The sequence below is a fragment of the Mixophyes fleayi genome, chromosome 2, assembly GCF_038048845.1.
Source record: "Mixophyes fleayi isolate aMixFle1 chromosome 2, aMixFle1.hap1, whole genome shotgun sequence".
Taxonomy (NCBI): domain Eukaryota; kingdom Metazoa; phylum Chordata; class Amphibia; order Anura; family Limnodynastidae; genus Mixophyes; species Mixophyes fleayi.
Window position 1 is genome coordinate 53,383,509 of NC_134403.1, and position 72,089 is coordinate 53,455,597.

A 72,089-nucleotide genomic window follows, 5' to 3' on the forward strand; every position below is an offset into this window, starting at 1 on the left:
GCCCGTCCTGTGTAGGTGAGTGGTGCCCAATATGTGTAGGTGAGAGGTGCCCACCATGTGTAGGAGAGAGATGCCTGCCATGTGTAGGTGAGTGGTGCCCAATATGTGTAGATGAGAGGTGCCCAATATGTGTGCCTGAGAGATGCCTGCCATGTGTAGGTGAGTGGTGCCCAATATGTGTAGGTGAGAGGTGCCCACCATGTGTAGGTGAGAGGTGCCCAATATGTGTGGCTGAGAGGTGCCCGTCCTGTGTAGGTGAGAGGTGTCCGCTATGTGTAGGTGAGAGGTGCCCTCTATGTGTAGGAGAGAGATGCCTGCCATGTGTAGGTGAGTGGTGCCCCATATGTGAAGGTGAGATGTGCCCAATATGTGTGACTGAGAGGTGCCCATCCTGTGTAGGTGAGAGGTGCCTGCTATGTGTAGAAGAGAGGTGCCCGCTATGTGTAGGTGAGAGGTGCCCATCCTGTATAAGTGAAAGGTGCCCGCTATGTGTAGGTGAGAGGTGCCCATCCTGTATAAGTGAAAGGTGCCCGCTATGTGTAGGTGAGAGGTGCCCACCATGTGTAGGTGAGAGGTGCCCGCTATGTGTAGGTGAGAGGTCCCCTCTATGTGTAGGTGAGAGATGCCCAATATGTGTAGGGGAGAGGTGCCCGCTATGTGTAGGTGAGAAATGCCCAATATGTGTAGGGGAGAGGTGCCCGCTATGTGTAGGTGAGAAATGCCCAATATATGTAGGTGAGAAGTGCCCACCATGTGTAGGAGAGAGGTGCCCACCATGTATAGGTGAGAGGTGCCCACCATGTGTAGGTGAGAGATACTGTTTAATACTATGGAAAAAGTCATGAAAAAACAGAATGTGAAAATTAAATGATCTGTAATAAAGTTCTATAAAGTCACTAATGCATTATTCTACTCTAGGAAATACATGTTGTACAGAATAAGGTGAGATGACATTCTGAGGCAGTGAGTAACCAGACGGCCTTGATGTGTTGATGTGAGAAGCTGAATAAAAACCATTATGCTGAACACAGCTTTGATAAAAAGATAAAAGATATTCCTGAAATGACAACAGTAAAGATGGAACAATGCTAATAAGGTATAAACAATAATCATATGATTTCTCACTGATAAGGACTGAATCATAATTTGTTTCACTGATTTTTTGCTAAGATCCAGTGTGGTTCTATTGTCACCCTATGCAGCTTGTGTTACATTTGTGTTGTCAGGAAAATGGGACAGTGATGTAGTCACATGTCTGTGCATCTTGTGTTACAATAATAATAATAATAATAATAATAATAATAATAATAAAGTAAATATAGCTTATGGAAATTTGTCAGGTTGGTAAATATAATAAAATAAAGCTGTACATGCTTAAGACATGAAAATATCACTTTTAAAGGGTTCCACTTTGAGCAGTGCCTTTTAATCATCGTTAGAGGACTTGAATGGTACAGAAAATGCATCACATGCAAAGAATAATTAGCAAAATCGTTATAGTTAGTTCTCACTTAGCCTCTTCTTACAATTCAGGTATTTTATACTTGCCCATTAATTTTGAACTCACTTACCTACTATATATAAAGTCAAATTACCATAAACTATTTAAAAAGTCTAAAAATAGCCATCTATCTTCTGAGAACATCTAAAGAGAGGGTGGTTTAATTTCTTTAAGTGTAGCAGAAGGAGGTAAAACACTTTGCTTGTGCAGACATCATTTGCCTTTATTGCTAACCATGTAGGGGAAGATAAGTTTCATAGGTTACAGTAGACAGAGGTTAATAGATGTGTAACTAGCAAATTGAAACAACCTCATATTATAAGGCAAAGACACAAACAGAATGATTAAAACCAACTTGGTATTTTTCCATAAAGGCTCGGATATTTTTAATTGAACATATTTAGTTTTGCCATTTAACAGCTTCCGAATATATCATTTTGGTGATGTACTTTAGAATAATTACTATAAAAACAGAACCACCTCTCCGTAACTTGACGTCTGTGGTTTTCATATTATTATAACAGATGTACTTCTACGCGTATGCATTTTGCACCAAAATACTTAGATCTGCAACACAGATACACTTGGATACCGACCTCTATGCAGGAGTGTATTCTTTCTGGTTACAATAAAGGTAATTAGTGAACTGCAGTATTTCATTTTGTGCAGATGTGCCTAATTGTCACCTCATACATACTAAGTAGCACCCCCCATTCTGGTTTGTGAAACAGCCCCCATACACATGAAAGAGTGCAAATATAATTACAAAAACCACTTTAAGATCACATGACATTCATATTTACTTCAGTTTTTCTCTTAAAATACTGCTCAAATTAATCATAGGAGTGACAGGATATTTGGACTGTCCTTATTACGCCTCACTTTTATATGGTAAAAAGTTTTTATTGCCTTGGCCAAGATGTGTTTTCCCATATGAAGTATACCTGGAAAGTACAAAAGACATCCTATTGACTATAGCTTGAGGTGTGGATTCCATCAGCCCCAAGAATGAGCAAATCTTTTTGGAGGGTGAGAAAAATTTTCTGTGGCCTCTGGCTAAACCAGAAACATCTTAAAAAATACCCCTTTTAAATCCCTTGAATTTCGTAGTGTCTCAATCATAATTTTTGTCCCACAAAAAAAAAAGCAATCTAAATTTTACATTTGTGTGCATACAATAGGCACAGTCATGCAAGAACCCCTGAAGTGGTGGAACTACCATTGGTGCAGCAGATACGGTGCACCGGTGCCCATGGAGATAATGGGGCCCGCTACACAGGAGTATAGCAAGATTTGGGCCCTGGTTCCCTCCTCCCCGATTCCCAGCACCGTGTCCCACAGCTCACTAGTTCCACCTCTGTTCGCCCATAGTTAATGTACAATAAGGGCGTGCCAAACTCGAGCACACGCAGCCACGTCCGAATCATGCATTGGGCATCTCAAAGTTTGTTGTTTGTCTCTGGCTCCAGCTACAGGGCTAGTCTAAGTCCTGAGTACTAGTGATGACAGTCATGTATGCATGTTATAACATGTGTTTGCAATCAGGAACAACTGTAAAAATGTATTTTATGTTCAGTAGGCATTAGGATCATCTTAATAAATGTATTTTATGGAAAAATATATTATTTTTTTTAAAAAAATTATTTATTTTTAAATGTTTTGTCATTAATGCTTATATTATTAACAGGCAACATTAATTCAATATGGGTTTTTTTCCTGTTCGTTCTTTTGCAAATCTAAATTCGATAAATTCATCAGCGCGTGTATCTTCAGATCCTTTCCTTGTCGGGAGTGCGCAGAGCCAATTTGCGTTCATTTTAAAACAAACACACGTTGCGCTCAGTATACTTGCCTTGGTAAATCGGTCCCAGCATGTTTATGTAACACTGAAACAGGACATTACTGGTAAAGTAGTATCTGTTCTATGCCAATGTATGGGGAAGATATCACCTTGACAACTGCATTGATTTGCTTGGATACATACCAGGGAGTCTCCTGTCTGTGTATGTGTTAGAGGTTCCTGTGCACGATGATGAACCACGAATTTATGTGGGAATAAAAGATTGCTGTAAATTGTGTTTACAATCCAAATTTAGATTTTGATCCCTGTGGCCAAACCTCTCCCTAATGCCAACCATTAAAATATATTAACGCTGTGATCCTGTTTGCAAGAGGAGAGGTCTTTCCTCATGCCCAATGGATCAATAAAATCTAGTCCTGATTTGTCGGTTCAGTCTACCCCCTCTCCCAGATTGGCCACCCTGCTCAGAACATCCACTGGGATTGGTCTAGTATATCATGTGCTTATTTGAATTTATATCAGGGTTGGAGACTGTTTTTGCATGTATATAAAAAGCATATGTTGTGGTATTCTAGTGTGTGGATTTAGGTGCCAGTGAAGAAGCCTAGTGGTCACAGCGACTACTCTACTACAACTGCTGCACAGTTGGTACTCAGTCAGTGAGTGTAACACCAGCAGGAATTGTGAATTGGCAAAACCACTTGTTAACAAGAGATAGGGTGGCAGACTAAGCTCAAATAAATGTTTTTCAGTAATCAACTGTTAAGAGAACCAAACAGTACAAAATCCAAAAGAAGAAGTTGGGTCAAAGACAGGTTTATGGTCAAGGTTGGAGGTGCAGAACCATTCACAAATTAACAAGCTAAACTGGTAACCAAATAGACAGTGATTCTCATCCAGTTATTTAAAAGAAGATTTAATTCAGGACACTATGAGAAAGACTAATGGCGTTAAAGAAGAAATGTGAAAGCTTCTCACTGTGAGCAAGTTACGTTACCTGCATACATGAGCAGGTCTACAGTACTTCAGTACGTCAAGAAAAATGTTTGGATACATGTTAACTGTTCAACTAAACAATTATTGGCATAAACTATGACTTATGCATGAAACAGGCAGAAACAAATCAGTGCATTACTGGTTAACAATAGATACAGAAGTCTGAGGGAGTACTTGTTACAGCCTTCAGACATAGAGCTAGGATGAGAGCTTATCTGTACCCTTTATATTCAATGAGCTGATAAGGAATTAACGTTTGATGATTGTGTGTTTGGAATTGAAATAAGCTGTAAGCACTGACACATATAGAAGAAAAAAGTTTCAGTATCTTTCCTGACATATTTCAAATTGACATTTGTAAGCATGGGATTAAACTATTGTTGATAGATAAATCCTCTCTACACTGTATAAAACAGAGAATGGATGATTAAGGGAGAGTAACGATAAGCTGTCTAGTGCTTGCAATGAACAAATCACTAAATCAATGTAGTAGTCGGTGCAAGCAAGAGAATAGCTATTTCAACACCCCCTCTGACTCCATTCAGTAGTCCCTAATATTTTCCTTTGCAACCTATTGATCAAAATAAACAATGTTTTCATCCACATTGCCAGTAGTCGATGCCAATGATATTAAGATGTAACAAGAGTAACCACACAAGTATACACTAACATTGTTGACTATAATTTTAATTTAAGATAATCAAAAATGTACCTACTTATGTGATATATTGCTCTGGTTCAATCAGCATTAACTAAAAAAAAATTATAACTATCAATATCTACTTGAAATTTTACTAAAATTAATTATTTTTTCAGCAAAACATTCATGGTATTAGTATATTTGCCTGAAATGTCATTCTACTTTTAATCACCATAACAAAATCAGGTTGTATTGCTGTTTTCATCCTTTTCCTGTAAGTAGCAACAATCTGTTATTTTCAATGTTTCCCAGAGACAGACTGCTAATGCAATTCTAGTTTGCAGAGAAAGTATCAGTGATTTTAAATTGGTTTTACCACTTACTAATTATGACATAAATACAGCACAGTGTCTGGAACATACACAAGTCTAGTGCATTTGACTTCATTTTTAACTAAACACATAAAACAATAAAAATTCATATGTTAGTTTTCACTAAGAACATTTACTTTGTATTATGATAGCAAAAAAAGTGATAATGATATTTGAAGTGCTTCAATGGCTTTACTTTACGCTGGCATGTACACAAACTAAAATATCTGGGCAGCACAGTGGCGTAGTGGTTAGCACGTCTGCCTCACAGCACTGGGGTCATGAGTTCGATTCCCGACCATGGCCTTATCTGTGTGGAGTTTGTATGTTCTCCCTGTGTTTGCGTGGGTTTCCTCCGGGTGCTCCGGTTTCCTCCCACACTCCAAAAAACATACTGGTAGGTTAATTGGCTGCAATCCAAAAAAAAAAAAAAAAAATTGACCCTAGTCTCTCTCTCTCTGTCTGTCTTTCTGTCTGTCTGTGTGTGAGTGTGTGTCTATAGTAGGGAATTTAGACTGTAAGCTCCAATGGGGCAGGGACTGATGTGAATGAGTTCTCTGTACAGCGCTGCGGAATTAGTGGCGCTATATAAATAAATGATGATGATGATGATATCTGACAATAGCATGCTAAAGTGGCCATTCAATAATAATGGGTTCCATGGCTAGCTGATATCCATCATCAACTTCATAAATATCAATGATTTGAACTTTCAATTCACAACCCACTATAGCCAGTGCAAAGTAGAATTTGTAGATCTTGAAATTGACATGGCAATAACCAAATCCACACAAAAACATGCATAAAACCCGTAGATTACAATAACTGCATACCAGCCATGAGTAATCACAGACACTGGCTCAGGAATATCACACAGTGCTAGTTTAAGTGAATATATTGAGTTTCCATGTTTATTCTCAATAAACATGGAAACTCAAAGAAATTAATACACAAGGTTGTGACCCAAAAGTAGTTAGCAAGGTTTAAAAAAAAGTAGGCACCAGGGTCAAGAGTTCAGTTCCCGGCCATGGCCTTATCTGAGTGGGGCATGTATGTTCTCCCTGTGTTTGCGTGGGTTTCCTCCATGTGCTCCGGTTTCCTCCCACACTCCAAAAACATACTAGTAGGTTAATTGGCTGCTATTAAACTGACCATAATCTCTCTCAGTGTGTGTGTGTGTTAGGGAATTTAGATTTAAAGCTCCAATGGGGCAGGGACTGATGTGAGTGAGATCTCTATACAGCGCTGGGGGAATTAGTAGCACTATATAAATAGCTGATGATGATTATGAATTCAATATGCAGTCTGCAGCATTGGAACACATTATCAAACTCAAATTATCTAGAGAAAGGCACAAAACATCATGAAACTTTTTAGTCTTAGAAGATTTTAATAAAGCACAAAAACATATTATATATATATATATATATATATATATATATATATATGTATATGTATATATATAATAATTTTTTTGGGTGCGAGTTGGTCAGCTTGATATATTGCTATATATGGAACTAACATTACCTGTTTTTAATATAGAAAATTAGTTAGAACAGCATTAAGTGTGTTTTTGGTGAGCGCAGAGTATTCATGTTTTTTCAATATAGGCCATTCCCTCTTGCACCCCAGTTTGTACATGGAGAGCCAGAGTCATTAAGGAAAGTAAAGCAGAACAAATTATTAACTTTGTACCTTGGGAAAACCATGTTGCTTTGGAGGGGGAGGCAAATTTAAAATTTGATGGCAGATTTAAAGTTGGGGTAAGACATGTTCCAGATGAACTTTAGATTTCAGTGAAAAAATAAAGCTATCACGTATTTGTGTGCTACATGAAAAAAAATAGCCAGTATTTATCTTCTGTGCAAAATAATAAACAAATTTGCACCTCTTTTAACATGGTTTTGTCCATAAGAAAATGTACTCATTTTTTTGCCTTACTTTCATTAATGAATCATGCTCGGAGAGAGCAAAGGACCAAGGCCTTTTTTGTTTTTATATATTTTGACAGTGGGAGTGATTTTCCACAGGCCTTTAAGAGAGGAATTAGCTAATCAGCCGACAGTCTGCAGGGGAAGGCTGCATACAGATTTAAGTCCTTATGGGCAGCTTGGTGGCTAAGTGGTTAGTACATCTGCCTTACAGCACTGGGGTCATGAGTTCAATTTCTGACCATGGCCTTATCTGTGTGGAGTTTGTATGTTCTCCCCATGTTTGCGTGGGTTTCCTCCGGGTGCTCCGGTTTCCTCCCACACTCCAAAAACATACTGGTAGGTTAATTGGCTGCTAACAAATTGACTTTAATCTCTCTCGGTCTGTGTGTGTGGGAATTTGGACTGTAAGCGCCAATGGGGCAGGGACTGATGTGAATGAGTTCTCTGTACAGCGCTGCGGACTTAGTGGCGTTGTATAAATAAATGGTGATGATGAAGTCCTTACACATTAAAACTCCTATGTTGTATTAAATAGGGAAGAGAGACTGTCACACCAAATGCTTGGAGTTAAAAACCCTTTTATGGTAATTTAAATCATATTGTGTCTACATCACAATTTAAATGTTTTGAATACATATCTGGGGGTGCCACCTTAAACTTAATTGATACTGACTAAGCAGACTTAGCGAAACGCGCGTTGGTGTTCTCGCTGTCTGCACCCGATCCTATTAGAATACACACAGCAGCTTGGGGTCTTGGTTAGGTAGATAGCAAATCACCCCCCATAGTCTTGCTACAATTTATGGCGCTATATACCATTACAATTGACAGCCTTGGGGAATGATATTATATCCCTCTATATATATGTATCTAGAAGGTTGAGAATAGATTGTGTATAAGCAAGTATTGAGACAAGGGGTAAGAATGCATAATGCTATCCATCTATACAATATGAATCTCTCAACTTGGTCTAGGAGGAGCTTATAACATTGAAATTAACAAAGAAATATCTCTCTATATATTATATAGGAGATATCAAAAGGTGCAGACAGCAGGTTTTTTTCACTATTGTTTGAACACTTTTACTCATTTTTAAATGTTATATTTCGCTAATTTTATATACAAGAGTAAAATTTGAATTTTAATCTAGACTTGCTCCTTTTGATCTAAAGCATGTACTCAATGAGGAGTTGGCAGTGCACCTACATGAAAACTCCTAACCTGAACACACACATACACTTGGTCTAATGAGGTAATTAGACAAATAACCAACAGGAGGGGATTTTTGTATATAAACCTGTATTGTGCATATGTGCAAGGCAACCGATGCCAAACAGTGGCTGGTGTCTAGGCAGGAGTATTATGGCTAGCCAATGTTAGGTTGTCTGGTGTCACCCTAACAGAAGAGTATGCTGTTTATTGTGATGGAACAATAAAAGTACTGCTTATACAGCAGAATCCCATTGGGGTTACTGTCCCCTGGGGTACATGACTGAACTTTGCTTGCTTCAGCCAGACAAATCACACCAGTCCAGTGCTTCAGTTTTTAACAGCCTCAGCTAGTTTTACTTTTAAAACAAACAAAATCTTTGCCGTCTGGCGTCTAACTAATACACGGGTACTCCATCTCTAAAGTGAGGGGCCTAGTGTCCCACATATAAACAAAACAACTTACAGATCATAAATTGCATGCTCTCTCAGGCACCGTCTGCTCTCCTCCTCAGATAATAAGATTCACTGCATGGCCTAGCAGGCAGCCTTTTAAGAGCACCGAGCAGGTGCAACTCCTGATTAGTCTGCCTTGAGACTGGGAGATCAGAAGACCCAAGCTGTGCTTTATGCATGGAGAGAAGCGTGATTCCTCACTCCACAGAACACGTTTCCACTGCCCCACAGTCCAGTGTTGATGTGCTGTATACCACTCCATCCAGAACTTGGCATTGGTCTTGGTGATGTGAGGCTTGCATGCAGCTGCTCGGCCATGGAAACCCATTCCATTAAGCTCCTGCTGCACAGTTTTTGTGCTTATATTAATTCCAGTGGAAGTTCGGAACTCTTCAGCTATGGAATCAGCAGAGCGTTGGCAACTCTTACGCACTATGCTCCTTAGCAGTCATTGACCCCACTCTGTGATTTTACGTTGTCTTCTGCTTCGTGGCTCTGTTGCTGTTGTTCTTAAAGGCTTCCACTTTCTAATAATATCACTTACAAACTGTCTTATTGCAAAAGTGGCACCCTATCACAGTACCACACTTGAAGTCACTGAGCTCTTTAGAACGACCTATTTTGCATCATAAATGTTTGCAAATGGAGACTGCATGGCTAGATGTTTGATTCTACACAACTCTGGCAATGGATCTGTTTCAAACAACTAAATTCAATAATTGTGTGGCCAAATACTTTTGTCCATGTAGTGTGTGTGTGTATGAATATATATATGTGTGTATATATATACATATATATATATATATATATATATATATATATATGTATATATATATATATATATATATATATATATATATATATATACAAGTTAACCCGTGCATGATACTCATGCATTCTAGTCAAATCAAGCTACTTAAGGTGTTAAAAAGGTTCTTGTCATGCATTTGGGCCATAGCCCAGGCCTCAACCACCAACCACTCCCCACTGTCACCCCCGGCAACCACCAACCACTCCCCACTGTCACCCCCGGCAACCACCAACCACTCCCCACTGTCACCCCCGGCAACCACCAACCACTCCCAACTGTCACTTCTCCTTCAAGAAATATATATTATTTTTTTTAAATCTTTATAAACACTTTTAACAATTAACAAATTAAATTAACAAATTAAAAACATCTTAGTATACCAAATTTCAGCCCTTTCTGAATTTTTTTTTCCACACACACTAAGAATTTAGTAGGTCAGTGTATAACTCCGCCCAGCAGGTGGCGCTGCAGCTTGGTTTTATTTTTTCCACACACACACACACACAGACAGACAGACTAACACACGCCACTAGACATTTATATTATAGATATATGCAGGGGCAGGGAGGCATGTACCCCCCAGTCCGGTTCCATAGTGAACTTTTTTGGGCTGGGTCAGTGGGCCACCTTCAATTTTTTTCCTTTAAAATGTCCCTAATGGTCGAATCTTGTCCCCCAGGCAAAAAAATTGTCAGCCCTCCTCTGGATATATATATATATATATATATGTGTGTGTGTGTGTGTATATAAAAATAATGTTACCATTTGCATATTTGATTAAATAGCACTTTAAGGGATGAGCAATACATTTTAATTTTACCCGTGTGCTCTTAACAGATTAATCTCATAACTGGTGATTAATATTCTTTGAGAACTTAACAATTAGAGATTAATCGCTCATTCAGGAGATTTTAGGCAACTCTAACCAGAAAATGCTAACTGAAACAGGTTTTTTATTAATCGCATATAATTGCAGTATTTTCTCAGCGATTACTATAACTAGATTGCAGTGCCTGAAAATCGCCATGTTACCAGGCCTAAAGAGGTTGGCTGTGGTTTTGTAGGAGTAGGAAGCACAGATAACATTAATATTGAACCTCTTGATACAGAGCCTTGAAGTGTGTCCTTCACATGCTGCATTCTTTAGTTTCATATGATGGTAATAATGCTGTTACTATGGACTTCATCTCACCTAAATAAATAAAATGAGTGATTGCTCAACCAAGTGACTTTCATAAGCAGGTAATTATAATACAGAGCAAGTACAAATCTGTTTGCAGCTTACTGATTCGGAACTGTTTGAGAAGAATGTTTTTGCCATGATAGTACCATTCTGTTGATTGATGACATTACTTCCTGAGAAGCTCAGATGAGCTGTTATTACAGAAAATATGTGAGGAATAATATGTTGCTGATATCTAACTACTTATACTGCCAATACATGACCAGTTACTGATGCTTGGCCTGCACCAACTCACAGGATCTGTGTGCAATATGGTCACCTGTGTGGGTGACCAATATGGACATACTCAGGGGTGGAACAATGCATCACACAACAGGAAATGGCAGAAGAGTCCCTGCATTATTATTAAAATAGGCCTTCCCTCTGCTCTGTTGAGAGCAGAGCAGGAGCATCAGAGAGTGTCTCAAGCAGGAGCAGTGGATCGGAGATGGGGGGCGACCCAGTATTGCAAAACCCATCACCTCCGAGCTTGTTAGAGGCCACACCCGCTGCACCTACATTAGTTATCCCCCTTCACCCACGATGGTTATCCACCTGGACCTAGCCATTTACACAATGCTTAGGGCAAGTAAGGTTGGCTGATCTTCAGCACTGTTTATTTGTAAGGTACCACAAAACTCTGCAGCGCCGGATAGTGAGAGTTATGAATAAAACAAAATAAAACAGATAAGGTTGATGAAGGAGGTGCAGACGTAGGACAAAGGTCCCTGCTCGTGTGGGTTTACAATCTTGACAACATACACTTTCAGAACATGGGGTCTGATTCATTAAGGATCTTAAATGAAGAGGATCCTTATTTCAATCTCCTGGACAAAACCATGTTACAATGGAAGGGGTGAAAATTAGTATTCTGTCTTGCACATAAGTTAAATACTGACTGTTTTTTCATGTAGCACACAAATATCAACTTTACATTTCAGTGTACAAATAAGCTATCAAGTATTTGTGTGCTACATGAAAAAAACTGTCAGTATTTAACTTATGTGCAAAACAGAACACTCATTTGCACCCCTTCCATTGTAACATGGTTTTGTCCAGGAGACTGAAATAAGGATCCTCTTCATGGAAGATTCTTAATGAATCAGGCCCATGGTCACCGACCACTTAGATTGACGTGTGATCGATATCGATGGACATTTTGAACCCATGCATTCCACTATTTATTCACAATTTGTGTGTACAGGCAGCATTTAAAGTGTTTCCATTTCATATTAAACCTATTTTATTTCTAAAATTCCATCTTAAGGAGCAACTGAAGCATAGTGAGAAATGTGCTCTGTAAGCAGGTGACACAGGAGCCGATGGTGCAATTCAGGCTGAAAGGATCACTTCCAGCACACATGTGACAATGTGAGACTTGTTAGTGGTCATCTTCTGACAAGATTTATGGCCATGCCCGATAACGATACAATAATATCCTTATGATTTGTTTGTGGTTTGGGCCACATATGTGGGGATATTGGGTCAATTGGACAATATCACCAACAATATCACAGTTTGTGTTGCCAGCATTAGAATATACCATTCATCACAACCCTGAAAAGTACTTTTCCAGGAGAAATAATTGTTGGCATTTGTATTGGTTTGTCTCTCTCTGTGCACACTATACATCCCTTTATGCACAGTACTGAACATTTAATGTATACTGTAATGCACTATATAAAACAAATAATAGAAGCATAGCTCTGCTTGATGCCACTTTGTGCCTGTCAGACTCTGATCTCTTTCCCATTCAGATGTTACTGTGTATGATGTCACCCATCAGGGTGTGCAGTGTATACTGTATGCACCCTAAGGTCACACTCTGCACTCCTGCATCTCCCACTGTGGCCCCTGCACCCCTCACTGTGCGCCCCCTATACTCCTTGCTGTGGCCTTCTCTCGGGTAATATTAATTGCTTCTTCTAGACCTCACTATTATATGTACTTAAAGCCTTCACTGTGCACCCAGTCACCTGTCATTATGCCCCCACATCCCTCAGTGTAAGTAACGTGTGTCACTGTGTGTGGAGAGGTTAGGAGGAGGGAGAACACTTGTCGTCATGAGTGCATGTTCCAGTGTACATTGTTGTTTCACACAGTAGGGGAAGAAGCACCGTAGTTGATGAGCTCCTAGCTAATTATTAATGGCCTGTCCCTCCCTGCTATATGAGATTGATTGCCGCTCATAGTAGGCAGGTGATAAATAGAGCAGAGGACTGGAGGGTCCTATAATCCCACACAGGGTTGAAGCGGCTCACAGACACTTGGAAGGCAGCTGTGTGTCCTATCATTACTAAGAGATGAGGAGTGTCAGGTCGTTCGTGCTGTGGCTGACAGTGAGCTGCGGGCTCTGCGCTTTCCCCGAGGACGCAGGGGATATATGGTTCAGGTTTGCACAACTCCCTTTCCCTAAGGATCACTTGTTCCTCTATGACACCTTCCCCCCGGACTTCATGTGGTCAGTGGGCACAGCTGCTTATCAGATCGAGGGAGGCTGGCAGCAGGATGGCAGGGCACCGTCCATCTGGGACACATATTGCCACAAAGACAGACGTGCCACAGGAGACGTGGCCAGCGACAGCTTCAACAACCTCTTCAGGGACACCGCAGCGCTACAAACATTAGGGGTTTCCAATTACAGGTTCTCCATTTCTTGGTCACGGTTGTTCCCAAATGGCACAGAAGCAGGTCCCAGCCAAGCGGGATATACTTATTATAGGGCGCTCATTGACCGGCTGAAGGAGCTGGGTATACAACCTGTTGTGACCCTCTACCACTGGGACCTACCACAGAGACTGCACGACATCTATGGTGGCTGGGTCAATGAGTCCATGGTGGGCATCTTTCAAGCCTATGCTGAAGCGTGTTTTAAACTGTTTGGAAATGATGTGAAGTACTGGATTACCATGGACAACCCTTATGTGGTGGCTTGGCATGGTTATTCCACGGGCAGTCTACCGCCCAACATCAAAGGAGATAAATTACTTGGGTACAGAGCCGGGCACAATCTCATTAAGGTAAGAACTGAGTTTAGCAGTAGAGAGGTGAAAACTGGTGAGGAATAACCGAAAAAGACATGAATCCAATCAGCAACATGAATGTACATGTTCCATAGAGCAGGAGGTTTTGTCGGGGATTGTGTGTGTGTGTGTGTGTGTGTGTGTGTGTATATATATATATATATATATATATATATATATATATATATAAACACGTTACGGTGAGACATTATTTGTTATGCACGATATGAAAAAGTTGAGCACACTTTATCTGCCTGCTGATGACATATCAAATTAATGAATCTGATTCATATTCTATGAATAAACCATAGGTTAGGCATGTATTTGAGATGTAATAATATGAACTATAATCAGCAACCTGTAGCTACACAATGAGATATCCTAAAATGGGGAAAAGAAACAATTATTCAGGGGAGAATTGTTGATAGAACAATAAACTGTACCTAATTATAAATATTTTATTTAAAGGACTAGATTCGAGTTTTGATTATTTTTGTACATTGGAGTCAGTTTGTCAGTCCTGCATTAGCCAATCAGAAGTTATCCCTAAACTTTCTTCTTAAAAAGATTTTCTGACCATCAGAATTTATGAAAAAAAAATCAAAATTCTGCTTGCAAATTAATTATTTTAAAAATTATTGGTATAGAGAAGGACACAAGCAGATTGTTCCTTCTCAAAGGAAACAGAATTCAATGCACCTTTAAATATATAGGGCTAGATTTACTAAACTGCTGGTTTGAAAAAGTGGGGATGTTGCCTATAGCAACCAATCAGATTCTAGCTGTCATTTTGTAGAAGGTACTAAATAAATGAAAGCTAGATTTTGATTGGTTGCTATAGGCAACATCCCCACTTTTTCAAACCCGCAGCTTAGTAAATCTAGCCCATAGTGTGAATATGGGAACCTATCTGTGCAGAATGCTGGGCTAAATAACTTGTTTATTTTCTTAGTAGGTTGTTTTCAGGGTTTTAAAAGTAATTGGATATTGATGGGAATTATTATTAATATTAATGTATATAGTGTCAGCATACTCTGCAGTGCTCCACACTTGGGAACAAAGAAATTAATAAAACGTGACTGTGTATTAACAGACAAACATAGAGGATAGAGAGCCCTGTTTGCCAGTTTACAATCTATAGGAAAAAAGATTTCTACGTGGTTAAGTGCCAAGGATTGCATATTGGTCCAACCAGATGACAGAGAAAAAGTCCTGGGTGGGGCTATATGGTCCAGTTTCACAGCAAGGCTGGTTTGGGGATCAGTAGGTTGGTTCGGTATAGAGAAACAATAATTATGCAAGTTGAGTAAACTGTGTAGAGGGGTGGTAATCAGTGGCGGAACCAAGGGGGGGGGCGATCGGGGCAATTGACCCCCCCTAGCAGTAGAAGTTCTTTAAATTTGGGTCCAAGACACCGATCAAAAGGTATGAAAGGGGCGGGGCCAATCACAGGTGGTGGGTGGGGTTTTCCGGGGCCAGCCAATCAGAATGAAGGAGGGGTGTGATTATGCAAAAGCGCCCCCCTCCCCCCCCCCTAAAAATTACGTCTAGGTCCGCACCTGGTGGTAATCGTACAGTATTTTAGAGAGGTTTAGAAGAAGATGTGTGAATTCCATAAGTTTGACTGAAGAGGTGTGTAAAGGGAACATTTGAGGTTTGGAAGCTACAAGAAAGTCTTGTTGTCTGAGGGAGGGAATTCTGCAGATTGGGTCATTCCAAGAAAAGTTTGGTAACAGAATGGGAGCAGGTAATGAGTGTGGATGCCAGAGACAGGCTGCGCTGGGGGGCAGGGGGGCATCTGTCCTCAGGGCCGGTCCCATATTGGGCTACCTTGGGCTGGGTCACTGGGCCACCTGCATTTTTTTCCTTTCAAATGTTCCTAATAGGCTGCTGAGTGAAGTCCTGCCCACTGGGCTAAAATTTGCCAGCCCTCCTCTGGTGGATGCACATCTTGTGTTGGGACAAACTTTGACACAAGGGAGGAGATGTATGTTGGTGCAGTTTTGTTACTGGCTTTGTAAGTTAGTAGAAGTTTTTTTCTGTTAGATTCTGCCCAATACAGGGAACCAATCTAGGGTCTAACAGAGGAAATTAGCCTAGCCATTACATTCAAATAGATTCATGTTAAGAGCATTTTAAGGGGGAAGGTGCTAATTTATTTAAAATTATGCTCTAAATCTGGTATATGAACAAATATTAAAGGGGGAAATCAATTAGCTGATGTTCCTCAGAACATTGCGGCACATTTTTACCATTACCAGGAAAAAGCAGCGGGAAATTCTGTAAAAATCCCACGGACGTGATATTCTGAGGAACATTGTGGCTAATTTAATTCACCCGTAAGGGTTTTATTTGATGTTTTTTGTGCATTTTATTATTAAAAAGTACTTTTTTTGATCTCCAAATAAACAAAAATTGCTCTGGTCAAAAAGGAGATGAAAACCATATAAAATATGCCTAGGTACTGCAAAAGTCATCAAAAGTCATCGTCTTAAAAGTAATGACTGTAACATATTCACCACCTCAGAACATGTGTAAAACAGGTTGCATACTCTCGTCAATGTGTTTCCTAGTATTAAAGTGGTTTGGTAATAAGTGGCTTAGTCAGGACTTTTGCCTTGACTGGCAGGAATGTTGGGAGATATGTCCACTCAGGGCCACCTTAACAACATTACGGGCCCCCGGGCAAAACAGTGCATCGGGGCCCCTATAATATATATATATATATATATATATATATATAGGCCCCGAAGCACTGCTTTTTTTAAATGTACTCGCTCAGTGACCCTTGAAGTTTTTCTTTTGCAGGATTTTTTTTTTGCAGGATTATTTATTCTTAAGAGCCTTGCTTATGGGGCCCCCTTGCCCCTGGGGCCCCCGGGCACCTGCCCATCGTGCCCAATGGAAAAGATGGCCCTGTGTCCACTGGTGCACGTCTGCCACTAGTTTACAGAACAATGCATGGTGTATTTAGGGGGGCAAAGTTTGGGGACTACCTAGCACGCCATTTGGGGTCATGACATCCCCCCAACTTAAAGCAACAAATAATGCCCCCCAAGTAATGTTAAACATTGTCCATCGATTTTCATTACCAGCATCATATCTATTAGATATAGATCAATTACTGTTCGCTTTAGAGAATAAATGTGTTTGTTTTATTACTGTGGCAGTGAACAATCGTATTCAGTTAAACATAACAGTTGAGAAATTGAAAGGGTTAATATGTTATTACTATTTTTGATCCCTATTGGTAAATGTACCCGCAGCAATAAAAAGTAAAGTAATGTAAAAGTTATTCAATCATTTGTCACTGACTATATGTGACCAGCATGTCAATGGAAATGATGTATTAACTAAACCCCCTGAACCTATATATGCTGATTAACGCAATCTAATCAATAACAAAAATGATGCAATTATATCTGTCTTCTAAGGATATATGGTGACATTGATACATTTATCATGGATTCTGTCTGCAGCCTAATAGATCAAAGACAGATCATAAAAGTCATCATAATTGATACGATAAATAACTCATGTTCTGTGCATGACGGTGTCATTCACAACAGGCAGAACAAATGCAATTATACACAAATGTAGTAGTGACAAATATAAATTGACACCACTGCACGGACTTGTGAATACCTTCCTTCAAATGCTCATGGTAGAACCAGTAAAACTGTCACCACAATGTCCAATCTACTTCCACCTCTTCAGTATTGTACCGTTTTCTCCTATAATACCGCTTGCTTTATCTTTACTTATGTCTTACGTTAATAATGAGAGGGGATATTGGGACTATCTCTAGTATGTCGGGAACTTTGTGTGTGAATGTTTTTATTACATTGGTCGAAGTGCGCCTAGAAATGCTCTTTCCCACATAAGCGCAACTGGAATAAGGTCAGGGTTCTGTTACCTGCGAAAAGTCATTGAATTCAAATTCTTTTGCGGGGAGGAAAAGGCTGTGTGCGCCTTCCCATTAAACAAGGAACTACACCTCTCTAACTGCTCCTTCTCCACCCCTGCCAGCTTATTTAAATAAATCCGTCCTGCAAAATTACATCTTGTGCACCCGTTCCGCCCTTAACGAGGATCTCTCCTCATTTCTCCCAACATACAGTGTAGACTTTTGCACCCCTGCATTCAATGTCAACTTGGCCATCAAATCCATGATACTAATAGGAAATCTGGGTGCATTTGCAGAAAAGTAGATGGGTGATGTAAATAAACCCAGCATTTGCACTGTGCTTCATATGTGATCCTTCTAGACCAGGCCTATCCAACCTGCGGCCCTCCAGGTGTTGTGAAACTACAAGCCCCAGCATGCTTTGCCGGTAGACAACCAGTTGATAGCTGGAAGGGCATGCTGGGACTTGTAGTTTCACAACACCTGGAGGGCCGCAGGTTGGACAGGCCTTTTCTAGACACTTGTGGGAGCTAATTGAGGATTCTTTCCATACAGGTTAATGTGTAAGACCCAAGTGAGGGACAAATTAAAACAAAAACAATTGACAGGGTGATTTGGGTCAAAAAGCTCCCTCTATCTCTTGTCAAGGTCATATATGCATAAATAGGGGGCCTGGACCCTCTTATAGGTATGTACCCTGGTCTACAAACCTAAATGTCAAATTATAATCCAGCACTCAAACATTAAAGCAGATAGCTCTGAAAATGAAAAAAAAAAAAGTGTATATAGATATAAAAATAGGTTATAAGTGAGAATTAAAAAATAAATAAATAAAAAACAAAAAAACAAATAAATGTATATATTTATGAATAAATGTAAAATTTACACAAACATAAATGTATAAATAAAAATATTTCATACTCAGGGATTGCTTAAAATATTACATTTTATTGCACACTATATATAATACAGTAAAAACAATATAAACAAAGTTGATAGTATAAACAAGATATGAATTATCTAATTGAATCAACTTATATAACATAACATATAGCGGCTGTAGATAAGGCATATCGGTTTATAGTACTCCTAAAAATCCTCAAAAAACAGACCATAGGAGCTATGCACAGTCCCAATAATAAACATATGAGTTATAGTGATGCATAATTGTTATAAGACTAGTCAGTGGTTGAAGTGAACATTTAGAAGTGGCTGTATGAAAAATGTAATGGGAATGTAAGTGAATGGAATTTAATAGTTATACAATGAAGGTAGTAGGAGAGGTGGCGGTATGACATACCACCATATATACTCCCACTTCCACCACTGACACTAGCAATCCATGATAGAGGGCTAACAACTGTATGTAGTGATGGCTGTTGAGCCTGCAAAACAAGGTCCATTGAGTTTATGCTCCTGAACAAAGAGGTGTAATTTGCAGTGATAATCAGCTGTGCTGATAGGTGGCGACCCATGGCTGTTTATAATGGGTCTAAATATCTATGAGCGAAACTAATACATAGTCAAAGCAGATAGCTTGTAGGTAAGTGGCCAGCTTACCTTGTAAATAAAAGTTTCAAACCTTTGTGCCCTCCTTCGGTGATTCCGATTGGTCCTCTCCGGTAGCAATGTGTTGGTAATGAGAGGCTTTCCGAATAGTGGTCACATGACCAGCATTACTGTGTGGATAGATGAAAAATATCTCCCGATCTGCTGTAGTTTTTTCTCTCTTACAGTATAAAACAATTGTGACTGTCAATGGAGCGCTTCACTCGGTGTGCAGCCAAATATGTATCAATGAAGAACCACCAGAACTTCAATCATAAACATACATAATAAACAAATTGATACATACATCTAGCGCTGCCTTCACGCACACTTGTTGTATAGGAATGGATGAACATATGTGACAAATGTCCTCCAGATGAATTTCTACCATCTAAAATAACACATATAAAAAAACAGCAATAATGGTGCAGTACATCAACAAGAAGGTTGAAATGCCAAAATATAGAGGTTTTATCCTTTTTCCTCTTAATTCCCGTGTGCATATAAATTACTGAGCACCCGTGTTGTCATTTATTGTGGAAAACCCTTTTGGGTCTGCGCTTACAAGAACATAGATGTATATTCGCCCTTAGTAAGATTGGAGAACAGACCCGATTCTTCCTTTAATCTTGATGTCTCGTGTTCATAAAAAAGATAATAAAGAAAACCCCAATCTGGCGCATTATCTTTTTTAATAATATAAAATTGCTAAAATCACATAGGACTCGTACCAGAATTAAGCAGTATATTGGCAAGGTAAATGTGACATCAGCATCTCACCACGATCTCTCCATGCCCGATGTTTAAAAGTCCATACAGCAATCTGTCCGTGTCCAATGTAAACGACTTGATACCAACGCGTTTTGACTTACATACAAAGTCTTTTTCAAGGTAAAAAACAATCCGTCCGTGTCCTTCTTAAATATCAATGTCCGGTGGGCGTGCCTCCCCAGAGCGAGGCTTGGATCCCTTCAGCGTACATTATTTCCGGTTTCTTCCTTTCAAAGCGAGGCATGGATTCCTCCTATGACGCGATACCCACGTTGTTCTCCGCTACCTGACTAATACAAAGCATTGGCTAAACTACTCGATGTTATTACTCCTATCATTTGCCTTGTTAGCAGTCCCGCTTCATACTCGTTGCTTTTCCCCTCAAAGAGAGCAAAATAAATTGTGATGACTACGATGCATATATAATGTCAAGTATTCTACACAACATAACAATGAAATATAATTATTTCTATAGAAAACATTTGAGCTCAAAATCAGCATTATGTCCCTTTGGGATGAGAGTATCCAAATCATAGATCCATCTAATCTCTGATCTGGATAACATGGATATAATGTCCTTATTCTTCCAACTTGTTTCTATTTTCTGTAATCCCCAAAAACCTGTTACGTGTTTATCTGAGCTTGAATGGCATAACTTAAAATGCTGAGACAATGCGTGTGTTTCCAAGCCTCTACGTATATTGTAGAAGTGTTCACGTAGTCTTATCTTAAGGGGACGTGTTGTTCTCCCTACGTAAACCTTCTCACAGCTACATCTGATGGCATATACCACATTTTTGGAATTACAGGTTATGAATTGTTCTATCTTGACCTCCTTATTGTTCAAAACTACCATAGATGTTTTGTTATGTTCCATATGGCAGGTTTTGCATGCCACACATTGTGCACACCTATAAAAACCTTTTGATCTCACTGATGTCCTTTTCTCTTCCTGCAAGTGGCTCCTCACAATCTTATCTTTCAAGTTAGGAGCCTTCCTATAAACAAAGGATGGTTTTTCAGGAATCATGTTTCCTATTACTGCATCTTGTTTCAACAAATGCCAATGTTTACTAAGAACCTTTTCTATTTGCCGATAGTTTGAGTTGAAATTTGTAATGTATGCCCATTCACATTTTTTGTTCTGTTTATTCAACTTCTTAACCTTTGGAATCAAAAGATCTTCCCTCTTGATTTCCCTTACTCTATTCTCTGCTTTCTCCAAGGACTCTACCTTATATCCCTTACTTTCAAAACTGTTCCTCATCTCCTTAATCTGTTCCTGGAATACAGTTTCGTTCGTGCAATTTCTTCTGACTCTCGTCATTTGACTCAAGGGCACATTATCGAGCCACACTCGATGATGGTTACTATTGTAATGGATATAGCTGTTAATGTCCGTAAGTTTATGGTAAGTTTTGGTCTGTAATATATTTGCTTCAGCATAAATGTAATATCCAAAAAGTTGACTCTATCCTTACTATATTGAAATGACAATTCAATGTTGCATGCATTATTGTTTAGATGACTAAAGAACTTTTGTAAGTCAATTTCTGACCCTCTCCACACAAAAAAGACATCATCAATGTACCGGCGCCACAACACCAGGTCCGCCCCAAAGCCATGCCCTGACCACACATGCTCCTCCTCCCACTTGGCCATGAAGATGTTGGCATAGCTAGGGGCGGACCTGGTGCCCATGGCAGTGCCGACACACTGCAGATAATAGTCATCTTGGAATCTAAAATAGTTGTGTGTTAGCACAAATTCTATTCCTTCCATAACAAATCTCTTCTCATCCTCTGACATTGATGTCCCAGACATATGATGTTTAACTGATTCCAACCCTATACTATGTGCAATTATGGTATATAGGGATTCCTGACTATTATCTGCAGTGTGTCGGCACTGCCATGGGCACCAGGTTCGCCCCTAGCTATGCCAACATCTTCATGGCCAAGTGGGAGGAGGAGCATGTGTGGTCAAGGCATGGCTTTGGGGCGGACCTGGTGTTGTGGCGTCGGTACATTGATGATGTCTTTTTTGTGTGGAGAGGGTCAGAAATTGACTTACAAAAGTTCTTTAGTCATCTAAACAATAATGCATGCAACATTGAATTGTCATTTCAATATAGTAAGGATAGAGTCAACTTTTTGGATATTACCATTTATGCTGAAGCAAATATATTACAGACCAAAACTTACCATAAACTTACAGACATTAACAGCTATATCCATTACAATAGTAACCATCATCGAGTGTGGCTCGATAATGTGCCCTTGAGTCAAATGACGAGAGTCAGAAGAAATTGCACGAACTAAACTGTATTCCAGGAACAGATTAAGGAGATGAGGAACAGTTTTGAAAGTAAGGGATATAAGGTAGAGTCCTTGGAGAAAGCAGAGAATAGAGTAAGGGAAATCAAGAGGGAAGATCTTTTGATTCCAAAGGTTAAGAAGTTGAATAAACAGAACAAAAATGTGAATGGGCATACATTACAAATTTCAACTCAAACTATCGGCAAATAGAAAAGGTTCTTAGTAAACATTGGCATTTGTTGAAACAAGATGCAGTAATAGGAAACATGATTCCTGAAAAACTATCCTTTGTTTATAGGAAGGCTCCTAACTTGAAAGATAAGATTGTGAGGAGCCACTTGCAGGAAGAGAAAAGGACATCAGTGAGATCAAAAGGTTTTTATAGGTGTGCACAATGTGTGGCATGCAAAACCTGCCATATGGAACATAACAAAACATCTATGGTAGTTTTGAACAATAAGGAGGTCAAGATAGAACAATTCATAACCTGTAATTCCAAAAATGTGGTATATGCCATCAGATGTAGCTGTGAGAAGGTTTACGTAGGGAGAACAACACGTCCCCTTAAGATAAGACTACGTGAACACTTCTACAATATACGTAGAGGCTTGGAAACACACGCATTGTCTCAGCATTTTAAGTTATGCCATTCAAGCTCAGATAAACACGTAACAGGTTTTTGGGGATTACAGAAAATAGAAACAAGTTGGAAGAATAAGGACATTATATCCATGTTATCCAGATCAGAGATGAGATGGATCTATGATTTGGATACTCTCATCCCAAAGGGACATAATGCATACTTGCCAACTCTCCCGGATTGTCCGGGAGACTCCCGTATTTTGCGAGAGTCTCCCGGACGAGTGTGGCAATCTCCCTGATAGGAAGGGGGAAAAATTTAGTTTAAACGCCGCGATTCACCCGGAATCGCGGCGTTTAGCCCCGCCCCCACTGTAAAATGACGCGATTTGCGTCATTCCGTCACGGGGGCGGGGCCAAAATGACGCGATTTCGCAGCCCCGCCCCCTGCACGCCCACGTCCCAGCCGGCATCTCCCGGAAAAAGAAAAAAAAATGTTGGCAAGTATGACATAATGCTGATTTTGAGCTCAAATGTTTTCTATAGAAATAATTATATTTCATTGTTATGTTGTGTAGAATACTTGACATTATATATGCATCGTAGTCATCACAATTTATTTTGCTCTCTTTGAGGGGAAAAGCAACGAGTATGAAGCGGGACTGCTAACAAGGCAAATGATAGGAGTAATAACATCGAGTAGTTTAGCCAATGCTTTGTATTAGTCAGGTAGCGGAGAACAACGTGGGTATCGCGTCATAGGAGGAATCCACGCCTCGCTTTGAAAGGAAGAAACCGGAAATAATGTACGCTGAAGGGATCCAAGCCTCGCTCTGGGGAGGCACGCCCACCGGACATTGATATTTAAGAAGGACACGGACGGATTGTTTTTTACCTTGAAAAAGACTTTGTATGTAAGTCAAAACGCGTTGGTATCAAGTCGTTTACATTGGACACGGACAGATTGCTGTATGGACTTTTAAACATCGGGCATGGAGAGATCGTGGTGAGATGCTGATGTCACATTTACCTTGCCATTTACCTTGCCAATATACTGCTTAATTCTGGTACGAGTCCTATGTGATTTTAGCAATTTTATATTATTAAAAAAGATAATGCGCCAGATTGGTGTTTTCTTTATTATCTTTTTATGAACACGAGACATCAAGATTAAAGGAAGAATCGGGTCTGTTCTCCAATCTTACTAAGGGCGAATATACATCTATGTTCTTGTAAGCGCAGACCCAAAAGGGTTTTCCACAATAAATGACAACACGGGTGCTCAGTAATTTATATGCACACGGGAATTAAGAGGAAAAAGGATAAAACCTCTATATTTTGGCATTTCAACCTTCTTGTTGATGTACTGCACCATTATTGCTGTTTTTTATATGTGTTATTTTAGATGGTAGAAATTCATCTGGAGGACATTTGTCACATATGTTCATCCATTCCTATACAACAAGTGTGCGTGAAGGCAGCGCTAGTTGTATGTATCAATTTGTTTATTTTCTCTCTTAAAGCTAAATAATATTTATTTATTTTATTTTTTATTCTCTATTATAATATATTTTGATATACATTTGATACACATTTTTTATTCATTTTCAACGTAGTATGTTTATATTTTTGTTTCCTAGTATTGATAAATAGGGAGTAGCAGCTATTCCTGCAAATTCAGCTGCTGGATGAGTGTCTAGATATTATTTTGTATAATTTCATTTAGCGCCTTGGTCACCTTTTTGGAGTTTGTTGTTGTATAATCCAGCTCTCCTCTGCTTTAATCATGTTGTGATTTCTGCATTTTATCTTACAAACTGTGCTGTGAAATAGACAAAAACACAGAAAATGAACTTTGTGATTGAAAGCTAGTCATGCATTTTAATTGTGGACAAAGTTCTTAATGTTTTGTATGAACATCTTCAGGCTGCTTGAAGATGGTTAGAGCATTTTAAATAATGTCTGGGATAAATTCAAAGGGTTTTCTATTGGTTTCCATTAGTACTCATCACCTGCTTCCTAGGAAGATTTCTGTATACATCAGTATGGTAGTAATTAGCTGCTTTTTGTGTTTTTTTTGTGCTGGCAATTATTAAGTCATTTACAAATTTGTGAAATTCAAATATCCTAGTGCTTGCACGCCCCCAAACCGCGTCTACGTCCAACTCAAAATCAGGCCCCTAGTGAGCATCACCATAGAGCTCAAATCTATTTTATACAAAATGAACGCTCCTGAACGCTGCAAACAAGTTTAAAATTGTATACAAATGTAATGCTTGACAGAAAGTATGTGCGTTTAAGCCATTCACTTACTATTCATTTTTGCACTATAAGCATCAAAGCACATTTAATAGACTGTATGATTGTGCATTAATACTTAAATTTAACATCTGTGTACAAAGTCTTAGTCATGGCTATCATCAGAAATGGTGGGGCCCAGTACAATTGAAACAGGCCGCCTTCCCCCAAAACCATTGCAATCCTCCCCCTCTCCCTTTGTTTTGTCCAAGGACATGTTTTTGTTCTCTTAAAAGGTCGCCACCAGGGCCGGTGCTGGCATGTTGGGCGCCCCCCTGCAAAATATTAATTTGCACCCTCCTCTTTTATAAATTATTTGTTCATTCAATAATGCTTTTTCTTTTAATACAATACACTTTAATAAAGAGAATAATACAAATAAATACATTAAACAGCAAACATGAATTGCTTTATTAATAATATAAATGAAGAATATGTATTCTTTGTAATAAGATTTTACATTTTTGGCAAATTAATTTGGTTGTGCCCCCTCCTTTATCAAATGCTGCCCCCCTCTCCTCCATCACTCGCTGCCACCCTTTTCTCCATCACACGGTGACCCCCTCTCCTCCATCACAAGCTACCCCCCTTTTCTCCATCACACAGTGACCCCCTCTCCTCCATCACAAGCTGCCCCCCTTTTCTCCATCACACGCTGCCCCCTCTCCTCATCCACGTTGCTGCCCCCCTCTCCTCCATCACATGCTGGCACCCTCTCCTCATCCACATCACTGAGCCTCTCTCCTCCATCACACGCTGCCCCCCTTTTCTCCATCACACGGTGACTCCCTCTCCTCCATCACACGCTGCCCCCCTTTTCTCCATCACACAGTGACCCCCTCTCCTCCATCACACGCTGCCCCCCTTTTCTCCATCACACGGTGACTCCCTCTCCTCCATCACACGCTGCCCCCCTTTTCTCCATCACACGGTGACTCCCTCTCCTCCATCACATGCTGCCCCCATCTCTTTTTTCAACCCTGCTGTCCTCTCCGTTATTTACTTACTTTTCTATGACCTTCTTTCCTTCTCTCCTCTTTTTCTGTCGTCTTCTCTTCAGTCTTCTCTTCTTGCCTCGGTGTGGCTCCTCTCTGTGCGCTAAAGACTGAAGTGTCTTTTACATTTCTGTCTTCATTACTGAAGTCATGTTGTCTTACTTGTCAGTCTTTGATTAAATCTTGGTCTCCATGAAAATGGCCACCTCCATAGGCATCAATACATAGACATAGGACACAATTTCTGAACTGTGTCATCCTGCCCAAAATTGCGAAGGGAGAATGCCAGACTCTTCAGGGAGTGAGGGAGATCGCCCCTATTTCAGGGAGTCTCTCTGACATTCAGGGAGAGTTGGCAAGTATGAACTTGCCTTAATGACTCAGGCCCTTTATGTCTAAATCCCATATCCATATCCGTTTCCTAGTAGTTCTTTTTATGTTCTGGTGTAATTATAGAATGTGAAAATTGCTGGGCAGGCATTGTATAATCAATATTCCACCCTGTACTGAAATACCTCCTTGTAACCTTCATCACTGATGAGCTGGCAGCAATGCCACGCACCACTAGCCATGCTTTGTATTATTGCAATGCTTACGAGTATGCCTTGAACAATGAGAGAGTCAAATCTTAGGCAGGTACATTTTATTAGCTCTAATGACTTTGCCATTTGCATCAGCATGCCCTTCACCTGCGCAGTTTGCATCATCACCGACACCTTGAAGGCAGATAAGCTTCCTCCCAGGAGATTTGCCTTCCCTCCTTGGAGCCCAGGAGGAAGCAACACTTTTGGTAATGACAGTGATTGAAAAAATTACAGCCTGAGAAAATACAGCACAAAACTGAACCTAGGAGGAGTACACATTTAAAACTGAATCCACTTAAAAGGCTTTTTCATAATTTATATTAGTATACCTAATGAATGCTCATGAAATGATACTTTATATTTATTGTAAAATAAAGAAACTGTAAGATAGTTTTCATTGTTCTGCCTAATGAAATGCTGCTTGATGACTGATCATCTTCTTATGCTGGCTTTAATGAGTTCACACGTAATTAGATAAATTCGACAATTAACATCTGTTGGAATAACTACACACATTTATACTTGTAGTTGATGTCAAAAATAATCCATTGTATTACTGTATAACAGGTCTATATCTAGCATATGTAACAAACCCAATTTATACCGCTATGCCTTATATCTTGTACTTTTGTAGTATTTGTTTTATTGCTAGTCAAATGTTTGCAGGACATCTAATAATCTATTTGACATATATACTGTATACTTGCCAACCTTCCCAATTGGAAATTCAGGACAATGTAAGTCATACCCCTGATCCCACATACCATGCCCAGAATCACCTAAATCACTCCCTTTTCAGGCAATACAACAACCCTTATACTGGAAACCGCATTTCTTTTAGCCACCAAAATAAAATTGTTGGCAAAATTGTTTTGCAGGTTCCCTTGTGTAGTCATTGTGCCTCCCCTTACAAAACATTGCCAGAGTGCACAGCTGGACTTTACATAAACCTTTATCCATTTTCCATCATCTCTGTCTTGATTACTGCAACCTTCTTCTATGCGGTCTTCCTCACACCTGTCTATCCTGGTTACAATTCATCCTATATGCTCTAGAATCCCTGATATTCCTTTTCTCACCACTCCAAAACCATCTCACCAGTCTGTCAGACTTTACACTGGCCCCAATACCCTCCAGAATCCAAATCAAACTACTCACCCTCAACTTCAAGGCTCTCACCAACATCCCTCCCTCATAAATCTCTAACCTCATCACAAGGTACTCATCTTCATGTCCTCTTAGATCTGCACCTTGCTTCCTCTATGATTACCACCAGGGCCATCATTTCCATTGGGCACGATGGGCAGCTGCCCGGGGGCCCTATGGGCAAGGGGGCCCCATAGGCACGGCTCTTAATGAGAATAAATAAACCTGCAAAAGAAAAAAGCCTGCAAAAAAAACCTACAAGGGTCACTGAGCAAGTACATCTATCTATCTCTATCTCTATATATATCTATATCTATAGCTGTATCTGTATACATCTAAATATCTATATCTATATCTAGGGGCCCCGGTGCACTGCTTTGCCCGGGGGCCCATAATGTTGTTAAGATGGCCCTGATTACCACCTATCTCTACACCCTCCGGGAAGACTTTTCTCATGCTGTTCCCAACTTATAGAACTCCCTGGTAAATAGGAACTATAACTTTTAGCACTCTGTGAAACCAGTCACAATAATAAAGTAATTTGGACTTTCTCCTAGCACTTCTACTGCAAAGCTGCTGTACACAAATTGTGAGTACCTTGGGCTGTGAACTTAGGTGAGTCCAAAGGAAGGCATATGGGGTCTGTACATGAGAGAGTAATATTGGCTTCTGATTGGCTGGTTCTGTACTGACTTCTCCAGCTGTTGTGCTTAATCCAATTAATCCCCAAATTTTTAGGTTCTAAAGAACTAAGATTAGGTTTTTTCAATCCATGTTTTGGGGTTTTATAGGTTTTAAAAATATTAATTTAGGAATTTATATGTTGTATGAAAATAATAGAAAACCATGCAGCATATCATTATTTTAGAAACACTGTCTTTATTATATATGAAGTAGATATGAAAACTACTCATTTGAAACTCCTATCATAAGACGTAACAATGAAATACAATATACTATTATGTGTGAAACTCTGCCTTATATGAAAACTACTCATTTGAACTGTACCCTGAGACTTAACAATGAAATACAATACACTGTTATGTGTGAAACACTGTGTTATATATGAAAACTACTCATTTTAAACTCCTAAGTTAGAACATTCCTACTCCTAACATGACACTGACCAATGAAATACTTTGACAGGTTTTCAAGAGTAAAAACTCTTTTGTTAAAATTTGTTTGGATGCGCTAAAACTCCGCTCCACGTCTCATGAGGTAAGGGGTGTGATTTTCATGGCTGAAATCGGGATTGCCTGCCAGCACAGCCTCCAACTACTTGTCTATGGATGACCCAACTGGTCCAGGAGCCACTTTGTTCCTCACTTCCTGCATGACCTGAAGCGCTTCTATCATTGGGAGAGATGCTTCTTCCAGCTTCTTGATTGCACATTCTAGGTGGGAAAAGTTAGCTCAACTCCTGTACAGCTGTCACCAGTGCCGTAACTAGACATCTTGGTGCCCTGGGCGAGACAAGGCACCGGCGCCCCCCATCTAAGTGGGAGTGGCAAACATAATGTGTGGGTGTGGCTAGCACTTTACTGAAACAATTCTTATATATATATATATATATATATATATATATATATATATATATATAATATGACCATTTAAAGTATGCAAAAAATATATAGCAATAGGTATTCTAATTTTTATGCACTTAATACTGAAATAAGAGCAGCAAAACTGTGTCTTAAGGAATTGTAGACTGTAAGCCCCAATGGGGCAGGGAGTGATGAGAGGGAGTGATGAGAGAGAGAGGGAGGGAGGGAGAGATAGATAGATAGATAGATAGATAGATAGATAGATAGATAGATAGATAGATAGATAGAGTTCTGTTGCCCTTTACAATTGTTAATTTATAAAGCAGCAAAGATGCTGAAAACAAGTTTAAAGAGATCATGAAATACTGGTTTGCTATCGCTGATGTGAATACTGAAAACAAAACACTGAGGTGTTCTTTTAAAACTAGAGACAAGGATAAAGGGCAACAAGAAAGACTGAATGGTGCCTTTATATTTGGCATCTTCACATTAAATCACTTTAGCGTAGTTAAAATAAGGTTTTGTGTAGTTGGTTTGCGCTATAAATCTAAAGAGACCATCTTTGTTTTCAGACTGCACGAGTGTCCATTAAAATGATCCCCTCTCTCTTTTTTTATACAGAATGCATCTGGCATTAAGGCGGGGGTCTCAGCAAGAGAAACGGTGGGATTATTGTACAATTATAACAGTAAATAACTAAAGAAAAGTAAGCACTTAGGAAAAAAAATTCAAAGTGTGTTTCCAACTTAAAATGACTATCCCCTGTTTCGTACGTGCCGATCTATATTTACAAGTATATTCCTTTGTCTTTCTTACGTCCATCTGTGTTTTCAGTCTTTTATAGTATCCAGTCTGTGGGTCTGTGAGAAAGAAGAGCTTGGTGCTTCTGCCCACAGTGGAACGCAAACTTGCGTTCCAAATGACGAACTTCCTGTCGGTGGAACGCACATGTGTTCCACTGCGGAACTTAAGGGCAGAAGCACCAAGCTCTTGTAAGTTAGTCTCTCTCTCTTCAAGGTATGGAGTCAGGTACCAGGCGGCAGCTGCGCCCCCTTGGCCTTGCGCCCTGGGCAACGGCACCGCCTGTACCACCCTCGTTACGGCCCTGTGTGGGGGAGAATACTCCTAGCACTTTACAAGTACTGGACTGGTCTCCAATCCTGTACAAGTTTCTCGTACCTGTTCTTGTAGTATGACCACATGGAGCTGCTGCTGTCATCTTCCGCTCACTTGATGCTTGGCCGGATCCTGCTGGGGCCCTGTTTGGAAAAAATATTTTTAATATTCACCACAAGGAAAGGAAAACAAAGCAACAAGTGAATAGTCCAGGCCTCCTTCCTCTAACCAGCCCTGACATGAAATAAAAGTACCCATGTTTTATAATCAGGTCTCCTTCTCAAAATTACATTAAAAAAGGCATATTTCCAGTCTTACCAACCAACATTAAATTAAGAGCACTCCCATTTCACAAATAGGCCCTATTCAACACCAACTCTGTTCCACATTCAATTAAAACACACCCCAAAATCCCCAGTAATAAACTAAATTAATAGCCCTCACCACCACAATCATCCCACAAGTATAAGAATAGCCCCACCAATAAGTTAATAACCCTTATTCCCATTAAATTAATAGTCACCAATAAAGGAATAGTCCTACTCCTGTTAAATTAATAGACACACAGGCTGAGGGGGGGGGGCAGGGGGGAGAGGAGACACACAGGCTGAGGGGGGGGGGGCAGAGGAGACACACAGGCTGAGGTGGGGGCAGGGGGAAGAGGAGACACACAGGCTGAGGGAGGGGGAGGAGGGGAAAGAGGAGACACACAGGCTGAGGGGGGGGGGGCAGGGGGAAGAGGAGACACACAGGCTGAGGGGGGGGAAGAGGAGACACACACTGGCTCAGGGGGGGGAGACACACACTGGCTCAGGGGGGGGGAGACACACACTGGCTCGGGGGGGGGGGGGGGAGACACACACTGGCTCGGGGAGAGAGACACACACTGGCTCGGGGGGGAGACACACACTGGCTCGGGGGGGGGGGAGACACACACTGGCTCGGGGGGGGGGAGACTGGCTCGGGGGGGTGAGACACACACTGGCTCAGATAGGGGGGAGACACACACTGGCTCAGGGAAGGGGGAGACACACAGTGGCTCAGAGGGGGGAGAGACACACAGTGGCTCAGGGGGGGGGGGAGACTCAGGCTGAGGGGGAGACACACACACACACACAGGCTGATGGGGAGACACACACACACACACACACACACACAGGCTGAGGGGGAGACACACACACACACACACACCCAGGCTGAGGGGGAGACACACACACAGACAGGCTGAGGGGGAGACACACACACAGGCTGAGGGGGAGACACACACACAGACACACACAGGCTGAGGGGGAGATAGGGGGAAGGGGAGAGAGAGAGATTCAAATACAAAGAGAGAGACAGGGTAAGAAACACATGCTGATTATTACTTACCTACATAGCTGGAGTACAGGCTGGTGAAAAATGCAACAGAAGCTTGTGGGCTGTCCAGGGGGCGGAGGGTCCTCTGCTGAGCAGTCTCGATACTTGTAGCAGGCAGCTTGCTGTGCTGGACAAGCTGAAGGGCTGACCACGGGGGAGGGGCGCCTCTTTCAGCTTGCTGTCACTCAACACAAAGTGGGCGGGCAGATTGGCTTCTTGTGGGAGCGTCCTGTGTTGAACTGCACAGGAGCTCCTTAGTGTATTTTGACTGTAAGGTGGCAATAGAGGCTGGAGTGCCTCTGCAGCATGGCGCCTCCCACCTCCCGCACTGCTTATATCGCGATCTGCAGCGCTGACTCTGCATCAGCCCCAGATGTGTACCTGGGGCTGTGACTTGTTTAATAACAGGGGGGAACGTGGCGCCCCCTAGACTTTGCGCCCTGGGCGGCGGCACCGGCCGCACCACCCTCGCTACGGCTCTGGCTGTCACAGAGTGTAATGCCCTCTTTGCATCCACAATAGCGATAGATTCATGTTCACCTAGTGCATCAATAACCTCCATGATGCTCTTATAGATTTCTGCATAATACATTGCCTCTGAGAGCCAGGTCACCCACCGTGTCAGTACAGGTTGTGGAGGGAGAGATATTGATGGAAGCTTCTCCCTGAATATAACGATTTAATCACATGTAAGCTGCACTATCTGTCATGAACAAGTGTAACTTATCCTCTTTCTCTGCATCTGCTCACAGCACCTGTAAGGCATCTCTCACTGCAAAGGACACACTGGAGTGGTTGGTTTGCAGATGCTCCCTGCGTTGGTGGTAGTCATTATCCCAACACTAATAACCACGACAGCAGGTATTCTTGCACAAAAAAAATCACGATGAGCAGAAATCCGACATCTATAAAAGACAGACTTACCCTAACACAATCACACACTATATCCAACAAGCTTCATATTAATGACGACAGAGGAAAACTCCACTTGTCTTATTCACGTCACTGAAGAGCCCGACGATGAGATTTATGCCTTTAAAGTGTCACAAGAAGTATACCTTCTTTTGTAGGCATACTTGTTGTTGTGGTCATTAGAGCCGGGAAAACATACCCCATCCCCCTGCAGAGGATGACATGGGGTATAGTCGGTTCCTCACAAGTGAGCTTACCCACAACAATGGCGGCAACGTATCTGTCACAGGCATCCATTATTTCTACACTTAACCAAATGAAGTGGTTTTTTTTTTTATAAATGATTCATCTGGTATTTTTCTGTTGCAAAACTCTTGTAGAAAGGTTTTCAGGACTGGGTTCTGGACTGTACCAACTGGTATATTGGCGGCAGTGAGAGCTTCACATAAATGGAGGTTAACCGTGTTTTTGGGTCTGTACCATATATGGAGGGGGCGACCATAGCCCCAATCCACTATAAAATGCAGAAATTCATGGCATTGAATAGCGGGGATGTGGCTTAATGACGCGATTAAGCCCCGCCATTCAATGCCATGAATTTTGACGAATCTGGGAGGTTTGCCTATTCTTCCGGGAGTCCGGGAGCACTCCCCAAAATTCGGGAGCCTCCCGGGAATTCCGGGAGAGTAGGCAAGTATGGTCTGTACCCAACTTCAAACTATTTCGGTTTAGGTGCATTCCTATCAGCATTTGACAAATGAGTTGCGACTGCTGATATTGCAGCACATGGGAGCATTTTACTGCAGGGACCCTTGAAGGAAGCAAAAAAAAAAAAAGTCACCAACGGAAAATAAAATTATGTTATGGGGTTTGTCATTCAAGAGTCTGGAGGGTCTTTAAGTTATATACTAACCAATATTTACAACTAGCAGAGTAAGGAAAGATGATGTAAAATACTAGTATACATGCAACAAATGAACCTTATCTGTTTCTGACGTGATAGACAACATATCATTTTTCCATCTGTTGAGAAGTTTAGAGCACTTTTTGAGGATTTACATTTGCTGCCGTGGAGTAAGGAACTCCTAAGGTCTCCATCTCAAAGCTAAATTCCACTTTTGCTATAATCTTAGGCAAAGTCGGCGGTAATGGTTTCTTCCAGGCCTGTGCTATGGCAGCTCTAGTTGCGATAAGAACTTGATCCAACACGTATCTGTCCCATGAGGGAATTGAAGGAGGGTAGTGGTGTAATAGGACAAGCACCGGGGAGGGTTGTATTGGATGTCGAAGGACAGTTCCCTGTAATTGAAAGACGTCCAACCACAGGGGTTGTATGATTGGACATAACCAAATCATATGGAATAAGTCTCTTCTCTCAGAGCAATCGCGCCAGCATGTAGGGGAATCCGAAGGCCATATTTTGTACAACTTCTCTGGGGTAACATACAGTCTATTCAGCAGTTTTACCAGCATTTCAGTGTGGTTGAGGCATTTAGACATTTTGAAGGAGTTTTGGAATATAGACTCCCATTCCTTCCCCGAGAACTCTACATGAAGATCTGTCTCCCATTAAAGTTGTATTTTGAATTTTGGAAAATCTACATGTGTAGTTAAAAAAAGAGTACCATGTGGTTATACTAGTTCTGTTACTGCCCTTTGTCAGATTTGCATGATATGTAGCTGGAGGGGATCTTATACCAATGTTCTTGAGGGACGGTTCTGCCAACCAGTGTCTAAGTTGTAGGAATTTGTAAAAGTTACCTCTAGGCAGGTGGTATTGTTCACTCAATGGGTAAAGGATGAAAGCATGTCTGATTCAAACATATGACTCAAAGTCAACATTCCCCTAGAAGCCCATCCTGAGAGGTTTAAGTCGGGAATCTGTCTGGCAACCACTTCATCATCATCATCATCATAAGAATCCTGGGCCTAAGCATTGCGCCTGTATTATATGAAATCCTGGTTGTCCATTTGCATTAATTATTTGACATTTTCATTTATATTAATGCAGGAAAGGAAATTCACATTTGTTTTATTAAATTGGAAAACAACCGATGTGTGTCTTTAATGTAATTTGTATTTTGTAGATTTGTTTGTAGTTAATGACATTTTACATGGACAATGCCACTGTCAAGGCAATATTCTGTCTTGTGTATGTGACACTTCATTATATCATTATATTGTGTACAAATAGGGTAATGTGATTTTAGCACTTACCACTAACACGCCAAGCCGTATCTCTTCGATATCTCTACATTTTCTCTATGCCATCTCTGGTCTATTTGGAGTGTACGTATTCAAACTTGTTACGCCTGGTGGCCTGGTGTATACTTGACTCAACATATGCCTCTTTCTCTTCGTACGTTCTGAACACATAAGCGTCCACATCTAAAGGAGCCGCTATGCCTCCTTTAAGACTATGGTAAAGACAGGACCCTTTTGACCACTTAAAGTTCTTTAAGGCATATTAACGGTCTCCGGATCCTCACACTTGGCTGTGTCCAACTACTGCAGGGATTTTCTCAACACTTGTAACACATTCTGAAGCAGGATCATGAAAGTACGAAAAGCCCTATTACTGGCAAAACAGGGTTTTTTGCTGGAAATAAGGTTTTTATTGTTTCCCCCTATACATCAAAGAATTATTATCGGTGATAACATTACTATTTATCCCTGCAGCTGGTAAGATTTGCTACCTTTCACCAATGAAGGCATCCTCATGCTTTTTCATGGGAAAGCCTATTTGACAGGTATCGTCACGGTACTTGCAGTGTCTCAGGATGGGGGTAACTGCTTAAAATCATTTTAATCGCATAGGAGTCCCCTGCTCTTCTGACCATGCACAGTGACGTCCCAATTGAGAAGAGCAGAGCTGGGAACACTGGAGCGGTCTCCAGGAATTCTTGGGTCCCCCGCACCTCTGGGCCCTGTAGCGGCCACACACCCCCTGCAGTGGAGATAGTTCCGTTACTTTACATAGAGATGTTTGTCTGTGCTGGGGTCTAGTTATTACTGTATCTCTTGCTTTGCCGGTTAGAAATCTGGAGTTTGAGCAATCTTCTGTCAATTATTTACTATAGTGACCTGGTTTTTCTTTGAATAAAAGGCGCTTAAAGGTTTGTTGCAGCTATTTTAATAACGTCTGTGGAATTTGTTCTGTCCAGATCTTCAGGTGCCAGTAAACAATGGTAAAAAACATAATAGCAAAACATTAGAGTGCTACTATAAACACAGTTCATAGTGTTTCTGGAACACGTGTATAACATGTGCTATGTGGTATCAGTCCCTATATAGAGAAAACAGCTGTTATGTTGTGAAATGAGGACAGTGATTATATATTCATCACATTTGCTGCTCTTTAATGCTGTTAAGGTTAAGGTAGTAGACTTGTACAGTAAGATAGTGTTTGCTGGATGGGTGTTGGGTTAGCCTTGGTACAGTTATGTAATCAGCTTTTATTGCATACTCCTGGGGTCATTTGACCACATAAAATAATTTAGCTACACTATGTTCAGGCAATAAACACAAATGGCTTGAGAACTACTGTCATTTTCCATGACACTTCTGAGAGCAATGTACTTGCAGGTTAGTAACACTTTATCAGTCATGTCTGTAAAAATAACTATCAGGCACTGGCTAAGATACAAAATTACATTCTAAATAATGACTGTACATTCTAATGAAAATAATAACATATAAACAAAAATAGCATAACAAAATACACTAAACCTGAAACCTTACACAATACAACAACCTGAGAGACGTCACAAAAATCAGGGGCCATGTCCACAGTAACCATAATTCTGCACTGAAGTCAATATCCTGCTAGATTCCCCTGATTGTTATTATGGTGAGGGTGATGATTATATTCAGGGTTAGAGGAAATGAGAGACGCAAGAAAGAATTATTTACTAACATGTTGCAATGTGGTTTAATATACTGTAACATATAAAACCAGATTATAGCATGCTTGCCAACTTTGGCAATTTGTTTTACGGGATGTCTGGGGGGCAGGTGGGCGTGTGGGGGTGGGTGCTAGGAGAATCGCATCATTGGCCCTGCCCCCTAAATTGTCATTGCCATTTTTGGCTTACAACAGCAGGGGGTGGGTCCATGATGGCGCGTGAATCGTGCCGCTAGGTCCCACCCCTTCCATTAACTTACTGAACTGGCCGAGAGTTCGGGAGGACTCCCAGAAATTTGGGAGTCTCCTGGACATTCCCGGAGAGTAGGTAACTATGGATTATAGTAGTTATCACTTTTTCAAGTAAAGTTTAAAGATAAATAAAGCCTGATAGGTTGCTATGGGTTACAGCACAATTGTACATATTGCACCATGTTATTGCATAAGCTTTAAAGTGTAGGCTGATTGGAAGTGTAATGAATGGAAAGGTATTAGTGAGAACAGCAATTTGAGTAATCAAGGCACGATTCTCTGAGACAGTGACAGCTTGGAAAGGAGAGTTCAAGGAATCAGAAAGAAAGGTTTAGTAATTAGAAATATTGACACCTGCTGGCTATAACATACAAAAATATATACTATACATTTTTCAGAACTAAATGAGGTTTTGAATACAGAATATTGGATATCTGTCCTTCCTTTGTTAGTATATAATCGCCTGTCTAAAGGGAATAGGTGAAGGAGGGGTGGGCTCCAACCCTCCCAGATATCACAATACAGAATAAACCCCTAGGTGCCAGAGCAAGTTCAATGAGCAATGAATGTTAGATGCAAAAACATAGACGGGTGATAATTTTAATGGTTATGTATTAAAAACCAGAATATATCATAACATCAGTGCACTGATAAAATAGGTACCTGCAGGTAGATGAATACATTAATTACCCCATGGGTTAAACTGGTAAATGATATGCTCAAAAAACAGGTAAAATTCAGTCTTGATATTCGATAGAGGCTGAAAGACACAGCAATGATAATAGAACAGTCTTTGGTCACCATAAGGTCCACAAAGTATACTGTCTAAGAAATCTCAATCCTATACAGCCACAGTTGATGTAGGGCAGGATCTGCTGGGAGTGGTATCCTGTTTTGGAGGTGCTGACAAGTGCAGTTTCCAGGAGCTGCTTATCACCTTGCAAATTATCATCTAAGAGTACTCCTACCCTACCCCATATATACACACTATTGTACATTACACCAAACCCTAGTACGTCTATCCAATCACCTCTCTTTACCTTTTGACCCCGTTACTTCTTAGCTCAGTCATTTTCCACTTCTGCAAATCTCTGCTTGTTCTAGGGTCTACTTTAAAAGTGTTCATAACCTGGGAACGTCCCAGGAAATAGGCGACATTTGGAAGATATGGTAGGTATTATTCACTCCCCTACATGCTGGATTAAATGGATGTTCAGCATACAACACTCCCTATATTGGTATATAATAAATGATGTGTCTTTGTTAATTGAATTTAAAGTACTGGATCAATGTCCCTTAAGATAATTATGTACCGGCAGCACTCCTCATTTTTCTTGATAAAATTTTCTGTATAAAATTGAGTGTACTATCACTTGCAGCCAATGTCGTAACCAGACAGCTTGTCCATACGTCATTCTTAAGATGTAAGAGGTTTAAAAGAAATGTAAGGTGTTCTGCATCTTCAGATGATTTTAATTTGTTTTCTTGTACATGTCCTTTAGAAAATGTTACCAAATATATAGCTTCATCCTGTGCTTGTCAGTCATGTGTTTATATGAGCCAGAGTTCTTTCTTTTCATAGTCACGAGATACGAGACAGCTCTGCAACTACAGTTGTACCCGGAGAACAGGTTTGTGCCGTATCCTCGGGTAACCAAACTAAACTTTTACTGGACGCCATGAATGAATATATTTATATGATTGAGTTAGTTGTGAGCATCTGCAACTCCTGGTCTAAACATGATAGCATGATAGATGATGTACTGCGAGAAGATGACATTGTCTAAGAGAATGCACACAACTGGCGGTATGATGGATATTTTTATCAGGTGTGAGTAGTTTGGCAGCATAGTATCTGTGACTGAATGGACATAACCAGGCTTGTTATTTCCCAGCAGTCAACCTGAAGTAAAGGATTGAGTGGACAGCTATTGTTCTTAAACAGGGCCGGGTGTGATGTTTTATTCTGGGCCAGTCACTTCCTGTAAAAACACTATGGACAGGAAGCTGGGAGCCGCTGGAGCCCCTCAGACACAACAGGGAGTGACTGGCTATCACCCACCATCACCAAGGGATTAATTAAATCAAGATCCCATTGGAACTGAAACATGACTACTCCACCAATCAGGGCAGACATTTTTCCTAAGACTCAAGGGATTACCCTGCAGGGAGGGATTCCTGTTTTCTCTTTAAAAAGGCCTGCAGGAGAGGCTTGGAAGGTGCTCTTATTTACATGTGTGAGTGTGGTATCCGATTGCTGTTATTGATATTGTTATATCGTGCACACACCCGTGTTTATGTTATATCATCCTTTATCGCTTTCCATACACTCCTTCATTCTTCTTATAAGCAAACCATTTTCATTTTTTTCCGCCTTACAACTTTGGTTCTAAATCTCTGTCAGGGGTGAAACAGGCAAAGGGTCTCCTGGACTAACCACTGGTGGGTAAACACACATCCACTGCATGCTATGAGATATTCTGAAGCTAGATCCACATGGAGGCACTGAGGCGCCAAGAGCAAGTTAATCTACTTCCACCCCAAATCCTCTCTGCTCACTACCTCATGTACCATGTGATTATTATTATTATTGTTATTATCATTTATTTGTTAGGCGCCACAAGGTTTCCGCAGCGCCGCACATAGTACAAACAGTAGACTATACAGGGTATAACAGTACAGAACAATTAACAAAAGTACCAATACTTCAGAAACTCCAGGCAGGCAGATGCAATAGACACGGAGCAGAAGAACGGGTAAGGAGACAGGAGGGAAGGGTAAGGAGACAGGAGGGAAGGGTAAGGAGACAGGAGGGAAGTGATTGTGTATGTCCTGGTCAGGGCCGGTGCTAGGGTCCGTGGCGCCCTAGGCACATTTTCAAAATCGGCGCCCCCACCCTGCACACTTACAAAATAGTGTGTAAATGTGCAGGGTGGGGGCGCCAATTTTGAAAATGTGCGTCTTTTCTTACCTGCTTCTAACTTGCCTCCTCTCTGCTCCCCTCCACTCACTGACACTGTCGGGCCGTGATGATGATGTCACGCCCGACAGTCAGTCAGTGAGTGGAGGGGAGGAGACGGAGCAGAGAGGCGGCGGTGGTGAGCAATAGTCCCTCCCCCCCTCCCTGTGGATGTATCTGAAGCTGAGCGGCGGCCGTGAAAGGTATGGTCAGCGGTCGCCGCACAGTTTTAAATAAATTTTTAATCTGTGGCGCCCTCCAGTGAGGTAGTCACAGGACACCGTGGAAAGTCTGCAGAATTATCATTATTAGCAGCTTGAAGAAACAAATCAATGGAAAAGACAATCACCAAGCATCTTCTTATAGCCTACCACAGAGATTTATGTTATAAAGTACACCTAATTTTATTATGGGATTGCTGCTTTAAGTATAGTATTCTCTTTGTGCTTTCTTCCATGTGTGTACAGGAGCTTAGCACAACATTTTTTCAAAGTCTCGCTTTGGTCAGCTCATGCAATACTCAATAATAATACTGGTTCCTGACTGCTTTGATGATTTACTTACTTAGTTAATCTGTAAAAGTAGTCATGTAAGCTACAGCAACACAAATTTAATTACAGTGTTAATACATTCCAGTACAAGTATGCTAATGCGATAAATTCTTTATTCCTTATTTTTTTGCTTGCTGCCACATTAAACAGACTAGTTGAGTCTGGTTGCTAGGTTTCGTAAACAAGTGTTTTATTCTGGGTTGGTATGACAAAGCAACGTATCGTATGTTGGGAGGGTATGTTTGGAGGAAGTGCAGAGCAATAATGAACGGGACATACCCAGGAGCAGGTTAGGCTGGGGGGCAAAGCGGCATATGCCACCCTGGCGGTGCCATAGTGGGCTACCTTGGGCTGGGTCACTGGGCATTGTTTTCCTTTAAAGTGTTCCTAATAGGCTGCTGAGTCGAGTCTTGCCCCTTGGGCTAATATTTGCCAGGCGTCCCCTGGATATACCTTCCAAGTTTCCCAGCAGTTGGGACAGGGATCGGTCACCCAAGAATCGGGATTGTCGCCACTAAAATAGAACAAATAGGAGGCATGCTTTTGCAAACCAGACCAATCTCCATAGTGCCTTCCTTACCCGTCTTATATATATATATATATATATATATATATATATATGTACTGCATACTATACTATCTTGATTACCTGTAAAATAAATCATACTTTCTTTACTGGGAAATCTATCTTACAACTGATTAACAGCTGTGCTATGAGTATATCTGTTGTAGGTTAATATATCTTTTGAAGTTAGCACTTTTCCAGAAAGCTGCATAGTCTATTTCCATTTACAACCAAGACCTTACGGAGGTATAGTCTCTGGTAATAACGATTTATTGCCGTAAGACTATAATGTTTTATTCTGTCTAACAGTTTTCCCCCACATTCTGCATTATTTAACAATAAATAAAATTTTATTAGATGCCACAATAATATTTCTCACATTAATTAATAGTATTTTTCTGACACCAAAAAAATAAGGTGTAAACAAAGAACATTGTATTAAACAAACCACTTTCGATTTTTCCCGCCTTACAACTTTGGTTCTAAATCTAAATAGTTTTCATATGGAAAGTACCTTTAACATTCTAACACTTCTGAATAAATTGTGTGATAGGACAAAAAATAAACTATTATTATAATTTCTATTAGTTTGAGGGGCCTATTTATGAAAGACTTACAGAGGACTAAAAGACAGTTACATAAATAATGTGAAAATGGACATTTTCGCAGGATTGTAGCCAAATAGAGTAACAGGCTTATTTATTACTACTCTAATGCCGAAGATATCACTTTCATTTGCAGCCGCCACCTCTATAGAGAACTGGGGCAAGTTGACAAGTAGTAAAAAAAAAGTTTCGCTTTTTGCAGCTACCTCCATCTGAAGATGTTGGAAGTGTGGGTAAAAGACCATTTAGTCCACATGTGTACAGACAGCTGTGCCTGTCACAGAAAGGAAACATTGAACTAATCATTCTCACGTCTGACGGCTAAATGGCAGCTGGATTGCCCAATTAAAGACTACAGATAGTCAAGAAGAGACATGGGGCTAGATTTACTAAGCTGCAGGTTTCAATAAGTGGGGATGTTGCCTATAGTAACCAATCAGATTCTAGCTTTCATTTATTTAGTACTTTCTACAAAATGACAGCTAGAATCTGATTGGTTGCTATAGGCAACATCCCCACTTTTTCAAACCCGCAGCCTAGTAAATCTAGCCCATGGTGAATAAAAAAGGATGACACGTGAGGCAGGGACTACAAAGAGTGGCATAAGGGTACCAAAAATAACAGAAAAGAGGAGGAATAATGGTAAATGGATGGCATAATATAAATAAATGATAATCAATAATTAAATACATCATACTCAAATAATTCTGGGAAATACATTTTATTGTAGATATTAGCAAGTGGGGATCGAAAGAAACTGATGGAAAGACTGTTGTTCAATAATAAACCTGAGTAACTCTACTGGTAACTTTATTGCTCTCTGCTTTCAGGATAATAAATAAAGTCTTCCTTGATGGTGTCGAAGTCAGATAATTGGATGAAGTAAACCAAATTGATTAATATTGTTTTACCGTGTGATTATGATTAATACGCTAAGTGTAATGACGCAATCGCATGGGTTCATAACACACATTTACATTCGCACTTACACTTGTAAATAATACACATTTATTAAGGTTCCAATCCACATTTATTTATTAGTAAAATGTATTAGATTGTTTATTTATAGATAATACTATAGTAAAGCTATTTATGGTTCAGGTGTTTTAAAAGGTAAAGAGTTTGGTCTCATATTAAAGCTTATTTCACCAGCATTAACCCGGTGTGGACACAGTAGCGATCACATCTAGCGATCGCAAGATACAAGCAATATGAGATTAATACTCAAAAGTACTTTGTGTGTGGATCAGTTTGAACTGGTCATTCAGAGTGAAAACACGTGGACAATAGTTGGGGAAAGTTGCCCCTCACCCTTTGAAAGTATTAAATGAACTGACCTATGACCAGCAGGCAACTGGAATATCATTAACCCTGGACCAATGAAGACCTCACTAAGTGTTATCTGTATACATAGTGACATCATCAGTGTTTTTTCTATGCTTAAGCTACATATAAGCATGCTGGCCCCATTGTTCACTCTCTCTGATCCTGACTACATGTGACCATAACTGGGCCTGGGTGAAGCACTACTTAACATGTAATGTATTCAGGTTATGTTTATACTTTCCTGCTTGATTATAATATTGTGTATTGCTTGATTGTAACATCTTTTATGCATTATGATAGCTTGCTGTAAATCCTGCTATATTTTGCAATTAAATATCTTTGTGCGTTGGAACCACAACATTCGCATTGGACAATGTTTATTTGTAAGCGACAAAATGACTTTAATAATTGGATAAAGAAATGTTTAAAATATTTCTCTAAGTCCTACTCCCTCGTTACATTTTGGCATAGTCAGCAAGATACAAAAGACTCTGCCCCCTGGTCATCTAGCACAATAAGTGCTGTTGTGTCTCACCTACCTAAATGTGATGGGACTATTATGTTTTTAAATGCCTGGATTGATAAACTTAGACATACTGCTAGACTGTACCAGATCTCTAGAGAAGTTCAGGCTGAATTGGCCTCGGATGCATTAGCGGGTGATGCCATAATGACTATTCCAGTAAATTAAAGAGACATAGAGCTACACTCAGGGACATTGCTAAGATTCTAGAAGATATATCTGGGGAAATGTTATCTGCAGCAGTGTTACTCATTTTCAAAAAGACGCAGTGAATCCATACTTCAGTTTCCAAATCCCCTTGAAGAATTGACAGGGCACCTCCAAAAATTAAGGATGATCAGGAGCTGTACGCATTGGAGGAGGTGGATACATTGCTTTGGATTCTATTTATATTAGGCTTTTGCAACTTACTTGTTCCACAAATTGTAAAAGACAATGTGCAGATAGCGCTCTCATCTTTCATAATATTCAAACTGATGCTATTGACACAGAGAAAAAGACTCCAGTGTGTTTAACATCATTCAACAAGACAAGGTTTTATTTACAACTGAGAAAGCTGAGGCGGGTCAGGAATATATTCTGGAAAATGCAGGAAGACCTTAAAGAATCTGTGCTTATGATGAGGGAAGATACTGCGCAGATAAAACAGTATCTTCAACAACAGCAGTCTCGAAGACTGTGAGGTTCAACGCCATCAGTTGGTAGAGTGACAGCCCCACAATGTTGGAAGTATGGAGAAAGAGAACATTTAGTCCACTTGTGTACATACAATTGTGGAATAATAATGATATAATAATAATATATAGCCATTCAAGTTGGGGGCTTTGTACAAATGGAAATTGAGAAGAAAAAAACTGTTACACATTAACACTATAAAAAAAGATGTCGATAACAGATTCAAATTATTTAAAAAATGCTTTGGTCCAAACATTAATAAATTTAGGTTTTTAAAATATTGTTACATTTTTTATTTTTTATTTTTTATTTTATTTTTTTTATAATATTTTTTTTCCATATTAGTGTAACAGAAAGCCCAAATCTGGATTCTGGTAACCCAGGTCACACATGTACAAATCTGGAAAGACTGGACCGGCAACCCTTACTCGCCCAGGCCAGTATTGTAAGCTGATATAGATACCCGACTACCCTGGCAATATTAGGGGAGTTTTTATCGCCACAATAAACAAAATCATACTTATCGTTGGAGTAAGCAGCCTATTATTAAAGTGTCTACACAAGTGCTGTGCAGTTTGTTAGCACCAGATAAAAGATCTAGAAGTATGGCATTTTACCAGATGCCTTGTACAAGATGAACTTTGGATAGCATCCTTGTGGAAAGAAGAATATAGTCATGTGCTGGACTCTCTTCTATTTGTGAAGTTAATTTTATACTTGAAATATCCTTTAGTGAGTCACAAACAATGCACGATTTTTAGGCTTCAAGTCATGTAAGAAAACTGTTTCTACTGGAACCATCTTTAAAAAAAGTATATACAGAGATGATCCTGTTACAAAATGAGGAGGTGTCTGAATTTTTGACAGAGTAAAGTACATGCAATTAGGCTACTTTGGAGTATTTATACCATGGTATACAGTATATGTGAAAGAACAAAGAGTGCTTTAGCCGGGCCTATTTTTGCTTTCTGTAATCTATTAGTGTTGATAGTAAATATTGTTGGGGATAGCCGCCCTATCCTATGCTTTTGCAGCGATAGTAACAGGACGAATACGCTATAAAAAGTAAAGATTAATGCAATCAATATTTTATGTCAGGCAGGATCGGCATACGTAAGTCCGTATTCAACAAGGGACAGAGGTACAGGTACGTCTGTAGATGAATACGGGTCTAGGTCCGCTCTGCTCTGACAGACAATACACCGCAGGATACGTACAACACATATGTAGAATAGAAAGTCACCGAACAACGCACAGGAAAAAAAAAAACCTATTCAATTAATGTCACCTGTTAATAAAATAGACATTAATGACAAAACATTAGGGGGAAAAGGTTTTTTTTTTTGTAAACCCCCCCACCCATAAAATACATTTATTAGGATGTTATGAATGTTTACTGTACATAAAAGTAATTTTTACAGTTGCTATTGATTGCAAGCTCATGCTCTAGCATGTGTACACAGCTGTCATCACTATCACTCGGCACTTACCCCATACCTGTAGTTGGTGCAAGTGATATGACCAAAAACATGTATCTGTGAGTTGGCCAAAGCTTGAATCGGGTGCTGCTGCGTGTGCTCTAACTGTACGTTCAATACGTACATGCTTCCTTCCCCTCCCCACTCCATCTATCAAATCGTAGGTTATCGTAAGGGTCCTTTGCACTCCTAAGTGAATTGGACATTGTTCACTGGTATACGGTCCAGTTGTGGGCATGCGCAGTACAATTTTACGCAAAATACGGCACGTATCGGCAATCATGTTCCTTGATGATTCAGCCCATTATATCTACCATATCTTTGTTAAAAAGATGCTTTTTTAGATTTATCTATATTTTTAGCTCTAGAACTGGAAGCCTTCATGAATGCTCAGCGCTGCAAGGGCCTCCCGAGCGATAAGAAGTCTTCACTTAGCTGCCGCGGCGATAAGTAATTAGATTTACTACCAGTTCAAGTCTTTAATTAATATACCCTTGGAATGTTGTATGACTTCTGGGAGTGCCAACTGAAAATCAGGCTTTTGGGCCAAAGATTTACACAACGAGCATTCAGAACATGGTACAGCACAGTGTTGAGACAGAATTCCACCTACAGGCAGACTGTTTCACTATTATTGGCACTCATCAGTCAGTGGCGCACGCAGGGAGGGTTTCTGAGTCTCCAGAGACCCCCCTGCGCTAACTCAGTGCCCATCATATCGGCACTGTCCTATACAGCAGCCGCGGCGCTGTCAAAGAAGCGTCCGCGGCGGTGCTGTATTGTATACAGCACCGCCTCGGACGCTTCTTTGGCAGCGACGCAGCTGTTGTATAGGACAGCGCTGTCAAAACGGAGCATGCGCAGCAGCTCTCTCTCGTGGGTTTGGGGGTTTTTTTGGGTCGGGGGGGGGGGGGGACCAATGTTAGTAGATGAGCCCTGGAATGTTTATTTCTTAACCTGCGTTTATTTCTAGACTGTCTAATTTAGTGGTCAGGGCAAAAGTTTTCTGGATGTTTTAATTTCTGCTGATTCATTAGTGTACAGCTCATGGTCATGTTTCCCCTACTATGTGGTTAGAGATTTTTTTCCCTGTCTCAATGAAACCAGCCTATTATGTTTCTTTATACACCAATGCCTTCATCGTTCTGCTGCTATCGCAGTGTATATAATTGAACATAGTACATGCTGCCCAGGCAATGTGAAATTCACCTATCACATAGTCCTTTGTCCTCTTAGCCTATGGCTGTAGCATGCAAATTAGATGCTTATCAGCACTGGATGGATGACCTCAGAATTGTTAGCCTGAATAGATCAATCATCAATCAGGAACACATGATAAGTACATATTCAGCAGAGCAGCAGGAGAACCAGTGCAATTATACTGCAGCCAGTTATTAATGATTATCATTTTCAGGTCCGTGACTCCAGAGTGTCTACAATTTTAAACTGTGAAATTTTAATGCGCTTTTGATGTACAGAGCAGAGATCCCTTTATTAAACTGAATAGACGTATTACACATGTTCTTGACTTATTGTCAAACTGAAAAATCTCATAATGCTGGGTTGATATATTCATGAATATTTAATACCTGCCCAGCAAGATGGCAGCTGTCACTGACAAATCCTGGATCCTGACAAAACTGCAGGTAAACTTATAAAAAAATCAAGGTTGGATCTTGCGTCCATGGAGAAAATTTCTGCCTACTTGAAAAATAAGTGGTATATTTACTAAACTGTGGGTTTGAGAATGTGGAGATGTAGTCTATAGCAACCAATCAGATTCTAGCTTTCATTTATTTAGTACATTCTACAAAAATGACAGCTTAGAATCTGATTGGTTGCTATAGGCATATTTCCACTTTTTCAAACCTGCAATTTAGTAACTATACCCCTAAGACTCATAAATGCACTCAAATTTGGAGTCTGTGCTATTATTTCAACACCCCAAAACCCCCTTGCTAGCAGACTTTCAGATCTCCTTTGGTAAATGTCATGTGTTTACCTTAATAATTACATGATAAATTAAATAAATAAAAATTTAAATAAATTCTAATTAAAAATAATCATGTTTATATGGGGTGACTCTCATACGTGAACGACCACTCAGTTGAAACCTGTTATAACTGACTTAGGGATAACATTAAAGCAGAAGAAAAGACTATAACGTAATGTAAGACACACTTGATAGCAGAGTTTCAGGCTGTAGACAGAATGTAATTACCTTCCCATCCCTGGAGGATCTGTATATCTTCCAGCTACGTTACTCAGGACAGGCTTTACTGCTCTGGGTTTGTCCAGTGTTAGAACAAAGAATATTGATTCCAACAAGTAAGTGAGCCAACTAGGCACATTAGTACAAAATGATCTTCAGTCCAATACTGTAAAATCCATCAAAGTTGAAGCATCGTTTTTCATGGATTTTAGAGCATTGGAGTAAGGATAATTTTGTATTATTCTCTGCAGCTGGCCCAATTTTTTTAGAATTCAAAATGATGTGGACCTGTAGCCCGAAATCAGATGTGGCCATTACATTTACCCATCATTGGGATATTATGGTAACATACAGTACAATATAGGCAAACACATAGGGGGATATTTCTAAAAACTGGTGTAGAGGAAAAAGGTGGTTTTGCATATAGCACCCAATCAGATTCTACCGGGTATTTTACAGTTTAGAAAATGAATGCAGATTTAACACTTCTATTTTTATATCATCATCATCATCATCATCCTTTATTTATATAGCACCACTGATTCCGCATCAGTCCCTGCCCCATTGGAGCTTGCAGTCTAAATTCCCTAACACACACAGACAGACAGAGAGAGACTAGGTTCAATTTTGATAGCAGCCAATTAACCTACCAGTATGTTTTTGGAGTGTGGGAGGAAACCGGAGCACCTGGAGGAAACCCACGCAAACAGGGGGAGAACATACAAACTCCACACAGATAAGGCCATGGTCGGGAATTGAACTCATGACCCCAGCGCTGTGAGGCTAAAGTGCTAACCACTAGGCCACCGTGCTGCCCACATACCCTGTAGATTGTAAGCTTGTGATCAGGGCCCTCTTATCTCTCTCTCTGTTTGTTTTACACTAGTATTGGTTATTACTGTGTTTGCTCCTAATTGTAAAGTGCTATGGAATTTGCTGGCGCTATATAAATAAATATTGATGGCGATGGTGATGATGTTGATATACTTACATTGCTGCAAATGTGAATGTAATACTAATGAATAAGTGAAACTGGATATGTCAAATGATAATTTTCTAATAATCCCATAAAGGTGACTATTTACTAGTCTAATGGACCCAAGAAAACAATCTTTATCGTGTGGTTAGGTGTATTATGAAATGGTCATTTTACATAACAAGTTGGTTGAGTTTATGTATTAGAATTGCAGGTAAGATTGCAGATCTCTATATAAGGGGTAACATTTATATGTGTGTAACTATTTCTACTACTATTGAAAATGACGCTACAAAGAGAGGAGTGTGAACAAATGTTACTACTGTGAAAAAGTCAGAAATTGGCTGAGAAGTTGCTTTGTTGTCTCTTTTCTCCATTAATAGTTGACCAATTAACACCATTTGAATAACGTATTTATTTTTAATATACAATACATTATGATTGAGTTGGTTCCTCCCCAAAAGAGCTTACAATCTAGATTGGAGTTTGGTCACATAGAACACCAAGAGGCAAGGTATCAAGTACTGAAATTTTTATACAAGTTTATGAGTATAAAGTATATGTGTGGTTTTGTTTTTTTCCGGAACAGGCTCATGCTCGTGTCTGGCATCTCTACGACAAAAAATTCCGATCTCTGCAAAAAGGTCAAGTGTCCATAGCCCTGGCCTCTCATTGGGTAGACCCCGTGAACATGACTCAGTACGGCATCCACGAATGTCGGAAATCCCTGGATTTTGTACTGGGATGGTTTGCTCGGCCAATATTTATAGACGGGGATTATCCTCAGTCCATGAAGAACAACCTTTCTTCTGTTTTGCCTGACTTCACAGAAGAGGAGAAGAGGTTCAATAAAGGCACAGCTGACTTTTTTGCTCTTTCCTTTGGACCTATTCTGAGCTTTCAATTGTTGGATCCAGATATGAAGTTCCGACAGATGGAATCTGTGAATTTGCGGATGCTGCTGTATTGGATAGACATGGAATACAACAAACCACCAATATTTATTGTGGAGAACAGTTGGCTTATTGCAGCTTTTACTAAGAGGGAAGATGCAAAATATATGTATTATCTTAAGAAGTTTGTTATGGAAACATTAAAAGGTATGTAAAATGCAGACATTAACTATTCATTTTTAAAGGGATATAAAGTTTTCTTATTTTTTAATACTTTTCATTTTGAAATTAATCTGTACAGCCATAATAAATAAGTTGGCCCACACTGGATCATATTTGTCTGCCTTTCCTTGCAAATAATAGGTCATTTTTTCCATAGAAACGATAAATCAAATTTTATCCTTAACATACAAAAATTTAGTTATAAAAGATTTGGCTGCAATTTAATATATGAGTAACAAGTTTACTGGACTGAGAGCCTAAACGAAGAACAGGGAGGCACAAGAGAGCAGATAAGGGAGACAGTCGAAATGTAGAGTCCGGTATCTCTTCAATCATCACATGAATTTCCTTCCAGAATTTTGAGATCTTTGGACAGTGCCACCAGATATGGATACAATGACCTCTTAGCTCACATTCCCTCCAGCACAAGTGGGAAGTACATGTAAATATCCTATACAGTCTTGTGGGTACAAGATGCCATCTTGTTTATATTTTGCGTGAGTTTACTTTAATCAAAGTGGTGATAGAAGCCCTAGAGACCCTATCGCTAATTCTGCTCCATATGTCGGAGGCCCCGGGTCCCTTTCCCATTCAAGCTCCTGTCCCAACATAGGTTCTACAGGCAGCCCGGACTAAATGGTAGAGGACAGAAATCACACTCTTCCTGTGGCATTGTAATAACACATGCGCTCAGATAGAGTAATGGTCTCTAAACAGTTGCTGTCTAGGTAAGGACTGTAAGTAAGAGCATATTTGTGAATATTCAAAAAAATTAGATCCGGTATAAGTAGAAATATTTGTGATAAAAAATATTTGTTATTGTTTTTTTTATTAAGCCAAATGTCTCTAACCGTATTCAGTGGCCTGTTTATGACTCAGCAGTGATAAGAAATCTATTACTGCAATTCACAATAAAATTTTCGCATGCACATCTGTCTTGGGTCCAGATGTGCATGTGTGACAGCGCACGACTGCACAGTGGAACTGGAAGCACTTGGCAAGTATAAATAACCAACATATACAGAGGAATAAGTCTTAAACCTCTTAGCAGGCCAGGCAGAGCAAAGGCAGACCAAAGACATTAAATAATACTATTCTTTGGGGCATAGTCAATCGTTGGCGTTACATGTAAAAGTAACGCGGCGATTTTACGCGGTGAGCGTAAATACCGTTATTACGGTACCTTTCACGCTGGATTTCAGTTCGCGGCTCAGGGAGCTGCGAGCTGAAATCCGGCTTAGTATTACCGTAATGACAGTAATATTTTTAACGCTGCGGGAAATTCAAACAATTGAATATGCCCCTATAAGTTTGCTATGTCCTTTAATTTTATACAATATAGTTACTGGTATCTGATGTTTCAAAATATGCCGTTTAGAGACAGTAGTGTACAAATTAACTATGAAAGGTGTTGGATAATAATATATTGTTGTCTTTTCAAGAAAGATGCAGCTTTCTATTGGAAGCAAAACAAGGAATGCAAGTGTTTTTCTAAAATTAATATTGTTTTCAATGTAATCTTTCTTGATCTGAATCATTTTCAGCAATTAGAACGGATGGAGTAAACGTTATTGGATACACCGCCTGGTCTCTTATGGATGGGTTTGAGTGGCACAGAGAGTACAAGATCAGACGTGGGCTGTTTTATGTTGATTTTACAAGTTACAACAAAAAGCTGATGCCTAAATCCTCAGCCTTGTTTTATCAGCAACTCATTAAGAAAAATGGTTTCCCACCATTATTGGAGAATCAACCAGTCCAAGGAACATTTCCCTGCAATTTTGCTTGGGGGATTACTGCATGCACAATAGAGGTAATACAGCTTCTTAAATAAATTTATATGTCCTTTAATTTTTTTGATAGGTGTACTATGTAATATTAAAGTGGGGCATCATAACTGAATCTGGGGGAATCACATTCATGCATATTATTTTATGGAAAACAAGATTTCAGATTATACTTTCAATAGAATCCCTATTACACCTTCCAGGACCATTGTATTTGTGAAAATGCATTTGGAGGTATATTTCTAATGCAATCTAAGCTTTCAAATGAATAACAGTGAGACATAGTAAATAATACACAACCAGTGTCTCATCATTCCCATGGTTTAGTTAAGACATAAATTTAGTTAAACTGAACAGATTGGGTTGGGTGGCTTAGCTGCTGAGATGGCCGGAAGTTTTCTTTGAGAGCTCTGGTACCTTCTCACTTCAGATTGGATTTAATCCTCCTATACTCATCTGTAAACTATACTGGCTCACGGCATGACAAAGAACTACTTGCCCAGACGATTGAGCCCACCTTCTTGCTCCAAGTACTCAATGAGGACTCTGTTGAATGCTGTTCCCCCCGGAGCTTCATAATAGCACATTGCACTGTTCGTGCACCTCGTATTCACCTAAGTTTCATTTGGCATACGGAACGTCTTTTAACCGGAACCTTACACCACAGTTTCCGCCTTGCTCTCATTGAATTTTTAATGAAACATCTGATAATCAGCATGGTCGTCACACATCGGGATCTTAGCCGCACTTACCACATCCGCTGCTGTCATATCACAGCTACCTGGGTTTCTTTCAGCCCTCCTGGAGCTGGGCTGAACCTTCTAACTTCAGCCCTGCTCCAGGAGGTTCATCTTAAAACAATTAACAGAACCTACATATCCCAGTCTAGGCACCGGTATACGGTGGAGGGGGAGATGGGGAAGTGCCCAAAGTGTAAGATGTAGCAAGTATATTCATTACACAACTTCTGGAATGGAAAGAACATCAATCAATTTTGGAACGAAGTTGTAAAGTTTATTAACACCATCTTCAAAATCCATAACACCAGAGATCTGGAATTTGCCAACTTTGACCATTGGAAAAATGAGTTGTCATACTCTGTGTTGTGGGCATCCCCGGCCCCAATTCTCCTAGGCACATTCCAAGTCAACTCGCTAGACATACTTTGCCTGGATAGGAGGGCCACCCTCCCAGACATAGATAAAGGAGTGGTAAAATTCCACAAAAAATAGGGATAATACGTATCTTGACTCTCTAGATTAAGATGTACAAATTAATGTTATGAAGCTGTTGGAATCAACCGAGTGGTACCTGCTCACACAAACTGAATAATGTATAGTCTTATGAATCCCACAGTCAGCAACCGATAACCCCTATATATGCTGGATGTGTTTTACCATTAGCAGCCACCTTTCCTGGAACCAAACTGTTAACTGGTACTTGGATGCCCCCTGGACTTGATGCCAGTAGTATGTAGTTGTTTAGCAGTTGTGAGTGAGGTAGAGTAAGGGAAACTCACAGCTATGGTACAAATCGCAGACAAAACAAGACAAACAGGACACAAAAGAGAATGGTGAATTGGCAAGCCAGGTCAGAGGACAGGAGAGGTACACAAAGTCAATAAACAGGCCAAGAGGCATACAGAGATCCAACAGCAATGTCCAGTAAACAAAGCCAAGGTCAAACTCAGTGAATCCAGCAGCAGAAGATATGCCAATCTATACAGACTATAGATACAGAAATTAGCCTAGGTAAACCTAACACCAGCAAGACAATAATGGTAATGAGTGTATTTATGTAGGTCCTGGTCAATCAGGTGCTGAGAATAAATCATGTGAGCAGAGAGTATTGACTGCTCAGCTGCTGGATAATGAGCAGTGATGAGTCTAGCAAGAGCTGATAATCAGCTGCAATGGGGAATCCTGGTCAGCAGCTCAGGAAGCAGAGTGAGTAAGGTGCTCAGCAACAGACACACAACAACTCTGATATTCAGCAAACTCTGGAATGGATTTCTGAGACAAAAGAGCAGCAAAACAAAACACAGAGCAGCAAAAACATAACACATAGCATAACTTTATTCTCCACTCGGTAGCTTTCTGCCAGCTGTGGTCACCTTGCTTTGCCCCCCCCCTCCCCTCGGTGCACTAAACTCTTAGCAACCAACTAGATTTTTACTCAGTGTCTTCTAGACAAATAAAAGAGACATTATTAAACTAAATGGCTTTGATTCTTTATTGTTGTTTAACTTTAATTTCCTTTTGTTTTGTATTTTATTACTTTAATATATTTATATATATATATATATATATATATATATATATATATATATATATATATATATAAACATATGTTTTTTTCCATGATTCTCACAATGATATATACTTATGTAATGGAGTTGGAAAGGAAACCTATCAACGTCAATGATTTGATATCCATGACATTGTATACAAACTTATTGCATATTTTATGTATTCTTTGCTTCTATTGTTTTTATACTTTTGTATTTTATACAGTAAAATAATGAACAAATTTTAGCAGAAGTCTGTGATAGGATGGGCTCTGTACAGGCATTTGTACCATGCTCAATACCAGATGGACCTTTACTACCATAAAATTAGGCATGGGAGAAATTTACTAACCTGACATTTTTCACAATTTACTATGCAGCAGTTTGGATGGTGAAAACTCAAACTGATGGCGGTTTGAAAAGTCTCAAACTGTATGCAGTTTAGGTAAAACCGCCTAAATTCACAGGGGTTCTTATAAAGGGGACAATTAGGCACATCTATGCAAAACAAAATACTCTTTGAACATTGCATGTTTTGGGGCTGGTATAAACCCACCTGCAACATTTGCTGAATACATTACACTTTCGTAAGTTCTTTAGGACTTTTTAGCCATCTAAAAGTCTAAAACCAGTTTAATCTGTTAATAGAACTTTCTTCTGTGCTGTTGTATAGCTATTTATAGTATTTTTTTCCCTTGCAGATTGACACAACACCGTCCCAGTTCAATGACCCAAGTGTCTATATATGGGACATGAATAAGACTAAGGGCCTTACTAAAGTGGAGGGCCTCAAAGCACGAAAAAGAAAAATCCATTGTGCTGACTATGCTTCTATTAGGCTTCAAGTATCTATGCTACGCAAAACAAACATCTCCCATTTTTATTTCTCACTGAAATGGACTTCTATCCTTCCTCATGGCAACACTTCTCAGATAAACCACAACATTTTACACTATTACCAGTGTTTCCTCAATGAACTCATCCGAGTCAATATTACACCAGTGGTTGCTCTATGGCAACCAATGGCTGAGAACCAGGGAATACCTTTGAAGCTCTTTACAATGGGTGGATGGAAGGACATTCAAACTGTCCACGCTTTCATTGAGTATGCCAGGCTCTGTTTTAAGGAGCTTGGAAAATATGTGGGCATCTGGATAACTATGCACGAGCCCCCAGTGAGGAATCTCACCTCAGGCGCAGTCCACAACCTTCTGAAGGCCCACGCATCAGCTTGGCACCTGTATGACAGAGAATTCCGAAAATCACAAAAAGGAAAAATCTCTTTGGCTCTTCATGCTGATTGGGTGGAACCAGCTTCTCCCTTTTCTAGGAATGATAACAACACCAGCGAGAGGTTTTTAGAATTTGAGATTGGTCGACTAGCAGAGCCAATATTTCTGAGCGGGGACTATCCCAAAGTGATGCGTGAATGGCTAGGCCAGAGGAACAGTCCTCATATGTTTGACTTTCATTTGCCATATTTTACGGAAAGTGAAAAGCGCATGATCCAAGGGACGTTTGACTTTTTTGCTCTGACCCATTACACTACTGAACTTGTGCACTGGGAGGTGGAGGACACCGTGAGATATGATTATGTCCTTGAAGTCCAATTTATCACAGATAGTACTTTCTTACACTCTCCGCACAAGTATGCTGTGGTTCCCTGGGGACTGCGAAAGATCTTAAACTGGATAAAATCCAAGTATGGCAATATCCCAATTTACGTACTAGGAAATGGAATCGACGATGGAAAACTGGAAGATAATTTAAGGGTCTATTACATGCAGCACTACATTAACGAAGCATTAAAAGGTAAAAAAAAAGTTTAAAACATTTTTTTTTTAGTTGTTTGGATAAATTATAATTTTCTAACACACACGTTAATCACTACCTACATCCTTAACTTTTCATGTTACAGGTACTGAGAGTAAGTTACCCTAAAGCTTCTTGCTATTGAATTGCTATACAAGAAGTATGTATGGGTACCATCCATCTTCCCTGTATTTTGTATAGTAAAAAGAGTAGGTGGAACGACTTTTCTAAAAATATATATTTTAGATTAAGAACAGTTTACATGTGCAGTTAGGCTATGTTTTTTCTGTTGCGGAAGCCACAAGTATAAGTCACTGGGAATATGTAAAACCATGAAAAATTAGGATTGCCTAATAAAACGTGTGGATGTAATCTGCAACCGTTTGTAAACACACTAAAGCAGAAGCACATCCCGCGTGATCCTGTCTCAGTGGACATTGGAGCAGTTCCCGTCATGTTTACAGAATTATGTATGAAATGAAAAAAATATTTAGAGCTGCAATTTAACATTATTTTATCAATAAGCTGCCAGGGTGAGTACTATACAGATCAATATGGTTACTTATCTCTCTGGATCCTCCTTTGCTGCTGTTGGATGGCTCATGCATGAAACCGGAAGCCCACTGGAAAAACCAAGCGGCAGAGCAGAGAACTCTGTAATGAGCTCTGTCGTCTGACCACTGACACCGACATCTAATTGACTCCCCAGAATTTAAACTTATTCAGAGGGGAACTTATCAGTTCCTGTCTGACCATTCAGCAGCAGGTGCAGGGCTCTGTATGTAAGTACTCAGAGGGATACTGATGTGTGAACTGAATGGCCACCTGCGTGAGTGAGGGGGAGATTGGAGAATGATGAGAGGGGGTTTATGGACGAAGGATTAATGATTGATGGACGATGAGGGTTTTATCTTGGGATATGTAGATTGCACATCATGATGAAAATAACTTTACTCATCAGTACCTGCCCCAGAGCAGCTTATAGTCTAATTTCCCTAAAACATCTGAGAAAAATTTAGAAGCCAATTAAACTGTTGGAATAAAACCTACATAAACATGTGTAAAACATACCAACTCCACGCAGCTCATGCATCGGAATCAAACCCAGTGTTGTAAGGCAGTAATTCAGTGATAGGCAACAGGCTGTATACAGCCCTCCAGGACTTTACCTGCAGCCCCCACATCATTCCTGCTTTGAAGGTATGTTCATTGGCTGTTATAAAATTGACCTTAGTCTCTCTCTAAGGTCAGGGACTGATGTGAGTGAGTTCTCTGTACAGCGCTGCTGAATCAGTGGCGCTATATAAATGATGATGATGATGGTAGTCAATTCATTTGTGATATCTTGTAACCCTTGTTTATCCTACATTAAAATGTTTGCTGATATGTTATTACAGATAGGTGCCTCTTTCTTTTTTGTAAATGTTTTGTTTTACTTATCAGTGAGTTTAAGGGTAATGTGCCGTCCTTTAGAAGGTCCATGCAGCCACTATAGTGTACCGGGTCGCCTCCCAGTACAGAAATGTTAGCCACTTTGCTGACATAGGTGACTTTTGTATTTTATGGCCAGTAAAAAGGACTAGCCAGGTTACGCATGTGCATATTCCCCCCAGACTGGCCCGGCGAGGTGGTGCGTTAACCCTTTCTGCTCCTGGCCAGTATCACCAAAGCAGCTTAGTATCGGACGGCTGCCTCGGTAGAATGTCCACCTTATAAATAAATTGAACCCCAACTATGATATTTCACCTAAGCTCTGCCAGGGGATAATTATGGAACATACACCTCATACATGGAGGGATAACTATTTCAAATATGGCTCTAAATTGAAATGAAGTAGACCCATATGGTATAAATGCATTTAAGGATAAGTTGGATATTTGTGCAACTTCAAAACAGTACTGCAATCTTCCTAAGTGTATTTCAATATATGAAGTTGGGTAACAATGTTTTATGTACATCTCTTTCAGCAACCTTGATAGATGGAGTGGATCTCCGTGGATACTTTGCTTATTCTTTCACTGACAAGATGGATCCCCAGTTCGGCTTGTTCAAATACGTCGCCAATAAGTACGAGTCTAAAATTTCAAAGAAGGTGTACAAAAAAATCATAGACAATAATGGATTTCCGGGTGTAGAAGCGCCTCCCACCCTCTGTCCAGAGGAGATTTTTGAGTGCTCAGATTGCCACTTTTTTCAGACTAGAAAATATCTGCTTGCTTTCGTGGCCTTCATATGTTTTAGTTTTATTATCTCTGTCTTTATGATCACATATTATTCAAAAAAAGGCAAAAGGAGATATAAGTAGTTAAAAAAGCCCCAGAAATCTTATTAGGAAGAGTTTATGGGGAGAAGACCCTGGGCTATGAGTGGTGATGGTGGATAGGTGCTAACTCTGCCTTTGTGGTCACCAACACCAGCAGTCTTTGATTTCACCACAAACACCTCCTGTGGAAAGTGTGGCTAATGATTGCCAAAGCTGGCTAGGAGAGCCCGAAATATTTTGCACAGTCATATAGAAGTATCTCTAAAGATTAGTGCTTTTTTTGCACTGTATAATACTGTGAATCAATGTATAGAAGAGAACCATGCAATTGATGTAAAGTATGCTTTGTAGAGCTCTATTTTCTAATATGCTTTATACTGTTTAGAACTTTCCTAGAAATTTTGTGTAATTCTAAGTCCTATATAATAAATGCAGACTTCAATACTCAGGACATAACAAAACTAAACCGTTCATGAACACAAATTAAGTTGTTTTTCTTTGCTAAGCTAGTACTGTCCTGATCAGTCTGCTGCCTGAGGATACATGTTTATTAGTAGTGTAGTCCTTTGCCAGAAATGACTATTAATATTCAATATTACATCTAATGGTACCACATATCAAGGTTGACTGGTAAGTGTAGGAGGAACTGATTTTTATGTTGGTTTATTAAAGAGGCCAAACACAGAAGATATTTACAGATGCCTTTGCTGAAAGACAGGTATATTTACTAAACTGCAGTTTTGAAAAAGAGGAGTTGTTGCCTATAGCAACCAATCAGATTCTAACTGTCATTTTGTAGAATGTACTAAGTAAATGAGAACTAGAATCTGATTGGTTGCTATAGGCAACAACTCCGCTTTTTCAAACCCGCAGTACAGTAAACATATCCCCTAGATAGGTATTTCTCTTTTTCTCTGCTTTTTGATGTTGGATTATATTTCTTAATTTGAGCTGTCATTTTTTGGCTGTGTGAAAGAGCTACTCCTATCTTGGCTTGTTCTCAAATAAGTCATCATAATGGTTGTAATTAGAGTTAAAGGGTCTCATACTTTCCATCTGTCTTTGTACCTCGTTTGTCCTGATTTAGCTACCTGTAGTATCTTCTATCCACCTTTCTAATCCAGCCCTGCTGGCCTTTCATGTTTATGTTAAAGTCCATCTCACAGACGTGGGTGAGACTAATCTTAAACCTAGTGGTGAAGTTGAAATATCTTTCAGTTGATGGCTGAGTCTCCCAAAGTACAAGTTTACTTTGGCAATTTATTGTATAGTCTCAGTAAAAACATTAGTGTTAATAGAGTAAAAGCTTCCGGAATAACTGGATAACTTGATAACTGTTTATTCTGGGTTGCCTCAGGTGTAATAGTAGATTTATTGTACACATAGATTTCCTCTGTAAGACTCCTTTCTGTGCTGCAGTGAATGTTTGTGCCGACTTGATCCAATGTGTTTGGTGATTTAGGCACATAGTAGTGGTTCCAACACCATGTAACAATGTACTGAAATTATCAAAAAGAGGCTAAACCTCTGAGGAAGTACTTTGTAAGGTGTGAAACTAGTAAGACCTTTTGACCATACCAGTGTCAGACTTGCACATGTAGGGGGCACAGGGGGAATGCAATTGTAGGGGCCCATTAAATAATGTGCGCACATGCACCTCTGGAGGGGTGTGGTCAGCCACCATGGGGGAGTGGCCAGCCACAAGAGAGTCGAGACCAGCCACTAGAGGGAGCATGGTCAGCTCATGTAATAAAGTATAATTTTTTCTTTCATTGCTTGTTAATTATTATTTCTTCTGATGTCTCCAATGCAGCTATGAAAGCGGTGCAGGGTGAGCAGCCTAGAGGGAGGTAGGGGAGAATGGTGGCAGGTGAGGTGCAGCAGCAGGGGATGTCTTGCAGAATTGAGGAGAAATGTGTTGCTGGGGTTAGCAGCAGCATGGGGTGACTGGCAGTGGGCACTGGTGTGTCAGCATGTAGGGGGAGTGTGACAGATGGGGGTCCTGATTCATTATGAAAAGTTAAGCAAAAGTAAGCAAGTAAGGTAAAATGTTGCATTGGAGGGGGAGGTAAATTTAAAATTTAAGGCAGATTTATAGTTGGGGTAGGGCATGTCATAGATCAACTTTAAATTTCAGCCTACAAATATGTTATCAAGTATTTGTGTGTTACATGAGAAAACAGCCGGTATTTTCCTTATGTGCAGAATAATACACTCATGTGCACCCCTTGCATTGTAACATGGTTTTGTCCAGAAAACTTGAGTAAGAAAACGTACTCAATTTTTATGCTTAACTTTCCTTAATGAATCAGACCCGGTTTGTTTGGCAGCAGGGATGGGGATTGTGGCAATTGGTGTGTCTGGAAACAGGGAGGGAAAGTGTGTCAGTTGGGGTGTCTGGATGCAGGGAGGGGGATTATGAAATATAAATATTTATAAATTGTTTATATTTATATTTATCTTCAGCCTCCTTATGGTTGTCAGCCTTGACAGTATATATATTTATCTGCAGCACAGACTGTTAATAACTATTGCTATTAATCCATAAATATTGGTATCAAACAATATAAACAGGAGACTGCATATAAAAATGGTATCAATCAAATTACTGAGGAGTAATTTATGTCATGCACGTTGCACCCTCAAAAAAAAAATAACGGATGCACTTCAAGTAAGACAAAGCAGGTATTATACCTTTAAATCAAAACAAAATCAATTTGCTCGCTGGCGCAAGTCCAAGCCCAAGACTGATGACAGACAACACTACAGTGCACGTTATAGCAGGGCGCTGCACAGAGTCCATATGGTAGATACGCCACCAGAAAACAATCCTGACACCGGTCTTCACTGTGAGAGTGTTGAGCTCACGACTGAAAAGGGTGAAATATTTTCTACCATAGTTGATAAGGAGACAAATAACGCCATCAAAATTAAAATGGACACTGGTGCCAAATGCAGTGTCATGTCACGTGAACTCCTCCAGCGCACAAACCCCAAGACAACCTATTGACTGTTCTCACACAGTGAAACTAATTGCTTACGGTGGCCAGATAATCAAGACTGTGGGTATGGCCACGTTTTAGTCCACAGGTGTCCCACTGCAGTTTCATATTGTGGATAGTAATGTCAAACCTTTGCAAGGTCTGCCGGATAGTATAAAACTGGGGTTAATAATGTTGACGTGCACGTGCAGCAACAGGATATTCCAGAATTAAGACTTTGCTGATCTGTTCGATTGCGAGACCATTGGAAAACTCCGTCACATATCACATGCGTCTTGATGAGATTGTTCCTCCTACAGTGTGTGCTCCCAGAAAGGTGCCTTTGGCCATGAAAGATAAGATGATAGCGGAAAAAATTTGTATGACAGCATTAGGTGTCAGTGGTAGAAGCCACCCAGTGGGTGTTGGCCATGGTTGCTGCAGTTAAAAAGGATGGTTCAATATGCAACTGGATAGACCCTGTGCTCTGATGAGACTGCATCACCCCCTCAGAACCATGGAGCAAGTCATTGCCGACATGCCAAATCCAAAGATATTCACCACTTTGGATGCCAAGTGAGGGTTCTGGCAGATCACATTGGACAAGGAGTCATCCTTACTACATATATGACACCTCTGGGCAGACATACATTCCTCCGTATGCCCTATGGCATCTGTACTGGCAGTGAAGTGTTCCATACTGTGAGGGATGCCCATGTGAAATCATCATTGATAACATCCTCATGTTGTTCCGCACTATGGAGGAACATGACATGCCTCTCCGCAAAGTCCTCCATAGGATTTGTGAAATCAACATGCGTTTAAACCCTGATAAGTGTCGTTTCAGAGTTACTGAGATCCCATATGTTGCCCACCTTCTAACCTCAGAGGGTGTCAAGCCGGATCCAGCCAAGACACAGGCCATCCAGCAAATGCCCAACCCCGCAGACAAGCTGAGTTTACAGCAATTTTTAGGTATGACAAATTACCTTTCAAAATTTCTGTCTCACAACAGTGACATCACAGTTCCGCTCCGCCAGATTTTACACAATGATGTTGAATGGTGTTGGTTGGACTGTCATGCTGATGCTATTGCTCTCATCAAGGCTATGATCACTTCTAGCCCAGTGATCCAGTTCTTTGATATACATGTTCCTATAGTCATCTCTGCTGATGCTTCCCAGCATAGTCTTGTGGTCTTGGTGCTGTCTGTTTGCAGCACAATAAACCCATCAGTTTTGCATCCAGAGCCCTTACAGACACTTATCTTGAGTCTTGATATGCTCAGATTGAAAAGGAACTGCTTGACCTTGTCTTTGCTTGTCAAAAGTTCCATGAATTCATCCATGGAGGTCCAGTGGTGGTTGAAACAGATCATCAACCACTGATCACTATTCTCCACAAACCTATGCACATTGCTTCAGAACATATCCAACGATTCATGCTCAAGCTCCAAAAGTACCATCTCGATGTGGTGTACAAGCGCGGAAAGGACTCCACATAGCTGATGCTTTATCACGTGCTCACCTCCCAGACTCAGGTGTCCCTGATGCTGATGATGACATGGATGTTACGGAATTTGATGTCCTCTTCTCCTGGCACATGGAAGGGGCTGGGTACGATTTACCTATGACAAGTATTCCGACATGGAGAACCCCTACAAAGAAAAAACAAAATTCTGAAAAAACGACTTGAAAATAAAGAGACTTACCTTCAACCCGACACTGGACATCTCTGATGAAAGCACCATGCTGACAGCAGCTGATTCCAATTGAACAAGTGTTCGGCAGTGCAGGCTGACATCATTGCAACGTCTGTCAATAGAAATATGAAACGGCAATGTTGGGTTAAGTGTTTAAACACCTTGGGGTCCTGAGTGCCACAGTCATTAACAAATTAAAAAGACACTTCTCTACCCATGGCATACCACGCAAGCTGTTCACTGACAACGCCATGCAATTCATGAGTGCTGAGTTCCAGTCCTTCACCAATGAATGGGACATCTCATATGTCACTAGCAGTCCACACTATCCACAATCTAATGGACTAGCAGAAAGGACAGTCGTTCTGAAAAGTACCTGTTAGACAAATGCTACAGAGATGGTTCAGATGTATTTATGGCACTCCTTAATTTGAGAAATACCCCAAGGCATAAGCTCCCTACACCTTCTCAATGCCATCTGTCCATATACACTCGCACTATCATTCCTACCACCAAAGCCAAGCTTACATCAACCATTGAGACCAAAGTGCAGAGTACTCTGGAGAAGTTCAGGTTACGGGTCAAAGCCAATCACGACAAAACCTCTCATCAACTGAGAACGTTTTCCCTGTGGCAGACCGTCTGCATCCAGACTCCAGATGGGTTTGACAGAGTCGGGACTCTGCAAGGATCCTCCAACAGGCCCAACAGTTACGTGCTGCAATCTGATGATGCTTTGTATGAGTGCAACAGGCGTCAACTCTTAGGGGTGTGTGAGCTACCACCACGACCCCACCCGGTCGGGGTGATATCACTACCATCCACTTGGCATTCAGGAAGTGCTGGCTGACAGGAAATACCTGGCAGCTATCTTCAGTTCTCAGTATATACCACACAGTAAAGACATGTTCTCATAGTTCTCCAGACTCTGCTTTTGATTTAAACTTAGACAGTTTTACACATCCACCATATAATGCAGAGACCAGTGCACAGTCACATACAAAGCCTTTGCCATGCAGCCTATGCTCAGACTGCACTTTAAACTGGTTTCCTTCATCCCCTCCACCATGTGAGTGAGACACAGAATACACAACTGAGAGTGGTTTACATATTCACAGAGCTACTCACCTGCCCAAGGTACCTAAATCTAGCTGCCTTATTGCTCTGCTTCAATTGCATGTAATAACCTTCCTCTTTTCTCCACTACAATGGATTGGTCAGTGAGCTCCACAATCAATGCAACGGAACCAAACCCCAGGTACTCTCCTCTTTCTTCTTCTGCCTCCATCCTCCTCCTCCTTCTTTATCCTCCTCCAATGTCCCCCTTTCTCCTCCTTCAATCCTCCACCTCCTTCCTTCCTCCTCCTTCACCCTCCTCCTCCTCCTCTATCCTCCTCTGTCACATACAGCCTTCCTTTATCTTCTTCCGTTTCAAATCACAGTGCAACTGAGGAGGTCCTTTCACCACCCAGGCCCCCAGTAACTACGTATGCTGAGCTCCTCCAATTGGGGCTCAGCACACACACTCAGTCTCAGTGAGTCCTTATTGGAGGAGCTCAGCAAACCCAGCTATTGTGCACCGAAGGCAGGGAGTAGGGGTCCCGGTTGGAGATCTTGCCTCTCGTCAGTAAGGAGCTGATCACCAAACCTTCCCAGCTGCCATGGTGGGCCAGTCCCACCCTGGACATATCCTACTTCCTAACATTAAAAATAGCAAATAAAGTGTAAAACAAAATGTATCTCCCTATTACAATAAATATACTCCAGGTCCCTCTCCCTGGGCAGAACACGTGAGAAGTCATACTGGGTTAACATTGTCCTATTAAAAGTATAATACAAGACCCAAAGACCACCAGCTCTGTTTACAGAACTTGATTATAAAGCACTTATTCTAAATATTTTAATTACTCCTCTACAATAGGTATTAACCAGCAGCGGTAGGTGCTCACGGCACCTGTTAATGTGGCGCAGTCTGGTTTGGCAGGTTGTAGGACAGTCCGCTCAAAATGAGGACCTGTTTTCATTGAAGTGTCACCATGAGCATCACTAGTCTGGTACCATAATCTCCCCATAGCATGCAGGAATCATCATCATCATCATCAACATTTATTTATATAGCGCCAGCAAATTCCGTAGCGCTTTACAATTGGGAACAAGCATTAATAAGACAATACTGGGTAATACATACAGACAGAGAGGTAAGAGAACCCTGCTCGCAAGCTTACAATCTATAGGACAATGGGAGTTTGAAACACAAGGGCATGTGCTACATTCTATTGCACAATGGACCAGCTAGACTGCAAAGGTAAAAGTATTGAGTGTGCTGTGTGTGTTGCAATGTTGGTCAGAGGGTTGTTGTCTTGTGTTAGCTGTGTAGAGGATGGTAATAGGGTAATCTAGGGAAATTAAGATGGTGGTTGAGGAATATCATAACCTTGTCTGAAGAGGTGGGTTTTCAGTGAACGCTTGAAGGTTTGAAGACTAGAGGAAACTCTTACTGTGCGAGGAAGGGAATTCCACAAAGTGGGTGCAGCCCGGAAAAAGTCCTGTAACCGAGAATGGGAGGATGTGATGAGAGTGGAAGAGAGACGTAGATCTTGTGCAGAACGGAGGTGTCGAGTTGGGAGATATTTTGAGACAAGTGAGGAGATGTATGTTGGTGCAATTTTATTGACATATGCTGAGTTGCACTCACTATCGTCAAGGCAATAGGACAGTGAGTGAGGATTACCAGGTAGCTGTAGAAGAGATCCCCAGAAGGAGGGGGGAAATCATTGTTATGGATGGTGAGTGTGGGGGGTGCGATAAATCAGTAATCACATAACAGATCACCCATGCTGTAAACCAAGTGGTCTGGTGAAGTGCTTTCACCACAATCCCTGTCTGAACTGTAGGCCGCAAACATGGACAACCTTATTTCACTTGTTTTTTAAGAACTGTCTGTAAATTTACAGATTATTGCTAAGCGTGAGTTGTTTAGATGACAGGTTCGCTTTGAGATTCTAGTTATGTAGCCTACATTTACTATAGCAAGGTTCTTCCAGGTAGTCTTGTATTAATCCTCCTTAATTACAGAATAGTAGTAATCACTAGCTTGTACTCTCAGGCTTTTGAAAAAAAATAAGGAGTCCATCGACCTTACATAGACCATGATGCCTTAATACATTAAAGTTACATTGCAGTTTTGTGGAAATGGTGCAACGGTATTTTTTCACCTCTGTGAGTAATAATATTCCATATACTCTGAGCAATATTATAACTTTCAGAGATCAACCAAAGTGTGCAAGGTAAATACCATCCTTCTTTGTCAGACTGGTGTATCAGTGGCTGCTATAGGAGCCTATGGCTGATTTCTATATCTAACACATACATTTAATACTGTGAGCATACAGTAATCAGATGCGTGTGCAGTGTTGCAGTGGGCATTGGGCCTGATTCATTAAGGAAAGTTAAAGCAGTAAGCAAGTAAGGCAAAACCATGTTGCATTGGAGGGGTAGGTAAATTTAAAATGTGATGGCAGATTTATATTTGGAGTAGGGCATGTCATAGATCAACATTCAATTTCAGTGTACAAATAAGCTATCAAGCATTGTGTGCTACATGAAAAAACAGCCAGTATTTTACTTATGTGCAAAATAATAAACACATTTGTACCCCTTGAATTGTAACATGGTTTTGTCCAGAACACTTAAGTAAGAAAACTTACTCAATTTTTTTCTTAATTTTCCTAATGAATCACACCCATTATCTCCTGTATCAAGCACATTAGTGCATTCTTGCCTACTTTTAGGCACTGAAGTCCGGGAGATCCTGGTCAAGGGGCATGACTAGAGGATGGGAGGGGGTGGGGGGCGGTCAATCGCGTCATTTTGTCCCCACCCTCCGCGTTGAAAATGATATTTTAATGTGGGGAACGATTCACTGCAAATTGCATTATTTTGGCCAGGTATTTGCCAGATGCGGGAGAATTGCCTGCTGTCCTGGGAGTCCGGGAGACCAACCCGGATTTCGGGAGTCTCCCGGACATTCCAGGAGAGTTGGCAAGTATGCATTAGTGATCTCACTAGAATGTCTATGCATGGGTCTCACGCTGACCTTACCATGTCCTCTTGTACAACGCAGACATGGGCTATATCAGGATCTATGAATGACTACAAAGCAATATATAATTTCAGCATGTGTCAAACATCACCGTGTATTCCACATGACATATCTGGTTATACTGAACTTATTACATGAATATCACTGGTAGACATTATTGTGTACCACACTAAGCATAATGTATGAATATTATTGGTATACATTATTGTATACCACCTCTACAAATCAAAGGAACATTACTGGTATATATTATTATATGCCATACTAAATATATTACATAAATATTACTATCTGCAAATTATTTACTTTTTTTGTTGTACATATTTATTATTGTATTTAATGTTACCCAGCTGATCTCCATTGCACTTTAACACATTACTACACGGCATGCAGTTTATCTTAGACAATGACTGTGATAAGATTCGATGAGATTGTTAAATGTATCAAATGTAATTTCAAATCACATCCTGTACATCAGATACTGGAAATCAAATAAAAGGTTATGATTATTGTGTACGGAAAGTTTTATTTATTACTGCATGATTTTCTGTGTTAAAGTAACAATATGTTCCTAAGAAAAGGCTATGCAGACCACTAATACACAGCGAAAGGACGCAACATTGAAATATAGAAATAAAAGCAAATAAAAAAGAATGGCTTAATGGCAAGCATGAAAAAACAAGTTTCGTATTTTGTTATAAAATATATCATAACTCCCATGAAGTTTCCCTCAGAGCATTAATTAATGTCATTTATCCTGAGGTACCAGGATAATAAAGACACCAAGATGCTGTCACCCAGCCTTCAGGACCAAGTTAAGCTACTCTAGCAGAATCAACGCTTAACCCACCAACTTTATACATACAAATATAGAGAATGACAGCACATCTCAGGAAACTGCCTTCTTCCTTTCTATTATGTTGCCGATAGTACAGGAGTATTATAAAGTATAATGTTTCAGGACCACATTCCCTTAGTCAGACATACAATGTACACACAAGCAAATATTCTTTTATACAGACATTTTTCCAATCGCAGTAGCTCAGGGATACCCTGAGCCTTATTCGTTAAGGTGCGCAGAACGTACCTAAGGGGCCTGATTCATTAAGAAAAGTAAGGCAAATAAATGAGTAACTTTAAACCTCGTCAAAACCATGTTGTAATGGAGGGGGAGGTAAATTTAAAACGTGATAGCAGATTTATAGTTGGAGGTAGGCCATGTCCTAGATCAACTTTTAATGTTAGTGTAAAAATAAAGCTATCAAGTATTTGCGTCCTACATGAACAACCAGCCAGCATTTTCCTTATGTGCAAAATAATACACTCATTTGCACCCCTTGCATTGTAACATGGTTTTGCCAAGGTTCAAAATTATGAATTTTTTTTGCTTTTCTTTCCTTAATGAATCAGGCCCAATGTGCGAGTTTTCTTTTTTTTAAACGCTCATGAAACGGCTATACGCACCTCCGTATTCAGCAAGCAGCGTATGTGAAGATACGTATGGTGATGAATACGGGTGTAGGTCTGCTCTGCTCTACTTAGACAGCACACTACAGGATACGTCCAATATCTACGTGGAATATAAAATTCTAAGTGGACTATGTGGCTGCAGTAAGTACTATGCAATGTGGCTGCCTATGCGCGGACCGCACAGGCTGCCTGCACCGCATTTCTGTAGGTTAGTTGCTAGATTGCAGTGCTCAACATTTTCCTGTTCCTGTACTGTCATTAAAGGAGACAAAGGTAAGAAGGGGTAATGTGATGGGGAGGGGCATGTGTATGTGTAACGATGCTTGCCTGAGGGTGCAACTGTGTGTAAAGCATGTGGGCAGAGGGGGACATGTATGTGTAAAACATGTGGGCAGAGGGGGTATGTGTGTGTAAAGCATGTGGGAATAGAGGGCATGTATAAAGCATGTGGGAAGAGAGGGCATATGTGTGTAAAGCATGTGGGAATAGAGGGCATGTATAAAGCATGTGGGAAGAGAGGGCATATGTGTGTAAAGCATGTGGGCAGAGGGACATGTATCTGTAAAGCATGTGGGCAGAGGGGCATGTATCTGTAAAGCATGTGGGCAGAGGGGGACATGTATGTGTAAAACATGTTGGCAGAGGGGGTATGTGTGTGTAAAGCATGTGGGCAGAGGGGCATGTATCTGTAAAGCATGTGGGTACGGGGGTCATTGTGTAAGGCATGTGGGCAGAAGGGGAGATATGTGTGTAAGGCATGTGGGTAGAAGGGACATATATGTGTACAGCATGTGGGCAGAGGGATAATGTGTGTTTAAGGCATGTGGGCAGAAGGGACATGTGTGTGTAAAGCATATGGGCAGATGGGACATGTATGTGTAAAGCATGTGGGCAGAGGGGCCATGTGTGTGTAAAGCATGTGGGCAGAAGGGACATGTGTGTAAAGCATATACGCAGAGGGGGCATATGTGTGTAAAGCATGTGGGCAGAGGGGTCATGTATGTGTAAAGCATGTGGGCAGAGGGGCATTTGTGCAGGGCTGCCATCAGAAACTGTGGGGCCCAGTACTAATTAATCTGGCAGGGCACCCCCTCCCTATGCATGTGCCCCCCACCCTCTTCGTCATACATGTGCACCCTATCCCTCATCATAGTACATTCTCCTCACTCTCTCATCACAGTAAATGTTCCCCTCCCCCCCAAAGTAAATATTCCCCTCTCCCCCCCAATCACAGTAAATGTCCCCCTCTCCCCTCCCCGCATTCACAGTGAACACCCTCACTCCACAGTTAATGTCCCCCTCCACCACAGTTAATTTCCCCCTCTCCCCTTCTCCACAGTTAATGTCCTCCTTCACCTCCCCAATCACAGTTATTGCCCCCCCAATCACAGTCAATGTCTTCTTGCCCTTCTGCTCCACGGGAGGTTTCTGTCCTCCCTGAGCTCGCCTTAGGACACCTGCGTTACGGTTTGACAGGTGTAACGCCCAAGTCAATTTCTCCCTCCCCCCCCAATCACAGTTAAGGTCCCCCTTTCCCCCCAATCACAGTTAATATCCCCCCCTCCACAGTTAAGGTCCCCCCTCTCCACCCCACACTTAAGGTCCCCTTCTCCCCCCCCCAGGCACAGTTAATGTCCCCTCTTATATCTGCCCCTCTCCTATAAAATGAATACCTAATTAACTTACCTTCTCCTCCGCTGCAGTTCCCGGTCACTGATACACTGGGAGCGTGGCGAGCAGTGATGATGTCGCCGCACTCCCAGCCTATTAGATCCTGGGAGGCGGAGCTGCAGCATGGCAGAGAAGAAGGGGCAGCACGGTCAGTCAGACTGAGACGCCTGGACAGTCCAGGGAGCCCGGACAGATGGAGATGTCTGTCTGGGCCCCTAGTCTGTCCGGGTCCCTCACAGCAGTACTGGCCATACCGCCCTGATGGTGGCCCTGCATGTGTGTGTAAAGCATGTGGGCAGAAGGGACATGTGTGTGTAAAATATGTTGGCAGAGGGGTCATGTGTGTGTAAAGCATGTGGGCAGAGGAGGCATGTGTGTGTAAAGCATGTGGGCAGAGAGGGACATGTGTGTGTAAAGCATGTGGACAGAAGGGACATGTGTGTGTAAAGCATGTGGGCAGAGAGGGACATGTGTGTGTAAAGCATGTGGGCAGAGAGGGACATGTGTGTGTAAAGCATGTGGACAGAAGGGACATGTGTGTGTAAAGCATGTGGGCAGAGAGGGACATGTGTGTGTAAAGCATGTGGGCAGAGGGGTCATGTGTGTGTAAAGCATGTGGGCAGAGAGGGACATGTATGTGTAAAGCATGTGGGCAGAGGGGTCATGTGTGTGTAAAGCATGTGGACAGAAGGGACATGTGTGTGTAAAGCATGTGGGCAGAGGGGTCATGTGTGTGTAAAGCATGTGGGCAGAGAGGGACATGTATGTGTAAAGCATGTCGGCAGAGGGGTCATGTGTGTGTAAAGCATGTGGGCAGAAGGGACATGTGTGTGTAAAATATGTTGGCAGAGGGGTCATGTGTGTGTAAAGCATGTGGGCAGAGGAGGCATGTGTGTGTAAAGCATGTGGACAGAAGGGACATGTGTGTGTGTAAAGCATGTGGGCAGAGGGGTCATGTGTGTGTAAAGCATGTGGGCAGAGAGGGACATGTATGTGTAAAGCATGTGGGCAGAGGGGTCATGTGTGTGTAAAGCATGTGGGCAGAGGAGGCATGTGTGTGTAAAGCATGTGGACAGAAGGGACATGTGTGTGTAAAGCATGTGGGCAGAGGGATCATGTGTGTGTGTAAAGCATGTGGGCAGAGAGGGACATGTATGTGTAAAGCATGTGGGCAGAGAGGGACATGTATGTGTAAAGCATGTCGGCAGAGGGGTCATGTGTGTGTAAAGCATGTGGGCAGCGGGGGACATGTATGTGTTAAGCATGAGGATAGATGTGGCATGTGCGTGTAAAGCATGTGGGCAGAGGGGGACGTGGGTATGTGTAAAGCATCTGGGCAGAGGGGGCATGTGTATGAAAAGCATGTGAGCAGAGGGCGACATGCATGTGAGGGGGGGTTCGGCTGCAGTGAGGAGGGGTCTTGCATGTTTCATTTGTACTGGTCCCCACAACTTCTGATGGCAGCCCTGAGAGTATTAGATCAATTCTGCTCTTATTTAAAATCTTTCTCCACTTACTGACAAACTTTTTAATATCCCGACATAACATAGGGACACATGGTATCCCCTGTAACTTCAAATATTCCACCAATGTGGAATAGTGTAATGACCATTGCAGCTTTCTAATGAAGTACTGGACATATGTATGCATAAGGCATGGTTGATAACAGTTGATGTCCATGTACAAAATAGCATTTGTTTGTGTGTACAATGTGGAAACAAAAGACAAACATAATGTGCATTTTATAAAAAAAGCAGGTACATTGGGTATACGCACATCCGTATTCAACAAGGAGCGGATCTGAAGACATGTCTGTTGCTGAATATGGGTCT

General features: G+C 40.7%; 1 protein-coding gene across 1 annotated transcript; it reads left to right on the forward strand.

The window, feature by feature from the left end:
* Nucleotides 1-13,077: 13,077 nt before the first annotated feature.
* On the forward strand, nucleotides 13,078-59,077 carry KL (klotho). The gene is made up of 5 exons (XM_075197952.1): nucleotides 13,078-13,961; nucleotides 49,657-50,167; nucleotides 51,727-51,995; nucleotides 54,958-56,068; nucleotides 58,036-59,077. The coding sequence occupies exons 1-5, from the start codon at nucleotides 13,245-13,247 to the stop codon at nucleotides 58,371-58,373; spliced, it is 2,946 nt and encodes a 981-aa protein (XP_075054053.1). The 5' UTR covers nucleotides 13,078-13,244; the 3' UTR covers nucleotides 58,374-59,077.
* The last annotated feature ends 13,012 nt before the right edge of the window (nucleotides 59,078-72,089 follow it).

Coding starts and splice junctions, on each gene's coding strand:
- KL (XM_075197952.1), top strand. CDS start 13,245: ATGAGGAGTGTCAGGTCGTTCGTGCTGTGGCTGACAGTGAGCTGCGGG. Junction 13,962..49,656: donor CCGGGCACAATCTCATTAAG/GTAAGAACTGAG, acceptor TTTCCGGAACAG/GCTCATGCTCGTGTCTGGCA. Junction 50,168..51,726: donor TGTTATGGAAACATTAAAAG/GTATGTAAAATG, acceptor AATCATTTTCAG/CAATTAGAACGGATGGAGTA.